The sequence below is a fragment of the Rutidosis leptorrhynchoides genome, chromosome 5 (genome assembly GCF_046630445.1).
Source record: "Rutidosis leptorrhynchoides isolate AG116_Rl617_1_P2 chromosome 5, CSIRO_AGI_Rlap_v1, whole genome shotgun sequence".
Taxonomy (NCBI): domain Eukaryota; kingdom Viridiplantae; phylum Streptophyta; class Magnoliopsida; order Asterales; family Asteraceae; genus Rutidosis; species Rutidosis leptorrhynchoides.
This window is the reverse complement of record NC_092337.1, coordinates 150,974,658-151,046,746: the sequence shown is the minus strand read 5'-3', so window position 1 is coordinate 151,046,746 and position 72,089 is coordinate 150,974,658. Positions and strand designations below refer to the sequence as shown.

Below are 72,089 nucleotides of genomic sequence, written 5' to 3'. Positions count from 1 at the left end.
TCGCTCTTCTTTTTCATCTGCCTCCGGAAGAATCTATTTACTTCTACTATACTCTTGGTTTTATAGTGTTTTTAATTCTCCCGTGTCTTTATATTGCTATATGCATTGATATATACGGTTTGTGATTTCTGGGTTATTGTTGGGTTTTATATCTTCCCTTATATTTCAAAGTCCTTGCTTCTTCTATAATCATTGTCATCCACAGTTAATGCTCTCTTCTATTTGCTATGATTTATACTCCCATTTCTAGTTCGGAGCTTTGTCCTTTCGTTTCTTCTTCTTGCGATTAAGCACCGCTTGTAATGGTCCAGAATTCGCAGATATAAATTTCGGAATGAACATTGTTAATGTTCTAGGAAGGAAATTGTAATGGCACGATCTTGACTTGTCAAATTACCAGAATACCTCGGAAAAGGCCGAATCATCAAGAAATATTTTCTTGATATTTAGAGATCAAAGAGAATACAAGAGTCGTGTAACATAGCACATGATGACGTTATGATCTGTGAATCATCATGTTCCATTTAGAAACTCAGCATGAATTACTTTAATATAATCACGTTGATCAAGTGTCATTATATTATACTAACTCATGCTTCAGCTCCCAACACTTCTTCAAGAATATTCCTATTTTAAACTCGAATGTTTCAGAATTTAGAAACTAAAATAGTTTCTTTTATGATATAATACAGATAGCGCGAAGAGGTAAATGATTTCAGATAAGAATAATTATAAAAATATCTTCCGAAGTATGGATGATATTTATAATGAAAGATACGATGATATCTTAGAATGTCTAATATCAGAGGATGATGAAGGATATTGTCCGCAGGGGTTTAGAGTCAGGAGCAAGGTATTCGTTAATGACTTCAGCAAGTACTGAATCATTTGGATTCTTTGAAGGCAGGTTCAGCCTTTGTGATTTGTCCACAGCCTCCTTCATACTTTGCTCAATCCGTTTTCCAGTTCCAAAGCTTCTCTTTTTCTGAGCTTTGCCAATATACTATCCTTTATCATCCAACTTTTTATTGTTAAGGTCGTTTACAGTTTTTGCTGCTTCATCAGCATTTTTCAAAATTTCGAGAACTGGTTCGCAGTTTAGGGTGTTTTTCAGAAATTTCTCATTCAAAGAATGTAAGTCTTGGAGGTAGACGTTGTGTGTATATGTAATTGTTGATGTAGACATGCTGCGAGGTTTCAAAATACTGATTGCTGATTCTCAATAATTGGTATGGCAATTCTTGTTATAAGGTACGAATGAGTATATGATAGGGTTTCGATAATTATAATGATTTTTTTTAGAAAGTCAAAGATCAGTGAAGTTGTTGGTAAGTTTATTGCTAATGTGGTGAATATAAACGATTCCCCGGTAACATTGGCGAAAGGGCAACGTATCTATCGAGGTTATAATAAGACTGTTTTGATTGAGAAGTCGAAGTTGACTTGCTGGAGCTGTGACAAAACTGTCTATTTTGAAACGGAATTGAAAAGTTATTTTAGCTAGTAAATGCCAAAGGGTCTAACACGGATACGCGTCGAACTATGACTTGGGTTTTGAGAGTTTTTCAGGTGTATAACTGTGGGTAACATGTGGTTGGATCATCATCTCGATTGTTCCTTAGTTGAAGTGTCTTTAGGAATTTCGAAAGGTTTGAGCACATATTATAATTGTTAATACATATGATGTTCTAACACAGTTTTGAAGTCAAAGTATAGCTTTGAAAGATATAGGAATCTAAGAGTGATGATACTGGTTATATTTCGAATTAAATTATGCGATTTCAAAATCAGAATATGTAATTGAATTTGAATGAGTATGATTATTTTGATTTATATGAAAGAATGGATATTGTTGTGAAAGTAGGGAGTATAGTTGATGATTGCTGAATCAGTTTCGAAAAATGTAAAATATTAATTGTGAATTTATATATCTCTCTGGTATTACCTACCCGTTAAAATATTTTTTCACAATTAATATTTTGTACAAAAGAAGTTTATTACAGTCTTTATGAAAATATATGTGTATATTTTCTTTAGATGTAATATAGATTTAATGATTTAATATTAAATTAAACTCATTTGTTTTATGGTTGGAACTAGAATTGAGTAATCCCTAAAACTTTATAAATTGCATAAGTATTTCTTCAATAATATTGAAATTATGAATCATTACTTTGTTATTTGTTGGTTTTCGTGAAATTCTTGTGAACTTCGCAAGGTACGAATGATGTTATTTGAAAAGTTTCGAGTACATCGATGATGAAAGTGTAAAATCAAACATATATTCGAATAATACACTTGATTTATTATGAATTGGATTTTTATTGAATTGAGACAGAGATTGTAATTAACGATGGTTAAGTTGCGGACGAAGGACGTACATCATTGCATATTTGTAATATGAATTAACTGAGTAGTTAAGATTCACACATAATAGCTTAGTACGGGAAGATTGATTATGGTTTAAAAATTTATACATATAAATCTTTCGATTGGAAATGAGCTAATACTTCATAACTCGTTGATACAATATATTTGTTGTTGATTCGTAATGATGTCCACAATGATTCTTGAACTGACAGAGTTTGTGATGTTACAGGTGCTGTTGATTCTGATGATACTAACGGCACTGACTGTGTTGATGATGCTACGGTCCTGTTGATGCTGTTGGTAAAACAATTCTAGCTTGTAAATCGTACACCATTTTCGATCAAAGTTTCTACTCTACCATCTCCGTTCACTCATCCGATTTACGGTCAGAATTAAATAATCTCTAAGATTTTGGAGATTACATAACTGCCGCGGAGATATCTCTTCAATGAAGTTTATGAATTAATACTTCATCGTTTGTTGTTGTTGATATTCCTGGATATTTACAGGGCGTATGACGTTGATGTTTGAGATACAGATTGTGATGTTGCGGTGTGGGATGTGGATGTTGTTGTTGGTGGTGGTGATGGTACTGTTGGTGTTGTTGATGGTGGTACTGTTTATGCTGCTGGTGCTGTTGCTGGTGTTTGTAACCTTTGCACCATATTCTCCAAAGCCACTACCCGAGTGCGAAGCTCGTTGACTTCTTCTATTACACCGGGGTGATTGTCGGTTCGGACGAGCGGATAAATAAAATCTAGAATTTGGTGTAGTATGTAATCGTGACGAGATACTCTAGAAATAAGAGAGAAAATGGTGTTTCGGATAGGTTCGCCGGTAAGTGCTTCAGGTTCTTCGCCAAGAGGGCAATGTGGTGGATGGAAGGGATCACCTTCTTCTTGTCTCCAATGATTAAGGAGGCTACGAACCATCCCCAATTCATCCAGAATAGATGATGACTAATTGGTTGATCCATTCCGGTCACACTGCTTTCGGAACTTGAGTGGGATTACATTTCGGAATCCGTGGGACTTGAACTAATGACGAATTCCATTTCGTACGATTAAATAAAGAATTTTTCGATATGAAATGATTTTCCGGCTATCGGGTGGTATTCTAATTATATAGAGCAAAAGGTTTCGTAGATTACGGAGGAATTTATGGAATATGTCAGGCAAAGTTTACAGTAACAGATACGCTAAGATATGAATTAGCAGATACGATAAGATATGAATTTTGTCTATACACTATTCATGCAATCAATGCAATAAGATGTGTCTAGACTAAGAATGATAAGCAGGTAATTTCTGACAAAAATGATGAGCAAAACTTTTGACTTGCAGACACGGTTAAAGTCCAGACTCACTAATGCATCCTAACGACTATCAGTTAGACACACTAATGCAGACCTGGTTCGCTAAGACCACCGCTCTGATACCAACTGAAAGGACCCGTTCATATACATTATAAACGATTCACAATAGTTGATTACATCGCGAGGTATTTGACCTCTATATGATACATTTTACAAACATTGCATTCGTTTTTAAAAGACAAACTTTCTTTACAACGAAAGTTGACGGCATGCACACCATTTCATAATACATCCAATTATAATTGGCTTAATAATAATCTTGATGAACTCAATGACTCGAATGCAATGTCTTTCAAAATATGCCATGAATGACTCCAAGTACTAAAGCATCCCATAGTCAGGATGAGGTTTATCAGGCCCAATAGATCTATCTTTAGGATTCGCGCCTACCGTACATAGACAAGTAGTTTAATGTTACCAAGCTAAGGGTATATTTCTGGTTTAAACCCACGTAGAATTAGTTTTAGTACTTGTGCCTATTTCGTAAAACATTTATAAAAACAGCGCATGTATTCTCAGTCCCAAAAATATATATAAAAGGGAGCAAATGAAACTCACAATACTGTATTTCGTAGTAAAAATACATATAACGTCATTTAACAAGTGCAAGGTTGGCCTCGGATTCACGAACGTATCAATATTGAGATTCAATATTGCAGGAAAGTACGTAGACGCAACGGAGATGATAAACACTAGATTGACCTCACGAGCATACCCATGAACCATACCCATCACCTCCATAGCTATAACCCATAATTTCCTTAGCTTCGACTCATTCAAAAAAACTATTTTGAAATCACTCAGACAGTACTCCGTCGTAATATTTTATGTATACTAATAATATCTTGAAATAATATAGAGCAAATATATATATATATATATATGTATATATATATATATGTATATATATATGTATATATATATATATATGTATATATATATATGTATATATATATATATATATATATATATATATATATAAATCGATTGAGAGAGTTTAGAGAAATATATTTTCAAGTTTTTATGAAATAATGAAACCTATTGAATTCTATTTATAATAGATTTTTGAATTATTAAAGTATGAATTATTAAAGTGAATTATTAAAGTATGAATTATTAAAGTGAATTATTAAAGTATGAATTATTAAAGTGAATTATTAAAGTGTGAATTATTAAAGTGAATTATTAAAGTGAATTATTAAAGTGAATTATTAAAGTGAATTATTAAAGTGAATTATTAAAGTATGAATTATTAAAGTGAATTATTAAAGTTAAAGTAAAGTAAAAGTAAAGTAAAGGTAACGTTAAAGTATAGTAAAAGTATAAAAATTATGTATGTATAATACGCGTATAAATATATATAATATTAATTTAAATCGTTATATATATTTAATGAAATAAAATATAAATATCGTTATATTTATTATACTGGTTAAGTAATGAGTTGTCAAAAGTGATTCTAAATATTTATAAAAGTTATATACGTTTTAATAATAAAGTTCTTTTTAAACTGAAAACGTCTTTGTACGTTTGAAAATAGATTAATAGAATATTATGGAAACCAATTCTCCACTAACTTTTGTCTAACTTTCGTAAATGAAACTTTTTGTTTTTATTTATAAATAGCTTTACAAATTATTCTGAATATCGTTAAGAGGAATAGATTTTCTCAAATCATAGTGGACTTCTCAACAGAGACTTGTAATCATAATTCAATGTTTCTGATAATTCAATCATTTAATAAATATTTTTTAATTTCGTCGAAAATCATATTGAAATAAATACGTTCGTGTAAAGTATTATACGTTTAATACTTTATTAATATTCTCAAGTTATTATATATATATACATATATATATATCTATTTATATATAACGGTTCGTGAATCGTCGAAATTTGGTCGAGGTTATAATGAATGTATGAACACAGTTTAAAAATGTATGAACACAGTTTAAAATTCTTGAGATTTAACTTAACAAACTTTGCTTATCGTGTCGGAATAATATATAGATTAAAGTTTAAATTTGGTCGGAAATTTCCGGGTCGTCACAATATGATTGAGGAAATCTTGTCTAGAGTCGGTCAGAATTCATCAGCACAATTAATTATGGCAAAATTAACTTGTCAAACATTTGAAAGACTTTCCAGAAATGCCTTAGTTTATAAAAGGCTTTCCTTTGATAGGTGGGGTATATCACATTGGGAAGACCGTAAGTTACGCCGTGTTTTCTTTAAAGCGTTAAATGCGGGGAACCCAAATGCAATTTTACGATACGGGTTAAGAACCTATTTTGACTCAACATATTCCAACATAGGATTTCGTGAATTAGAAAGAGCTTCTAACATGCAACATAAAGAAGCATGTTATGCTTACGGGTTAGTGATGTTCGCTTCTTACCAAAGTGAGAAAAAGAACATCGGATTGCAACTTTTAAATAAAACCTTCCCACAAGTGACGGATTCAGTAGTTGGGGTGAGAAACAAGGTTTTAAGATTATTACGGGGCTGTTGGACATTACGAAACCCTCGTCCTTTTGACGACATTACAACATGCTGCCTAGCCAATGGTCATAACGGTTATTTTCCACAAGACCAAGGATGGGAAGTCGTCTTAGTAAAACCAGAATGAATGACTTGTTTCAGGACTTATGAATTACGTGTCTTTATTTTCTTTGTTGAACAACTTGCGTATTAACTAGGTTTATCTTCAAAACTGTCCTGTATCAAAGTGTACTATATTTCATGTTATATGTAATATAGCGAAGTTGTAAGTTTGAAGAATATTTGTATGTGATATACTATTATAATCAGTTTTTCATATGGAATTGTAGTAGTTGAATTGTATATTAGCTACTAAGTATGAACTTAACGGGTAGGTAGTACCCGAATTAAAAACTATAAAACGCTAATATGAAGAAAAAGTTTTTATAAATAAGTTCATACTATGCTTCGAAATACTATTGACTACTCTTAAAATTCTATATGATTAACTTAATTCTTTTGGGCTATTTTTGAAGGAAATGGCACCAGCGACTCGTCAGAATTTGAACATGAGCGAGAAAGACTTCCGTGTTTTCCTTGCAGCAAATATAGCCACAGTACAGGCTGCGATGCAAAATAACAATAACTCTGGATCTAGCAGTGGAACTAATTTCACAAGAAATCGTGTAGGATGCTCCTACAAAGAATTCACTGCCTGGAAACCTTTAGAATTTGATTGAACCGGGGGTCCAATTGGATTGAAACGGTGGACCGAGAAGGTTGAATTGGTGTTTGCCATAAGTAAATGTACTAAAGAAGACTAAGTAAAGTACGCTACGCATACCTTCACAGGTACGGCGCTAACATGGTGGAATACCTATCTCGAGCAGGTAGGACAAGACGCTGCTTACGCACTACCGTAGTCAGCATTCAAGCAATTGATGAACGAGCAGTATCGTCCCAAAAACGAGGTCAACAATCTCAAGGTAGAGCTTAGAGGATTACGAACGCAAGGTTTCGATATCACCACGTACGAACGACGATTCACCAAATTGTGCCTATTGTGCCCCAGAACGTTCGAAGATGAAGAAGAGAAGATCGACGCATTTGTAAAAGGGTTACCGGAAAGGATTCAAGAAGATGTGAGTTCACACGAGCCCGCCTCCATACAAAAGGCAAGTCGAATGGCTCACAAATTAGTGAACCAGATCGAAGGAAGGATTAAAGAGCAGACGACTGAAGAGGCTAACATGAAACAAGTCAAGAGATAGTAGGAAGAAACCAATGACAAGAGTCACCAATACAACAACAACAACAATCACAACCACAATCGCAATAACTATCCCAACAACCGCAACATCAATCGCAACAACAACTTCAACAAACGTCCTAACAACAACTACAATAACCGTCCCAACAACAATAACAACAACAACAATAGCAACAATAACAATCCCAATAACAATCTCAATAATAACAATGGCAACAAAACCAAAAACAGTCATGCCAAAGGTGTGAAGAGAATCACCAGGGGTTCTGCACGACATTTTGCACTAGGTATAGAAGAAATGGTCATAGTGCGACAAAGTGTGAGGCCTACAGACCAAAGTTTAACAGAATTAAAAGAACAAATAATGTCAGAACAGATAATGCGCCATAGTTTGCTTTGCATGTGGAAAACCAGGCCACATTAGTAGATATTGCCCGAATCAGGGGAATACTAGTGGGCAGGGCCGCGGAAGAGTTTTCAATATTAATACGGTAGAAGCGAAGGAAGACCCAGAGCTTGTTACGGGTATGTTTCTTATTGACAATAAATCTGCTTATGTTTTATTTGATTCGGGTGCGGATAGAAGCTATATGAGTAGAGATTTTTGTACTAAACTAAGTTGTCCACTAACGCCTTTGGATAACAAATTTTTACTCGAATTAGCAAATGGTAAATTAATTACAGCAGATAATATATCTCGGAATCGTGAAATTAATTTGGTTAGCGAAACATTTAAGATTGATTTGATACCAGTAGAGTTAGGGAGTTTTGATGTGATAATCGGTATGGATTGGTTGAAAAAGGAAAGAGCAGAAATCGTATGTTACAAAAATGCAATTCGCATTGTACGAGAAAAAGGAAGTCCCTTAATGGTGTACGGAGAAAAGAGCAATGCGAAGCTAAATCTTATTAGTAATTTAAAGGCGTAAAAACTAATAAGAAAAATTTGCTATGCTGTTCTAGCACATGTCGAGAAAGTACAAACCGAAGAAAAGAACATCAATGATGTTCCCGTCACAAAAGAATTTCCCGATGTATTTCCGAAAGAATTACCGGGACTGCCTCCACACCGATCTGTTGAATTTCAAATAGATCTCGTACCAGGAGCTGCACTAATAGCTCGTGCTCCATACATACTTGCACCCAGCGAAATGAAGGAACTCCAAAGCCAATTACAAGAACTTTTAGAGCGTGGTTTTATACGACCAAGTACATCACCATGTGGAGCTCCTGTTTTGTTTGTCAAAAAGAAGGATGGTACATTCAGGTTGTGTATCGACTACCGAGAGTTGAACAAACTTACCCTCAAGAATCGTTACCCACTACCGAGAATCGACAACTTATTTGATTAACTACAAGGCTCGTCGGTTTATTCAAAGATCGATTTATGTTTCGGGTATCATCAAATGCGGGTGAAGGAGGATGATATTCCGAAGACTGCTTTCAGGACGCGTTACGGTCATTACGAGTTTATGGTTATGCCGTTTGGGTTGACTAACGCACCAGCTGTGTTCATGGACCTCATGAACCGAGTGTGTGGACCATACCTTGACAAGTTTGTCATTGTTTTCATTGATGACATACTTATTTACTTAAAGAATGATCAAGAGCACGAAGAACATTTGAGAAAAGTGCTAGAGTTATTGAGGAAAGAAAAACTGTACGCTAAGTTTTCAAAGTGTGCATTTTGGTTGGAAGAAGTTCAATTCCTCGGTCACATAGTGAACAAAGAAGGTATTCGAGTGGATCCGGCAAAGATTGAAACCGTTGAAAAGTGGGAAACCCCGAAAACTTCGAAGCATATACGGAAATTTTTAGGACTGGCTGGTTATTACAGGAGATTCATCCAAGATTTTTCCAAAATAGCAAAACCCTTGACTTCATTAACGCATAAAGGGAAGAAATTTGAATGTAAGGATGAACAAGAGAAAGCGTTTTAATTATTGAAGAAAAAGTTAAATACGGCACCTATATTGTCATTACCTGAAGGGAATGATGATTTTGTGATATATTGTGATGCCTCAAAGCAAGGTCTCGGTTGTGTATTAATGCAACGAACGAAGGTAATTGCTTATGCGTCTAGACAATTGACGATTCACGCGCAGAATTATACGACGCATGATTTGGAATTAGGCGCAGTTGTTTTTGCATTAAAGACTTGGAGGCACTACTTATATGGGGTCAAAAGTATTATATATACCGACCACAAAAGTCTTCAACACATATTTAATCAGAAACAACTGAATATGAGGCAGCGTAGGTGGATTGAATTGTTGAATGATTACGACTTTGAGATTCGTTACCACCTGGAGAAGGCAAATGTGGTAGCCAACGCCTTGAGTAGAAAGGATAGAGAACCCATTCGAGTAAAAGCTATGAATATAATTATTCGTACTAACCTTACTACTCAAATAAAGGAGGCGCAACAGGGAGTTGTAAAAGAAGGAAAGTTGAAGAATGAAATACCCAAAGGATCGAAAAAACATCTTAATATTCGGGAAGACGGAACCTGGTATAGGGCTGAAAGAATTTGGGTACCAAAGTTTGGAGATGTGAGAGAAAAGGTACTTAAGCAAGCACATAAAATCAGATATTCAATACATCCCGGAGCGGGGAAGATGTACAAAGATCTCAAGAAACACTTTTGGTGGCTGGGTATGAAAGCCAATATTGCTAAATACGTAGGAGAATGTTTGACGTGTTCTAAGGTCAAAGCTGAACATCAGAAACCATCAGGTCTACTTCAACAACCTGAAATCCCGGAATGGAAATGGGAAAACATTACCATGGATTTCATTACTAAATTTTCAAGGACTGCAAGTGGTTATGATACAATTTGGGTAATAGTCGATCGTCTTACCAAGTCAGCACACTTTCTGCCAATGAGAGAAGATGATAAAATGGAGAAGTTGGCGCGATTATACTTGAAGGAAGTTGTCTCCAGACATGGAATACCAGTCTCTATTATCTCAGATAGGGATGACAGATTTATTTCAAGATTTTGGCAGACATTGCAACAAGCATTGGGGACTCGTCTAGACATGAGTACTTCTTATCATCCACAAACTGATGGGCAAAGTAAAAGGATGATACAGACCCTTGAAGACATGCTACGAGCATGTCTTATCGATTTCGGAAACAGTTGGGATCGACACCTACCGTTAGCAGAATTTTTCTACTACAACAGTTACCATTCGAGTATTGAGATGACGCCGTTTGAAGCACTTTATGGTAGAAAGTGCAGGTCTCCGATTTGTTGAAGTGAAGTGGGGGATAGACAGATTACGGGTCCGGAGATAATTCAAGAAACTGCCGAGAAGATCATCCAAATTCAACAACGATTGAAAACTGCCCAAAGTCGACAAAAGAGCTATGCGGACATTAAAAGAAAAAATATAGAATTTGAGATTGGAGAGATGGTCATGATTAAGGTTTCACCTTGGAAAGGCATTGTTCGATTTGGTAAATGGGGGAAACTAAATCCAAGGTACATTGGACCATTCAAGATTATAGATCGTGTCGGACCAGTAGCTTACCGACTTGACTTACCGCAACAACTCGCCGGGGTACATAATACTTTTCATGTCTCGAATTTGAAGAAATGTTTTGCTAAAGAAGATCTCACCATTCCATTAGACGAGATTACAATTAACGAAAAACTACAATTCATTGAAGAACCCGTCGAAATAATGGATCGTGAGGTTAAAAGACTTAAGCAAAACAAGATACCAATTGTTAAGGTTTGATGGAATGCTTGTAGAGGACCCAAATTCACCTGGGAGCGTGAAGATCTGATGAAGCTGAAATACCCTCACCTATTTCCAGAAGATGCATCAACACCTTCAACATCTTAAAATTTCGGGACGAAATTTATTTAACGGGTAGGTACTGTAGTGACCCGAACTTTTCCATGATTATATTTTAATTGAAAACTATATTTGCATGATTAAATTTTTCCAACATGTTAAGCAATCAAACTTGTTAAGACTTGATTATTTGAAATGAGTTTCATGTAGACAATTGACCACCCAAGTTGACCGGTGATTCACGAACGTTAAAACTTGTAAAAACTATATGATGACATATATATGATTATATATATAGTTAACATGATATTATGATAAGTAAGTATCTCATTAGGTATTTTAACAATGAGTTATATACATAAAATTGAGTTTTTTGAATTAAGAAACTCGAAACGATATATATAACGATTATCGTTATAACAACGTCTTACTAAATATATATGAATCATATTAAGATATTGATACACTATGTTTAATCATGATAAATGATAAGTAAACATGTCATTAAGTGTATTAACAATGAACTACATATGTAAAAATAAGACTACTAACTTAATGATTTCGAAACGAGACATATATGTAACGATTATCGTTGTAACAACATTTAACTGTATATATATCATACTAAGATATATTAATATATCATAATATCATGATAATTTAATAATTTAACATCTCTTTAGATATAATAAACAATGGGTTAACAACATTTAACAAGATTGTTAACCTAAAGGTTTCAAAACAACATTTACATGTAATGACTAACGATGATTTAACGACTCAGTTAAAATGTATATACATGTAGTGTTTTAATATGTATTCATACACTTTTAAAAGACTTCAAGACACTTATCAAAATACTTCTACTTAACAAAAATGTTTACAATTACATCCTCATTCAGTTTCATCAACAATTCTACTCGTATGCACCCGTATTCGTACTCGTACAATACACAGCTTTTAGATGTATGTACTATTGGTATATACACTCCAATGATAAGCTCTTAGAAGTCCATGTGAGTTACCTAACACATGTGGGAACCATCATTTGGAAACTAGCATGAAATATCTCATAAAATTACAAAAACATTAGTAATCATTCATGACTTATTTACATGTAAACAAAATTACACATCCTTTATATCTAATTCATATACCAACGACCAAAAACACCAACAAACACTTTCATTCTTCAATTTTCTTCATCTAATTGATCTCTCTCAAGTTCTATCTTCAAGTTCTAAGTGTTCTTCATAAATTCTATAAGTTCTAGTTTCATAAAATGAAGAATACTTCCAAGTTTGCTAGCTTACTTCCAATCTTGTAAAGTGATCATCCAACCTCAAGAAATCTTTCTTATTTATAGTAAGATATCTTTCTAATACAAGGTAATACTCATATTCAAACTTTGATTCAATTTCTATAACTATAACAATCTTATTTCGAGTGGAAATCTTACTTGAACTTGTTTTCGTGTCATGATTCTACTTCAAGAACTTTCAATCCATCCAAAGATCCTTTGAAGCTCAAGTTATTTATTCATCATTTCCAATAGGTTTACCTACTAAACTTGAGGTAGTAATGATGTTCATAACATCATTTGATTCATATATATATAACTACCTTATTTGAAGATTTAAACTTGTAATCACTAGAACATAGTTTAGTTAATTCTAAACTTGTTCGCAAACAAAAGTTAATCCTTCTAACTTGACTTTTAAAATCAACTAAACACATGTTCTATATCTATATGATATGTTAACTTAATGATTTAAAACCTGAAAACACGAAAAACACCGTAAAACCGGACATACGCCGTCGTAGTAACACCGCGGGCTATTTTGGGTTTGATAATTAAAAACTATGATAAACTTTGATTTAAAAGTTGTTCTTCTGGGAAAATGATTTTTCTTGTGAACATGAAACTATATCCAAAAATCATGGTTAAACTCAAAGTGGAAGTATGTTTTTCAAAATGGTCATCAAGACGTCGTTCTTTCGACTGAAATGACTACCTCTTACAAAAACGACTTGTAACTTATATTTCTGACTATAAACCTATACTTTTTCTGTTTAGATTCATAAAATAGAGTTCAATATAAAACCATAGCAATTTGATTCACTCAAAACGGATTCAATCAAAATGTTGTAAATATATTTTTAACATACTTTGATATATATGTTCATATTTGTTATAGGTTCGTGAATCGACCAGTGACCAAGTCTTACTTCCCGACGAAGTAAAAATCTGTGAAAATGAGTTATAGTTCCACTTTTAAAATCTAATATTTTGGGATGTGAATACATGCAGTTTTATAAATGTTTTACGAAATAGACACAAGTAAATGAAACTACATTATATGGGTGAATGATCGAAGCCGAATATGCCCCTTTTTGCTTGGTAACCTAAGAATTAGTAAACCGATCTACTAATTGACATGAATCCTAAAGATAGATCTATTAGGCCTAACGAACCCCATCCATGGTTGCGGATGCTTTAGTACTTCGATGTTGTTTTATCATGTCCGATGGATTTCCCGGAATGATAGGGGATATTCTTATATGCATCTTGTTAATGTCGGTTACCAGGTGTTCACCATATGAATGATTTTTATCTCTATGTATGGCATGTATATTGAAATATGAAATCTTGTGGTCTATTATTACAATTTGATAAATATATAGGTTAAACCTATAACTCACCAACATTTTTGTTGACGTTTAAAGCATGTTTATTCTCAGGTGATTATTAAGAGCTTCCGCTGTTGCATGCTAATATGTGGACAAAATTTGGTGTCAGCATGCTTGTATAATATTGTTTAAAACTGCATTCGAGATTTATTTTGTTGTAACATATTAATATTGTAAACCAATATGTATTGGTAGTGTGCAAGTGTGATATTTTTAGATTATCATTTCTGGATAATCTAGGTGGTGTCTTTTTAACCTTGTCGATAAAATAAAGGTTATGGTTTGTTTTAAAAACGAATGCAGTCTTTGAAAAACGTCTCATATAGAGGTCAAAACCTCGCAACGAAATCAATTAATATGGAATGTTTATAATCGATATGAACGGGACATTTCAGGTATGACTTACCGTAATATAACCACGTTGATCGAGTGTCGTTATATTACTCTAACTCATACCTCCATTCCCACATCACTCCATAGATTCAAGTTCGTGTAATCGTGAAATTTTAAAATGAACAAAGTGTAACGACGTCTCTAACGTGACTCGTATTGAATCGAAAGAATTAGTGCAACTCTAAAGAAGCGTTCCCCGAGGGAAGTGTATAAATGATTGTTCACGTCAATGCGGTTCAAGTCAAACAATAATGTATTCCGGTATGAGAAGTGTAACCAATCATGATAACGCATAGTACGCAACCGTAGTGATAAATAGTGATGACGATACTCACCTAGAGTAGTGATGGTAGTAATAAGAAGTGGTAGATAATAAGGAACACCGGTGTGACACCGATAGTAAATTGAGATGGTGGCGAATAATAATCTGGAAGGCAGAGTTCCCTAATAAGTGTGACTAATGAAGTCGTTGTTATCCTTACGCGTATGAATCTTGAATTTACGTGTGTTACCGGAAAGTTGCAGAATACGAGTTCGTATGATGAAAACTTGGTATTATTAAGAAGTTTGCCTAAGAATGATTCAAGTATAATGCACAAGTAGTCAAGTAAGTGCTATCTATAGCAAATGTATGTCAGAATGCAATGGCTAACTATCCGGTTGTAGTCTAGATTCACTAATGCGTCCTAACGACTCTTTCAGACACACTAATGCATATCCTAGTTCCCTACAACCAACGCTCTTATACCATCTGTGGTGACCCGGCAAAATCGTCATTGACGGCGCCGTTAACTTAGGTCCCGTTGCGTGGTCATAGTCCCTAAATGAGACACGTTTGACCAAAATTATGTCGCATTCGTTTGAAACGTACAAGACTTACAAAGTTTAGTTTACCAAACGGTTCGACAACAAGTTTAAGTTTACAAAAGTTATAAAGTATAAATGAAATAACTTGCGACCCAATTAGTTTAAAATCACGGTTGCTATAAATAGCGTAAATATGTATGTAAACATTTGTTTGAATCCAAAGGTGCTATCACTAGCGTATGCATGTATGCTTGACTCTAAGAAAGTAATCAAAGTGTATGCATGTATGCTTGACCCCAAGCAAGTATGAGTGTACGCGAAAGCATGTATCAAATAGCCAATCATGAACCTGAGAAACATATAGAAAACTGTCAACGAAAAACGTTGGTGAAATCATAGGTGTAATTGTAAACGTTGTTTTTGAACCACAAGATTTTGTATAGTCGATTATCCAAATCGTTTGCATTCCAAAAGTATGTTCGCGAGCACCCAATTATCAAGACTTAACTGTTTTGCACCCTGTTGCGTAGTGTTAGAACATACACTAAACCCGAAAATATATTTCATCCGCTAACGGTAGCGAACCGTCCGAATGAGGCTCGTCAAGCCCATGTGATCACATAATATAAGTTCTCGCTTACACCCTGCAAGTGTAATTAATGATAATCGAATTGAGGCTTTTTGTTCTAACTCGCTGTGGAATGTTTGTTTCCGTACTTGTGTTCAGAGTATAAAAGTATGTAGTATAAAACTGTATATGTTTCTCATCCCATGATTTAAAAGTATAAAAGTTGTTGAAAGATGGGACTATGATCTCACCTCGAGTGCACGAGTATAAATGTACTTCACAAAGTAAACGTGTGCATGAAAGTTGCTTAGCCTTGACCTAAACAAGTAAGTTGTATCAATTAACCGGTTACGATACATGGTCGGACGAAATGTGTTCAATTAGTCCTATGGCTCGTTACGACTCGAATAGTATAGCATGTGAATCACGTTGTCAAGTTTCATGCAAGAATCAAGTATAAAAGAGGATTAGAAGGATTGCATAAGTTTTTTTTTTGGTTAAGTTTGACTAAAAGTCAAACTTGGTCAAGTCAAAGTCAACGGGGTCGGGTCGGGTATCCGACAATTTTCGAAGTTATATAATCATATGTGAGCATGTTGGCCAGGTTTCATGTTAATTGGAGTTGCGGTTAAGCGAGAAAAGAATTTATGAAAAATTAAAACAAAAAGAAAGTTTGGCCAGGGTTTGTGCGCGGCGCGCGCAGGTATGCGCGGTGTGCACTAAAGCGTGGAAATAAGTCAGATAAAATCTTAGGGGTTAAGCATTTTAACCCACACATTTGCACGGCGCGCTTTACTACATAAAAGATGATGTTGCTGCAGTTTTGTTAAGTCTCGAACCAAAACTCAAATTAACATAATTCATGAACCGAAAACACTCAAGACACGTATCTTATATTGTTAGAAAGGTATTTTGACAAGGAATACAACTAAACACATATCATCAATCAAGTTAATCATTTACAACAACAAAAACCTCGTCGAATGATCGTTAAAAGTTCATCATTCAAGTTTCAAGTTCGTAAAACGCATTTTATGATTCGGGAGCTCAATTTACACATACAATATGCCGTTTCGTAGCTAATTACGCATACAATACAACTAAACACTTACAAATAACATTGCAAAGCATTTAAGGCATCAAATGTTCGTTTTAAGATCTATCAAACCCTAACCAAGAATCACAAAATCAATAATCAAGTTAATGTAAGGTTTTCATGTCATCCAACATACCAAAACGAAGCTAATGATGCTAGTAACACTTTTAATAGATGAACTTTAGCATTTAAACAACATTTAATCATCCAAAATTCAAGATTAAACAAACCCATTTCAAGTTCATGCTAGTTTATGCAAAACAACAAGATCGAGCAAATAAATCATATATTCATGCTAGACACAAGCCATAGACACTAACTAACACCATTTCAAGTCAAAAATACGAATTAGAGAAATCTAGAGTTTTAGGAATGTTACCCAAACGAGATGAAATTGGTACCAAAATATAGAGGATGATGAGAGGATCATGAATATGTAATTTGTTTTTATGTTTGCTTGCTTGAATTGATTTAGATGATGATTCTTTGAAGATGTTAAAAATGGGTTCTTGAGCTAGAGAGGAAAAAGAAGGAGGGAGGTGGAAGTATGAATGAATGGATGAGATGGGGTTGACTAGTTGACCTAGTCAACTAGTTTGGCCCCTTGGCAACTTCGGTCCCTCGAGTTTGAAAGCGGGTGCGTGAATTAACCGAACGAATATTTTAAAAATGCTAGAGTAACCGGGAGATATTATAACCAAATAACGGAAATATTTAGAACGTTAGTCAACGAAAGGTACGAATTTAAATAACGAAAGATATTATCTAAAAAAAAGACGGTGTTAAAATAAATTTAACGGAAAAACGCGGGATGTTACATTTATAAATATTGAGTATAGATATTAACTTGGTTATAAAACGTTTGATAATACTATTATATTAGTAAATATCGAGAAGATGATTTATAGAAGTAAATGACCATAATACTCAAATTTATAAGTTACATTTATTATAATATAAATTTTGGTGAATTAAGTATATATTCTTAATAATGGTACACATCACAAAACGTAAAATGCTAATTTATTAAGCGTACGAAAATGCGTTCGAAAAACCGGAACTGGGTCATAAGTCGAGTGACAACGTACGAGTCATCGGAATGAAAATTTCAAGTCAACTATGCACGTAAATTTAATATAATATATGATTAATTATATAAATTAAATATATTATATTTATATTATAATAATATTTCGACAAGCTAGTGTACAAAACGATTGTGAGCTGGATCCCATAGCCATGCGATCGCATGGCCAAGGAGGCTAAACCCCATGCGATCGCATGGGGTACTGTTTCAAGTCAGGTACTATAAAAGCTCGATCTGGTTCTAGCTGAATCTATCTATCCCTCTTTCTCTAATATTACTCCGTATATTTATTTAATTTATTTTATTATTATTATTATTATTATTATTATTATTATTATTATTATTATTATTATTATTATTATTATTATTATTATTATTATTATTATTATTAAGATTAATATTATTATTAATCTTATTATTATTATTAGTAGTATAATAATTATTAGTAATATACATAAAATACTACGACGAGGTTATGTCCAAATGATTTCAAAATGGTTTTCGAGCAAGATAGAGCTAAGGAAACTATGGGTTATAACTATGGAGGTTATGGGTAATGTTCGTGGGTATTGTTCGCAAGTCAAACCTAGTGTTTATCATCTCCGTTGCATCTACGTACTTTCCTGCAATATTGAATCACAATATTAATACGTGAGCATTCATAACTTATCTTTTATATATTAATGGTGTATCCATGTCTAGTGCTCGAATATATATGTTTATGCATGTTTGTATGCTAATTCTCGTCGTTAGATAATTTATGATGAATCGCGAATTTAATACATATACAACTGATATAAGGTATATGATATGCATGTTATTGGAAAGCTGGCAAAAAATCAATAACTTTTCATTTAGAAATCGCGTAATTTCGATGAACGAATTAAAAGTTATGGTCAACTGAATTATGATTGACGTTAATTGGAATTGCTTTTGAATCTGCAATTAATATTTAAACTACTTGTTTATAAGATTGATAAAGTGGATTTTTGAATGTTACCAGCCTAGTAAATGAATTCTTAAATAAGGCATGTCTTGTTTTGTTGGACAATGGTCAAGTTAACTGTTTTATCATATTTTAAAGTTTTATAAAACTACAGTCTAATTTTACAAGTATTGGGAAATCATGTGAAATGTTAAACTTTTTTCGATTGCCATAATCATTCAAACTATAATATAGATTTTAAAAGTCACTATTGAGTCAGGTTGACTTTTTGATATGACTTTTGATAACTTATGTATGTCGATCTTGAGCATTAGAATTGTGATACACTATGACCTAACCTAGCTTGATAGACATTTATTGACCAACATATGTTCTCTAGGTTGAGATCTACAGTTATTTGGTATTCCGAGTTTCGGTCACATTTCGGTGAACGACTTTATGTGCTGCTAAGGTGAGTTTATAGATCCCTTTTTTTTAATTGCTTTTGCAATCTATATTTTTGGGCTGAGAATACATGCACTTTATTTTAAAAGCAATGACACAAGTACATACTTAATTCCACACTGAGTTTGAACCGAAAATCCCTTAGCTTTGGTAACTAGTAGCTGCCGGTTATAAGAACTGGTGGGCGCGAATAGTTGTATATGGATCCATAGGGCTTGGCATCCCCGTCTATTCCAGGTATAGAAACCCTAGCCTGAACTATAAAATAGACGTATGCTATTTGAGTTTAGTACACGTTGGATTATGTGTATTGTACATGTTGGTTGCATGTATGCTAAAATAGGGGTAGTTTAGTTACCAGGGTGCTCAATCTTGTAGAATATTTTGATAAACGTTTCTGGATGAAACAACTGAAATCTTGTGATCTACCTTTATATCCAGATTATGCGCAACACTAAAACTATGAACTCACCAACCTTTGTGTTGACACTTGAAAGCATGTTTATTCTTAGGTTCCTAGAAGTTTTCTGCTGTTTGCTTATATGTTAGACAAGCTATGTGTATGGAGTCATACAGGGTATATTTTTTAAGGAAACCTTGTATTCACAAAATCATCACCATGTATCATATTTGACTGCATTGTAAACGAGAGTATTATTGAAAACCATTATTTACTGTGAGTGTCTATATGTATAAATCATCAGATGTCGAAAACCTTGGATTTAAATATTCATTTATGGTATACCCTTTTTAAAAGAATGCAATGTTTGTAAAACGTATCATATAGAGGTCAAATACCTCGCAATGAAATCAATGAATGACGTATTCGTCTATATGGATTTGAAGCGATCGTCACAGTTGGTATCAGAACGTTGGTCCTAGCAAACCAAGTCTTGCATAAGTGTGTCTAACTGATAGTTGTTAAGATGCATTAGTAAGTCTGGACTTCGACCGTGTCTGCATGTTAAAAGTTTTTCTTATCATTTCTTGTCAGAAATTACATGCTTATCATTCTTAAGTCTAGACACGTTTTCCTACATTTATTTCATAAATAGTGTATAGACAAAAATTCATATCTTAGCGTATCTGTTACTATAAACTTTTCCGGACATCTTCCAAAAATTTCTCCATGATTTATGGAATTTGGTATTATATATACATATGTAAATTATGTATTGAAGAATACCAAACTAAATTCTATATTCTAATTCATATCAAAAATCATCTCCCTAATTATACAAGATGGATCCCGTATCTAGTTCAAATTCCTTAAACTCCTACAGCTATTCCGATATGGATATTCACCTGAATTCCGAAGACAGTGTAACCGGAATGGATCAACCAATCAGCCATCACCTATTCTGGATGAATTGGGGATGGGTTCATAGCCTTCTTAGTCATTGGAGACAAGAAAAAGGTGATCCCTTCCATCCACCACATTTTCCTCTTGGCGAAGAACCTGAAGCACTTACCGGCACCTGTTCGAGACACCATTTTCTCTCTCATTTCCAGAGTATCTCGCCACGATAATATACTATCTCAAATTCTGAATCTTATTCATCCGCTCATCTGAACCAACAATCATCCCGGTGTAATAGAAGAAGTCAACGAGCTTCGTGCTCGAGTAGTGGCTTTGGAGAATATGGTGCAAAGGTTACAAGCACCAGCAGCATCACCGGCATCAACAGTACCACCGACAATAACACCAACAGTACCATTGCCACCAACAACAACAACCGCATCGCAAACCTCAACTTCACAATCTGTCCCACGAGCATCAACGTCATACGCCCTATAGATACCAAGGAATATCAACTACAACAAACGATGAAGTATTGATTCATAACTTCATCAAAGAAATATTCTGCAGAGAATATGTAGTTTCTAAAAGTTTTAGAGATTATATATTCTAATGCATATTGTAAATTAGAAGTGGGCGGATAGAAATAATAAAGTGAAACCCTGACAGGAATAGTGCGTGATTTATAAGCTAGACTTGTTATACAAGCAGCATCAACAGTACCGTCAGCATCACCAGCACATCAGTACTATCAGCATCGTCAGCACTAGCCGCACATATAACATCACGATTTCCACCAGTTCCATAATCACCAACATCATCACAAATCAACAACGCATATATTGTATCAACGAGTTATGAAGTATTAACTCATTTCCCCTGAAGAAATTATATGTATATTTTATATATATATTATATATATATATATATATATATATATATATAAATCTTTTTGTACTAAGCTATTACATGTGAATCATAACTGGTAGTTACTACTCGGCTAGTTCATGTTACTAATATGCTATACATCCTTCGTTAATGACTTAACAATCGTTAACTATAATCTCTGCTTCGACTTAATAGATTCCATTTCATAATAAATCAAGTGTATTATTCAAATACATGATTGATTTTACACTTTCATTTTCGATGTACTTGAAACTTTCCAGAAAATATCATTCGTACCTTGCGAAGTTAGCAAGAGTTCCATAAGCACCAACATGATTCACTGAGGAAATATCAATAAAACTGAATAACGAAGTATTGATTACATTAGTGAAATACTCCACGAAGATTATGAAATCTTTAATGTTTTAGAGATTATTCATTTCTAATCCAACCGAAAATTAAATGAGCTTATGAAACGACCCGTCCATATTACTATAAACGCGGTACATTATTCATTGGTCCCATAGCGAGGTATTTGACCTCTATATGATACGTTTTAGAAAATATTGCATTCATTTCTTAAAAAACACACCATTATTATACATAATGCATGTTTTAAACAAGTGGGTGATTATTTAAGAAATATTCCCCAAAATACATCGGTTTTCAAATACTACACACGTGACATAACAGTCGAATATAATACATGACAAAGGTTTTATTGAATGCAACACTTTATTTAAACCAAAGCATGAGACTCCATGTACAGCTTGCTCAGAGAATGCAACAACGGAAGACTTTCTTAAGGACCTGAGAATAAACATGCTTAAACAGTCAACACAAAGGTTGGTGAGATATATAGGTTTAGCATCGATATAAATATAGACCACAAGATTTCATAGTTATAAATATATTTACACTCGCAAGTGTATAGAAGTATTCTATAATTTGTTGAGCGCTTCGGTAACCATACTTAACCATTAATGTGGCATATTCCCTTTATTATGGAATCTCCCTACACTGTACCAAGTGTAGTAAAAACGAAGTACTATGCAACTGTTTATGATACTAGAGCGACAAGCCCGGTTGGGGTTGTCAAACCCGATAGATCTATCAACAGGATTCGCGCTTACATGTTCTTACAACATGTAAATATTAGTTACCAAGCTATTAGGGAAGATATGCAATGTGGTACAACTCAACGTAAAATATATTTTAAGTACTTGTGTCCATGGCGTAAAACATAAAATGCATGTATTCTCATCCCAAAATATTTTTAGAGTTTAAAAATGGGACTATATACTCACAGTAGTAAAAGTATATTAATAATAAGTTTTCAAATTATTAAAAATATGACCGTCGTCCTTAGATTCACGAACCTATAACAATAATAACAATTCAGATAATACGACATATGAATAAAATAAAGCAAGTTCATAGAATACTTATATAATAATTTTTAACATTTTATGTTAGTAGTCCATTGTTAGTAGTCCTTTGTTAGTAGTCCAAAATAGTCCGAAAAGTCCAACAGTCCAATAATCGGTATATATATATAATCTTAGAATTACCCCCACGACGTATTGTATACGTATTGTCTTTGCATCAACCCAGAGACGTATTGTATACTTATTGTCTTAGAATTAACTAAGATGTATTGTGTATGTATTGTCTTAGGATTTATCAAAACGTATTGTATACTTATTGTGTTAGGACGTACCAAGAATATTATTATACATATATACAATCACAGAATTAACCAAGATTATAATATTTTGTTATAATACTGATAACATGTCCAAATATATATATATATATATATATATATATATATATATATATATATATATATATATATATATATATATATATATATATATATATATATATATATATATATATATATATATATATATATAGGATATAGGAAAGGTTAACAAGGATATGGTAAATATAGTTTTTATAATATAAATTTTGTCCATACAACATTAATTTCAGCAGATTTTGTTTTGCTCGCCAAATATTCATTACAACTCCGTTTAAAGTGAATCAAATTGCTATGGATTTCTTAAGAAGTAAAGTTTACAAAAACAATTCAAAAATTTCATCCCAAGTAGTAATTTTTAGAGCTTTACCTTCTTTTTATGTCAGTGGACAGATTTGGAAAAATCTCGGCATCCACCCAATATATGATTTTTGATAAAATACTTTCACTTTGTATAAAATCATGAAAAAATACTGGAAGTCTTATTTAAATATATTAACATATTTCCAAAGTCTTAGCCTCGAACTCAAAGTCTAAGATAGGTTTTTAATTCCCAACCCAAAACAGCCCGCTTTTTACCGAATGGAGATTAAAGGATATATGTTAAGTTTCAAGGTGTTCTTCATATGTACAAGTTATAAGTTCTTATATTAACTTAATATAACATCATAATACATATAAATAAGTGTTATTAGAGTTATGTTAGAAAGATTAGATTAGTTTTTCAAATAAGCTTGATGTTCACCAAAACAAGTTCTAGTTTTTACAAGTTTTATAAGTATAATAAGATAGCAACTATACAAGGAATTGAACAAGAATTTTGAGAAGTATTTTTCCTTGATTATGAAGAGGAAAGTTGCTGAGATTAAAGTATGATATGAGAGCATTCAAGTGTGTGTTTTTAGTTTAAGAAAATGCGGAGTAAAAATGAGTTAAAATGGTCCTTATTTATAAGCTTATAATTTTGGCTTTTAGTGAAAATATCTAAGATAACTTAAATTGTATTAAGTCATGCGTGACATATTAAATTGATTAGTTCATGAATGACATATTACACAAATAATTGCAGATTTCTATTGGTATATACCAATAGTAAATACTTCTAGAAGCTGTGTATAATACGGGTAAAAATACCGTATGAATGCGAGTAGAATTCTTAAGGAAATTGAACGGAAATACGAGTATAGCTATCCTTTATATGTATTGGTATATTATAAAGTGTATCCAATACTTATAAGGATGTATTTACACTCGTAATACATTATATGTAAATACATTTTAACATAAGTTAATTACGTCGTTTAAATAGTAACATATATATTGTTTGAAAACTCTTTAAATTAGTAGTATGAAAATATATATATAATACTTTGTTAATATACTTAATGAGATATTTAATTATCATATTTTCAAGTTAAATATATATAAATCCATATATATACACAATAATTAAACAATTAAATAATTAAATCAAGTTATGACGTTCGTGAATCATCGGAATAAAAGGGTGACCAAAAGCTTGTGTAAAACTCTTTTCGGAGGTTCAAGATTTATTAAAATTCATTGCTTATCAAGTCAGAATTATATAAAGATTAAGTTTAAATTTGGTCAGAAATTTCTGGGTCGTCACAGTACCTACCCGTTAAAGAAATTTCGTCATGAAATTTGATCGAGGTCGTCATGGCTAATAATAAGATTGTTATTATGAAGAATATAAGTTGATTCATAGGGTTTTATCATGATTGAGAAATATGGATAAAATAATTCGATTACTTGAAACGTATGAGTGAAGCTATCGTAAAAGAGTGAAATGAGAAAATAGGGATTCGTCTTATCTTTTGACGTCATCACGGTTGATCTCTGGATTAAAGAAAATCTTTCTAATCTATATAAGATTTGATTCTTCCACGATTAAGGAAATTATGATCCTCTTCGATTTAATGCAATAATCTGTCTCGATTTCTCTGTCGGATATTTTACTATAAATCAACCTCCCATGTTTCCTTATTTCCACATCTCCCATCTTTTATACTTTCTTCCTTTCTTCGTACTTCCAAAACATTCTTCAATATGCTCCATCTACTTTTAATTCTTGATATATTCTTGACTATCACATTTGTCATTCTTCTTTTTCATCTTCCACCGGAGGAATCCGGTAATTTCTACTATGCTCTTGGGTTTATAGTGTTCTTAGTTTTCCCGTATCTTTATATTACTATACGCATCGATATACACAGTTTGTAATTTTTGCGTTGTCTTCGTGCTTATATTTTTCCTTATATTTTGGAGTTTCATGCTTCCGTCTTCTTTTCCCGACTTTAAGTCAAGCGAATAATGGTCTAGAATTCATAGATATGAAATTCGAAATGAACATAGCTAATGCTCTAAGAGAGAAATTGTAATAGCACAATTTGACTTGTGAAATTACCAGAATCCAAAGAAAACGATAGAACTATCAATAGAATATGTTCTTGATATGTTTAGAGATTAGATTGAATGTAAGAGTCATGTAACATGGCACATGATGACATTATGGTCTGTGAATCATTACATTCCATTTAGAAACTCAGCATGACTTACTGTAATATAATCACGTTGATCAAGTGTCATTATATTATACTAACTCATGCTTCAGTTCCTAACACTACTTCAAAACATTCATATTTTAAACTCGAAGATTCCAGAATTTAGAAACTAAAATAGTTTCTTTTATGATGTAACATAGATAGCGCGAAAAGATGAATTATTTCAGATAAGAATAGTTATGAAAATATCTCCAAAAATATGGAGGATATTTATAATGAAAGATATGATGATATCTTAGAATATCTAATATCAGAGGATGATGAAGAATATTGTCCACAAGGGTTTAGAGTAAGGAGCAAGGTATTCGTTAAAGACTTCAGCAGACACTGAATCATTTGGATTCTTTGAAGGCAGATTTAGTCCTTGTGATTTGTCCACAGCCTCCTTTAAGGTTTGCTCAATCCGTTTTCCAGTTCCAAACCTTTTATTTTTCTGTGCTTTGCTAACACAATATTCTTTATCATCAACTTTTGACTGTTACGGTTATCTACAGTTTCTGCTGTTTCATTCAGCTTTTTCAAAACTTCATAGTACTGATTCGTAGGCTGAAGTGCTATTTTGGATTTCAGAATTATAATTCCAGGGGGTAACGTTATATGTATATGCAGAAATGATGTGAGATTCAAGAATAGTTATTGATGCTTCCTGGGGTTTGGTATGACAATTATTGTTACAAGATGTAGATGGGTACATGATAAGGTTTTATAGTGATCTTTCAGAGAGATTTAAGTCAAAGAGCAATAAAGTTGCTGGTGTAAAAGAGCAATAAAGTTGCTGGTAAGCTTACTACTAATGTGGTGGAATATAAAAGGTTCTCTGGTAACGATGGCGAGAAGACAACGTATATATCATGGTTATAATAAGGCTACTCCGGATGAAAAGTCGAAGTTGTCTTTTTGGAGCTATGACAAAATTCGCTATTTTGAAAAGGGATTGTAAAGTTATTTTGGGTAATAATAATGCTAAAGGATCTGACACGGATACGTGTTGAACCTTTGCTTAGTTTCAAGTGTCCTCCGAATGCATATATATATGCATATATTCTTCGTATGTATCGTGTGATTGGTTCGATTGTTCCTTAGTTGAGGTGTTTTCAAGAATTTTGAAGGTTTTGGACGCAGGTTGTCAACGTCAATATCCGTATAATGAATTCATCGTGAATCTTGAATGATACGAATATCTTTATGAGTTCTGTGAATGAAAGTGATGTTCTAGTATAGTTTGAATTTAAAGTATGATTTTGAAGGATGTAGGAATTTAAGATTGATGGCACTTCTTAAATCTTGACTTGGATTTTGATCTGTCAAAATCAGAATATGTAATTGAATTACTATGAAAAATGGTTGTCTTGAATTTTGTAAAATGATGTATATTGCTATGAAAGGAGAGAGTATAATTAATGATTGTTGAAACATCATTGAAAATGTACAGTGTAACATATTAATGTGAACTTAAGCATTTCTCGAGTATTACCTACCCGTTAAAATAAAATTTCACAAGTAATATTTTGTACAAAAGAATTTTTATTGCAGTCTTTATGAAAATATATGTATGTATATTTTCTTTAGATGTAATATGGATTTAATGAGTTAATATTATATTAATCTCATTTGGTTTACGGTTGGAACTAGAAATGAATAATCCCTAAAACTTTAGAGATTACATAATCGCCGCGGAATATTTTTTCAACGTAAATGAAATAATGAATTAATACTTCATCACTCATTATTGTTGGTATCCCTCAGTGCCTGCGGTGCGTATGATGTTGATGCTCGTAATGCGGCTTGTGATGTTGTTGGTACTGCTGGTGCTGGTGCTGGTAGTGGTTTGATGTGAGTATAGATGATGAGAATTTGTTTTGTTTTCTATTGTGAAAGAAGATGTTTAAAGTTTCTTGAATAAAAAGAGAGGTCAAGATCTTTATAAAGGGAATAAAATGATGTAGGATGCACTTGCTAATGAAGTTTTGCTTTTCATGACAGTAAATAATTCACCATGCAAGATACGTAGTAAAGGTCGGATAGCCTCAATAATATTAGTAATATTATACTTGTTGCGGCATATCCTGGAAAGGAGAGAGAAAATGGTGTTACGAACGGGTTCGCCGGTAAGTGCCTCATGTTCTCCACCGAGAGGCGAATTAGATTCATGAAAGAGATCGCCTTTTTCTTGTCTAAATTGATTGATTCGTCCACGAACCCACCCCCAATTCATCCAAAAAAAAAGTGATGACTAATTGGTTGGTTCATTCTGGTTAAACTGCTCTCGGAGCACAAATGAAATTCCATATCGGAATAGCTTTTAGAATCCGATGAACTCGAGCTTTGTGAAGGATCCGCCTTACACGATCAGAGAAATGATTGTTGATATGAAAAAAATAATAATTTAGGACTTAGATTGATATTCTTAATACATAATTTACATATGTATATTTAATACCAAAATCCCATAAGTTACGAAGGAATTTACGAAAGATGTCAGGCAGAGTCTACCGTGATAGATATGATAAGATATGAATATGTCTATACACTATCTATGCAATAATTGCAGTAAAACGTGTCTAGATTAAAAATTGATAGGCAGGTAATTTCTGTCAAAAACGATAAGCAAAATTTATAATATACAGATACGGTCGAAGTCCAGACTCACTAATGCATCCTAACAACTACTGGTTAGACACACTAATGCAAATTCTGGTTCGCTAAGACCAACGCTCTGATGCCAACTGAAACGACCTGTCCATATTACTATAAACGTTGTACGTTATTCATTGGTCCCATAGCGAGGTATTTGACCTCTATATGATACGTTTTAGAATATATTGCATTCGTTTCTAAAAAACACACCATTATTATACATAATGCATGTTTTAAACAAGTGGGTGATTATTTAAGAAATATTCCCCAAAATACATCGGTTTCTAAATACTACACACGTGACATAACAGTCGAATATAATACATGACAAAGGCTTTATTGAATGCAACACTTTATTTAAACCAAAGCACGAGACTCCATGCACAGCTTGCTCAGATAATGCAACAGCGGAAGACTTTCTTAAGGACCTGAGAATAAACATGCTTAAACAGTCAACACAAAGGTTGGTGAGATATATAGGTTTAGCATCGATATAAATATACACCACAAGATTTCATAGTTATAAATATATGTACACTCGCAAGTGTATAAAAGTATTCTATAAGTTGTTGAGCGCTTCGGTAACCATACTTAACCATTAATGTGGCATATTCCCTTTATTATGAAATCTCCCTACACTGTACCAAGTGTAGTAAAAACGAAGTACTATTCAACCGTTTACGATACTAGAGCGACTAGCCCGGTTGGGGTTGTCAAACCCAATAGATCTATCAATAGGATTCGAGCTTACATGTTCTTACAACATGTAAATATTAGTTACCAAGCTATTAGGGAAGATACGCAATGTGGTACAACTCAACGTAGAATATATTTTAAGTACTTGTGTCCATGGCGTAAAACATAAAATGCATGTATTCTCATCCCAAAATATTTTTAGAGTTTAAAAATGGGACTATATACTCACAGTAGTAAAAGTATATTAATAATAAGTTTTCAACTAATTAAAAATATAACCGTCGTCCTTGGATTCACGAACCTATAACAATAATAACAATTCAGATAATACGACATATGAATAAAATAAAGCAAGTTCATAGAATACTTATATAATAATTTTTAACATTTTATGTTAGTAGTCCTTTGTTAGTAGTTCAAAATAGTCCGAAAAGTCCAACAGTCCAATAATCGGTATATATATATATATAATCTTAGAATTACCCCTCGATGTATTGTATACGTATTGTCTTTGAATCAACCCAGAGACATATTGTATACTTATTGTCTTAGAATTAACTAAGACATATTGTGTACGTATTGTCTTAGGATTTATCAAAACGTATTGTATACTTATTATGTTAGGACGTACCAAGAATATTATTATACATATATACAATCACAGAATTAACCAAGATTATAATATTTTGTTATACTACTGATAACATGTCCAAATATATATATAGGATATAGGAAAGGTTAACAAGGATATGGTAAATATAGTTTTTATAATATAAATTTCGTCCATACAACGTTAATTTTAGCAGATTTTATTTTGCTCGCCAAATATTCATTACAACTCCGTTTAAAGTGAATCAAATTGCTATGGATTCCTTAAGAAGTAAATTTTACAAAAAAAATTCGAAAAGTTCATCCCAAATAGGAATTTTTAGAGCTTTACCCTCTTTTTGTGTCGGTGGACAGATTTGGAAAAATCCCGGCATCTACCCAATATATGATTTTTGATAAAATACTTTCACTTTGTCTAAAATCATGAAAAAAATACTGAAAGTCTTATTTACATATATTAACATATTTCCAAAGTCTTAGCCTCGAACTCAAAGTCTAAGATAGGTTTTTAATTCCTAACCCAAAACAGCCTGCTTTTTACCGAATGGAGATTAAAGGATATATGTTAAGTTTCAAGGTGTTCTTCATATGTACAAGTTATAAGTTCTTATATTAACTTAATATAACATCATAATACATATAAATAAGTGTTATTAGAGTTATGTTAGAAAGATTAGATTAGTTTTTCAAACAAGCTTGGTGTTCACCAAAACAAGTTCTAGTTTTTACAAGTTTTATAAGTATAATAAGATAGCAACTATACAAGGAATTGAACAAGAATTTTGAGAAGTATTTTACCTTGATTATAAAGAGGAAAGTTGCTGAGATTAAAGTATGATATGAGAGCATTCAAGTGTGTGTTTTTAGTTTAAGAAAATGTGGAGTAAAAATGAGTTAAAATGGTCCTTATTTATAAGCTTATAATTTTGGCTTTTAGTGAAAATATCTAAGATAAGTTAAATAGTATTAAGTCATGCATGACATATTAAATTGATTAGGTCATGTATGACATATTACACAAATAATTACAGATTTCTATTGGTATATACCAATAGTAAATACTTCTAGAAGCTGTGTATAATACGGGTAAAAATACCGTATAAATGCGAGTAGAATTCTTGAGGAAATTGAACGAAAATACGAGTATAGCTATCATTTATATGTATTGGTATGTTATAAAGTGTATTCAATACTTGTAAGGATGTATTTACACTCGTAATACATTATATGTAAATACATTTTTACATAAGATAATTACGTCGTTTAAATAGTAACATATATATTGTTTGAAAACTCTTTAAATTAGTAGTATGAAAATATATATATATAATACTTTATTAATATACTTAATGAGATATTTAATTATCATATTTTCAAGTTAAATATATATAAATCCATATATATACACAATAATTAAACAATTAAACAATTAAATCAAGTTATGACGTTCGTGAATCGTCGGAATAAAAGGGTGACCAAAAGCTTGTGTAAAACTCTTTCCGGATGTTCAAGATTTATTAAAATTCATTGCTTATCAAGTCGGAATTATATAAAGATTAAGTTTAAATTTGGTCGGAAATTTCCGGGTCGTCACAGCTTAATATGATATTAACTCATTAAATCTGTATTACATCTGAAGAAAATATTCATACATATATTTTCATAAAGACTGTAGTAAAATTCTTCTGTACAAAATATTACTTGTGAAATTTTTTAACGGGTAGGTAATACCCGGGAAATATATAAGTTCACAATTAATATGTTACACTGTACATTCTTCAATTTTGATTCAAAAATTATTGACTATACCCACTACTTTCACAACGCTGTACATTCGTTCATAGAAATCTGAACAACCATTCTTATTCAAATTCAATTAGATATTCTGACAAAACAGAATCCAAGTCAAGATTTAACAAGTGACATCATTCTTAGATCTCTACATCTTTCAAAGCTATACTTTGACTTCAAAACTGTGAAAGATCCTTTAGCATTGTTATTACCGAAAATAATCTTGCAATCCTTTTCAAAGTATCCAGTTTTATCACACTTCCAATCAGTCAGCTTCGACTTTTCAGATTAGCCTTATTGTAAATATTGACATATACGTTCTTGTTACCGGGGAACCATTCATGTTCCACCATATTAGCAGTAAACTTACCAGCAACTTCATTACTCATTGGTTTAAGTCTCTTCAAAAACCATTATAATTGTTCATTGAAACCCTATCATGTACTCATCCACATCTTGTAACAATAATTGACATACCAACTACCGGGAATTTGCAATCAGTATTTCGAATTCCGCAGCAATTCTACGCCAACAGTTATATATATACATATAATGTCTATCTCCTAGACTTTCTTACTTCGAATGTGAAGTTTCTGAAAAACACCCCAAACTGCGAAACTAGTTCTCCGAATTTTGAAAAAATGCTGATGAAGCAGCAAAAACTGTAAACGACTTTAAACAGTCGAAAGTTTGATGATAAAGAGTAGTGTGTTGGAAAAGCACAGAAAAAGAGAAAATTTGGTACTGGAAAACGAATTGAGCAAACCATGAAGGAGGTTGTGGACAAATCACAAAGACTAAACCTGCCTTTAAAGAATCCAAATGATTCAGTGTCTGCTGAAGTCATTAACGAATACCTTGCTCCTGACTCTAAACCTTTACGAACAAATCTTCTTCATCATCCTTCAATATTAGAAATTCTAAGATATCATCGTATCTTTCATTTATAAATATCTTCGATATTCCTGAAGATATTTTCACAACTATTCTTATCTGAAATCATTTATCTCTTTGCGCTATCTGTATTACATCATAAAAGAAACTATTTTAGTTTCTAAATCCTGAAAATTTCGAAAAATGGATGTTTTTGAAGTAGTGTTGGGAATTGAAGCATGAGTTAGTATAATATAATGACACTTGATCAACGTGATTATATTATAGTAAGTCATGCTGAGTTTCTAATGGAATGTGATAAAGGTTCACAGATCATACCCTTATCATGAACCATGTTACATAACTCTTTCATTCTATTTAACCTCTAAACATATCAAGAAAATATTTTTCTTGATGATTCGGTCTTTTCCGTGAATTTCTGGTAATTTAACCAATCAGGTCATGCTATTACCATTTCTTTCTTAGAACATTATTTATGTTCATCCAAAACTTCATACCTACGAATTCTGGACCATTATCCGCTTGACTTAAGGCTGGGAAGAGAAAACGAAAGCATAAAGCTCTGAAATATAATGGAGAATAAAAAGCCCGATAAAAACTCCGAAATTACAAACTGTGTATATCAATGCGTATAGCAATATAAAGACACGGGAGAATGAAAAATACTATAACCCCAAGGTAATAGTAGAAGAAAATAACTTCCTCTGGTGGCAGATGAAAAAGAAGAATGAAGGATACGATAGCCAAGAAAATATCAAGAATCAGAACAGGATTAAGCATTTTCACAATCTATTAGGAAGTATGAAATAAGGAAAAAGATTATAGGAGTGGTGAAAATAAATGAAACGGAAAAGGTCAATTTATAGCTAAATATCAGACATAGCAATCGAGGCAGATTACGCATTTAATCAAAGGAAATCATAATTTCCTTAAATCCCGAAGAATCAAATCTTATTTAGATTATGAAGATTCTCTATTCCTTAAATTCCGAAAATTAATCGTTACTACGTCAAGAGTTAAAACGAATCTCTATTCCCTCATTTCACTCTTTTACGATAACTTCTCTCATACGCTTCGAGTAATCAGATTGTTTTATCCATATTATTCAACGGTGATAAAATTCTATTTATCAACTCATATTCGTCATGAAAACATTTTTATTGTTAGTCATGACGAACTCACTCAAATTTCGGGGCAAAATTTCTTTAACGGATAGGTACTGTGCTGACCCGGGAATTTCTGGCCAAATTTAAACTTAATGATTAACGTTTTCGACACAATAAGCAAAGTCTGTAAAACCGAATCTCAAAATTTTTGAACTATTCAAGTACCCTTCGGTTGTTCTCAACGATTCGCGAACCATTATATGTAAATAGATACATATATATATACTATAACTTGAAAACGTAACAAAGTTTTAATTGCATGATACCGTACATTAAACTTATTGGTTTATATATCTATTTGAATATATATGATAAGTTGGAATATTAATTGTTAAGAATTATTTATATGAATAACTTGCGATGTGTATTTAAAATGTGTTTATAAATATTGAGTATAGATATTAACTTGGTTATAAAACGTTTGATAATACTATTATATTAGTAAATATCGAGAAGATGATTTATAGAAGCAAATAACCATAATACTCAAATTTATAAGTTACATTTATTATAATATAAATTTTGGTAATTAAGTATATATTCTTAATAATGGTACACATCACAAAACGTAAAATGCTAATTTATTAAGCGTACGAAAATGCGTTCGAAAAACCGGAATTGGGTCATAAGTCGAGTGACAACGTACGAGTCATCGGAACGAAAATTTCAAGTCAACTATGCACGTGAATTTAATATAATATATGATTAATTATATAAATTAAATATATTAAATTTATATTATAATAATATGTCGACAAGCTAGTGTACAAAACGATTGTGAGCTGGATCCCATAGCCATGTGATCGCATGGCCAAGGAGGCTAAACCCCATGCGATCGCATGGGGTACTGTTTCAAGTCAGGTACTATAAAAGCTCGATCTGGTTCCAGCTGAATCTATCTATCCCTCTTTCTCTAATATTACTCCGTATATTTATTTAATTTATTTTATGATTATTATTATTATTATTATTATTATTATTATTATTATTATTATTATTATTATTATTATTATGATTATTATTATGATTATTATTATTATTATTATTATTTTTATTATTATTAAGATTAATATTATTATTAATCTTATTATTATTATTATTATTATTATTAGTATAATAATTATTAGTATTATACATAAAATACTACGACGAGGTTATGTCCAAATGATTTCAAAATGGTTTTCGAGCAAGATAGAGCTAAGGAAACTATGGGTTATAACTATGGAGGTTATGGGTAATGTTCGTGGGTATTGTTCGCAAGTCAAACCTAGTGTTTATCATCTCCGTTGCATCTACGTACTTTCCTGCAATATTGAATCACAATATTAATACGTGAGCATTCATAACTTATCTTTTATATATCAATGGTGTATCCATGTCTAGTGCTCGAATATATATGTTTATGCATGTTTGTATGCTAATTCTCGTCGTTAGATAATTTATGATGAATCACGAATTTAATACATATACAACTGATATAAGGTATATGATATGCATGTTATTGGAAAGCTGGCGAAAAATCAATAACTTTTCATTTAGAAATCGCGTAATTTCGATGAACGAATTAAAAGTTATGGTCAACTGAATTATGATTGACGTTAATTGGAATTGCTTTTGAATCTGCAATTAATATTTAAACTGCTTGTTTATAAGATTGATAAAGTGGATTTTTGAATGTTACCAGCCGAGTAAATGAATTTTTAAATAAGGCATGTCTTGTTCTGTTGGACAATGGTCAAGTTGATTGTTTTATCATATTTTAAAGCTTTATAAAACTACAGTCTAATTATACAAGTATTGGGAAACCATGTGAAATGTTAAACTATTTTCGATTGCCATAATCATTCAAACTATAATATAGATTTTAAAAGTCACTATTGAGTCAGGTTGACTTTTTGAAATGACTTTTGATAACTTATGTATGTCGATCTCGAGCATTAGGATTGTGATAGACTATGACCTGACCTAGCTTGATAGACATTTATTGACCAACATATGTTCTCTAGGTTGAGATCTACGGTTATTTGGTATTCCGAGTTTCGGTCACATTTCGGTGAACGACTTTATGTGCTGCTAAGGTGAGTTTATAGATCCCTTTTTTTAATTGCTTTTGCAATCTATATTTTTGGGCTGAGAATACATGAACTTTATTTTAAACGCAATGGACACAAGTACATACTTAATTCTACACTGAGTTTGAAACGAAAATCCCTTAGCTTTGAAAACTAGTAGTTGCCGGTTATAAGAACTGGTGGGCGCGAATAGTTGTATATGGATCCATAGGGCTTGACATCTCCGTCTGTTCCAGGTATAGAAACCCTAGCCTGAACTATAAAATAGACGTATGCTATTTGAGTTTAGTACACGTTGGATTGCGTGTATTGTACATGTTGGTTGCATGTATGTTAAAACAGGGGTACTTATTATAACGTTAAAGTTTAGTTACCAGGGTGCTCAATCTTGTAGAATATTTTGATAAATGTTTCTGGATGAAACAACTGAAATCTTGTGATCCACCTTTATATACAGATTATGCGCAACAATAAAACTATGAACTCACCAACCTTTGTGTTGACACTTGAAAACATGTTTATTTTCAGGTTCCTAGAAGTCTTCCGCTGTTTGCTTATATGTTAGACAAGCTATGTGCATGGAGTCATACAGGGCATATTTTTCAAGAAAACATTGCATTCACAAAATCATCACCATGTATCATATTTTGACTGCATTGTCAACGAGAGTATTATTGAAAACCATTATTTACTGTGATTGTCTATATGTAGAAATCATCAGATGTCGAAAACCTTGGATTTAAATATTCATTTATGGTATACCCTTTTCAAAAGAATGTAATGTTTGTAAAACGTATCATATAGAGGTTAAATACCTCGCAATGAAATCAATGAATGACGTATTCGTCCATATGGATTTGGAGCGATCGTCACAGTTTTAGAGCCAATTCAGGAGGTAAATCTAATTAATGATGGGTCAGTTACTGAACCACCACATTCAATTAATGTGGTTGGTAATAGTTTAGATAATTTGGATAACGTAACGTTTGCGGAAAGATTGACTCGATTGAAGAAGGAGAAGAAGAAAAAGAAAGAAGAATTGTTGGCAAAACGTAAGGTAGAATTGAGCGAAGATAGACCTTTACCGGTGTTGATTGGTCGCAGTGGAAGAAGATATTGCGACTGTGAGGCCCCCTCGTGCGAAGGTTTTTGTAAATCGTGGTGCGTTTTGAATAGAGATGTTTCAAGAGGTTCACTTTCCGAAGCTATTCCGAGGTCAAGAAAGAAGACGAATGAGGCTTCCACTTCCGATACTTATAAGCTTAAAGATCATATTGATGACTTGGATTACGGGGACGTAATTTAAAACTTGTTTTTGAGGTCTCACGATGGTAAAGATGGCGGTTCATCGGCAAACGGAAATGGAATAATGTCCCGGGAGGCTTTCATGGCATTCGATGAAATGATGACACGTTTAGCCGAGGAAAGCGAGCCGGGTAACGGATCCGCTAATGTTTTATCTTACAAGATAGAGAATCGGTCCGGGAAGAACATTCTGAAAGAGACGGTTAATGGTAAGTTGAAAAGGGCGGGACCTAGAGGTTGATCGGTTTGTTTTGTCTCGTGTTTTTTTTTTTTCGTTTATTTTTTCATTTTTGATTTCACTTAGTTCATTTGGTTTGGTTCATGTCTCTATCGTGTAGGTTTAGTAATGGTGAATTTGTTTTAAGGTGTATCGGGTTGTTAGGGGAGGCTCGTTTATAGATAGTTGTCATTTAGTTGGTTGCTTTTTAGGTGCGAGCTTTTCCGTTTCTCCCGTTTTATTGTATTCTCTGTTGAGGGTGTTTTTCTTTGGAAAACTACTTCGTTTCTATATGAGTTTTCGTTTTTTTTTGCCAAAAAAAAAAATGTATTGGAAGATAATTAGTAATTAGTTTTATAGTTATAATTATTACTATAATTTATACAGTAATGCATATGAAAATGAACAAAAACTTGTCTTAGCGTAAATACCATTGTAACAATTATGTGTTAAAATCTTGAAAGAACTATTTAAGGCATAAAACAAGGGCACTGATCAGTTGTTGTGTGTGAGTTTGCTTTTAAAAAAAGTCATTAATCCGTACACTACCAAAATTTATTCAAACACTATTAAAGCTGTTTTAAAAGATTATATAGTACAGCATTATAATACATCTTTAGCGGTGAATGGATAATTATGATGGTGTAGAATCACTCATAAAACAAAGTCACGAACATTATGTCCCTTGGAAATTGAAACATGCCATACTGTAGGTCGAACCAAACAGAAACTATATGTCCCTTGAAAATAAATGTAATATATATTATGAGTAATGATGAGATATTGTTTGTCGCAAACTATACCTGTTGATAAATAAGCTAGGACTTAAAAAATGTTATTAAAGCATTATTATAAGAGCAAAAAGTAGGTACATCCGTATACGATACCGTAGGGCTGATCTCTATCTTTATTTTTTGAGATAACACATCTATCTGTCTGATTTTGTGGATGTCCATTCTTATTTGCTTATTTGGGAGCTGACTTGCCCATTTTTTTTTTTTTTAGTGTTTATGGACTACACCTGTCAAATTTTGATTTCGAATAGACTCGTTTATGCTTCATACTCCATATATGATATGATTGGGTATAAGTCAATCCCTATTTGGGAGTTGATTGACTTCCTTATAAAATTATTTTACTTATCAATAGGAGTATTACTTTTTTTTTATTTCAATTTTTAATAACTCTTTAAAAAAGGAACGAAACTTATTGATAGAGAAACAAAACCAAGATGACACAGATCCACTCCTTTGTCTGTCAAAGATGTTACAATTTGAAAACGAACTGGAGTACCATCTATTTTCCATTTGGGTTTTAATATTCGCGCAAACATGTAATACCTTGTAATACGTTAATCTCTATAGATTTTTTCTACTGTCAAATACATTCATCATCGACATCAAACACACAAAATCAGCACACAAACATTCACTGATTTACAAATGTGTCACCTTGAATATAGGCCATTGCATAGCGCATGTATGGTGCTAGTACGGAGTACGTTTAATGTAGCTATGTTAATGATATACTTGTGAGTATGATACTGTAAGATTCAAATTGCAGACAGACATACAAAAACATACCGAATTCTTGCAATCAATGACTCAAGTTACTGACGTAACAATCTGACCTTCGAGTTTTTTTATTCTTCCAGCGATGTTTAATATGCAAATTTCAGCTCAGCGGCCATTTTGATGATTAATATTTAATATGTTGACCTTTGCAACATTAACCATGTTTGATACCATTTCAACAGTCCTCCACCACTTTTATTCTTTCGAACATTGATACCAAACAATGCATCGTCACTGTGTAGTACTAATGTTCCTATATTGCAACTAGGTTTTAAGGAGAGTGGAGGTTTCTCTGGATGAGTAATCACAAAATTCCAAAAAACTCGATGAAACTGGGATCCTAATTTCATTGTATAAGGATGTTTGTTTCAAAAATGAATCGACTTGGAATGCACCAAATTCCGTCACTCAAGCTAATTCACACTCCATAAAACTCCATATTCATCAAAAACAATTCGCAAATCAAACGCATACCTAGTGGTATGCTTTTTTTTTTTTTTGCAACCCACGACTACTCAATTAGGTACTTTTTTTTTTTTTTTTTTTTTTTTTTTTTTGCGAAAAAACGAGAACTCATATAGAAACGAGGCCGTTTTCCAAAGGAAAACGCCCTTAACAGAGAATACAAAAAAAAGGGGGGAACGGAAGCTCGCGCCTAGAAATCAACCATCTAAAACTAAAAACAAACTAAACAATCCTAACCGATCCAACATCCAAACTAAGCGATCTAAATAGAAATCAACAAACACAAAAATAAAAACAAAGGAACTCGAGACAACCTCAAGATCTCAACCTCAATTAGGTATGCTTGTTGTCAACATAGGAATTGACTTTAATGTATGAAAATAAAAATTTTATTACTATATTGTTCAAAAACAAAGATGATAACATGTCATCTACATACACAACATTTTCTTAGCACAAAAAAAAAAAGAAGCTATAAGCAAACAAATTGAGTCCACTGACGAACCTTGATTTTTCTCAATCGTCATAAGAAGAATGAGGGGCCGCGGTGCAGCCAGGATCAAATGGATCTTCAGACGCACAACAATGCCAATATTGAAACACTTTACCAGATTCAGATGTATTCATTGTCCCTCCACTATACACACTCTCAAATTTCCTCTTAGTTTCCCCTAAACAAACAATCACAACATTATAACAAAACATTAAACCACTGAATGATTGCACGTAACAGAAGCCTATATAATCATAGAATCCTCATCACATTAAATCACTAGTCACCTTCATAAGTATAATTCAGCATACATATAGATATAGATACATAAATAACACAGACGCTATGAAATTATTACAGAAACTGACTAACTAATTTACCGCCAAAATGAGCAGTGTGGAAACGACAGGCTTGGGGATGATTGAGCAAGGGATCGTACTGTGTTTTACATTGCTTGCACGTTCTCAAATTCAACTGTTTTTTGGTTTCTTCTGCAGAACATTGAATCGAGTAAGTTCTGATACTACGATGAATTGAAGGATGAAATTGATTATGAATTATAGAAATTCGATGAATGTAAGAAGTGTGTAATGACGGAAATGAAGAATTCGGTGAACATAATTGCATCGCCATGGTGGCTGATTATATGAGTTAGGGTTTCGTTGGTGAATATAATTTGGGGAAAACAGTACGTAAAAACAGAGTTTGCGCGAAGCTGCCTCAGTGCTGCCACATGGTTGGCTTTTTTATTTTTATTTTTATTTATTTTTAATGCACGCCGAAAGGCAACTATTAAAATTTGTATAATCAACCACCATGGCGATGCAATTATGTTCACCGAATTATTCAGGATTTTTTTTTTAAAAGACAAGTTGTTGTTATCGAATACTCTCATTTGCCACGCACGCACGTGTTTTTGGGCAGAAAATCCGAACCGCATTACAGGGATCCGAACCTTATACCATCCCGAGGAGCAGGTGGTCGAACCTAGGTCCTGAATACGGGTCGATAAAACCTTCCCCGAGGCAATTCGGCTTTCAGGAAATAAATCCCACGAATATTTTTAAGGGGAGGGACTCGAACTTGAGACCTCCCCACCCCCATCTCAATGCACAAGTGCAAATGGGTGAACCACTAAACTACAAGAGTGAGTTCTTAACGATAAACATATGAATATTTCGATTTATAAAAGTTGTTATGTATAATTTTTTTGAAAAAATAAAAATAAAATTAAAAAAATAAAGAAAAGGAGGTCATCAAAAAAATGAAACTCCTTGAACGTACAAGAACAACGAACTACCAAGTTAAACATAAACGAAACCGAACGAGAGCTCACCGCAAACTAACGAACGACTAGGAAACCCAAAACAAAACAAAACAAACAACCAAACCAAGAGGGTGTCCAATCTACAAGTCGACACGGGAGATTAGAAACCATCTAAAAACAAACCAACAACCAAACCGACCCAATCCTAAACAAGCTGATCGAATCCGGTCTCAAATATCCTTGATAAACTCTCTTTTTGTTCTCTCAGGCCCCTGGATCGATCTATTTTTCGTTTGCCTTTGCTTTCTAACTTTGATTGGGATATTAGGCGGGTCACTTGAATTAATTCAAATAACCTTAACCGTGTCGCCTTCCATCTTGCACATCATCTCATCAAATGCTGCAAATGCTTCCTCGGTCATTGGATTTTTACCATTAGACTTAACGCGCTTTGTTGATGCGTCAAAGACCGACGCCGAACCAACAGGAAATTCATGTGCAACCTTGTCAAATGATTCCTCTACAATCGGTAATTTACCGCCAGCCTTACCAAACTTGGATGTAATGGAACAATAAAAGTTGTTATACATGTTTTACTATTTTTTAGAACAATAAATTTACGGTTTATTTGAATTAATTTTCATTTACAAACTGACAAAAATACATTACGGTTTATTTAAATTTAAATTAATTTTCATTTACAAACTAGGAAAAATACATTAACGTTTCTTTTATTCAATTTTTAAACGACTTACAATGACTTATAACTATAACTATAAGCGTGGTCAACTATGTTAGTCTTTGATTCAAAATTAAAGATTAATGATTAATTATACTGCTAAATATTTACAAAGTCAAATAAATCCACAGAGCCGATTTGCAGGGATTCAACAACATATCCCAAGACTTGTTGTATCGGTATACGGCCACGCCGTGGCCATCCTATGTGGCAACCACCCGCACCAACTTTTGCTTGTATCAATGCGTGGAAGGAGCCAGGTTTTGGTCTGGCCGTTGCCAGGCAACGTAGAAGGCAACGTGCGTTGCCTTTTTTTTTTTATTAATTTAAAATATTATTTTATACCCCTTTTTAATACTTAACCCAATTATATTTTAACACATCATCACAATACTTCCAACCCACACCAAAAACTCACACAACCACTACTCCACAAAAACAACTAACACGTCCTAGTCATCAAAAAGCAACTCACGCCCCCAACCACTACAAGTGGTCTAAACATCAACAACTTATAGAAGCTGCAGTAGCATCTGAACACAATAAAATAGCACAAGTATACCTGGCAATTGAGACCCAAACACTCAAATTCGGGTCAAATGGGTCAAGCTTTCGGGTCAATTGGGTCTTGAGAAAAATTAGGCCTAACAATGTAAATCAAAACTTAAAATAAGATTTAAATGAATTTCTCTCCAACCTATTGAGTCCTAAACAAAAAATGAAGGAACGGGTCTAACGGGTATCAATACTCAAAGATCAATAAATAGAAATAGGTCAAACGGGTTTTGTGAATGGGTCAAATGGGTCGAGAATAAAAAGTTTCATCCGTCAAAAAATTATGAAAGCATTCATGGTTACATAATTTATTATGTTTATTAATATATCTTATGTATATATAATAAATAATAATAACAGAAATAATGTAATAAATGTAAAAAAAGCGATGTAACCCATTTGACCCAATTGACCTGCGACCCGTTTTGACCCGTTACCTAAACCGACCCAACCTGGCCCATTTTGACCCGTTTAAAAAATTGACCCGTTTGACCTATGACCCATTTCAACCCAAAACTATTTTGACCTATTACCCAAACCGACCCAACTTGACCCGTTTGCCAGGCATAACTGCACAAGGAAGTAAGAGTAATAAAACTGGCATGAATTTATGTAACTTTTTTTTTTTTTTTTTTTTTTTTTTTTTTTGACAAAAAAAACAAATACTATAAAACAAAGAAATTTTCATCAAAAGATGAAAAGGTCGAACAAGAGTACAACATTTTGACGGTTAAGCTCGGAAATAGAAACGATACCCTAACCGCTATCTACCTATGAGCCAAACCGGAAATAAAAACCAAGCAACTAAACCAAAACCTCAACAGCAGCAAAGTATATAGCCATAATTACAAAGAGACCAGACTGCTTACACAAATTCAGGTTAAAGATTGAGCCTGGCAGAAACTGTTTTATAGCCTGATAATTTGATATTGCTATGAACCCACACACCTGAAAAATTGTAAAAAGAAGAAGAATAATACGTAGTACTGCTTATCTAGTGTATAGCCTTATATTAGACCTCATTTCAAGTGTACATCATTATATCATACAAACAGATATATAAATAAACTAATTCAGTTGTATCAAAACACCACTTTCATAAACTCAAATTAACCCCGAAATTGTTCAAGAACTTTCAACAGACTATACGTCTCTGAATCCGGCCTAGACCCTCCAAGAATCATACGTCTTAAAAGATTCGGATCATAAATTTTGGCCTTCACATAAGCCTTTATTAACGCATTATAAACAAACGTGTACTTAGCATAATTCGCTTTCTTCAATTCATCAAACAACTTCTCAACATTCGCCACATCACCACTCTCAGCAAAAAGATCGATTAACGAGTACGTTGTTTCTAACCACGGGGTTGACTTTTTCACACTTGTACTCGTTATTAAATCCTTACCCAATTCTAGTGTCTTTAAAGCTTCCATTTTTAACCCTGATTTCAAACAACCAAAAGCAAGATGTCTAAACGTAATTGAATTCGCTTTGCATCCATATTTTTCCATTTCTTTATACAACCCTGTTGCTTTACTAACATACCCATGTCTACAATAAACAGATATCAAAGAATTAAATTGCTCAGTTGACTTTAACTTTGACTTTGACTTCAATTCTGACCAAAGATCTTCTGCTCGACTTGTATCTCCAATTCTCCCAAAAGCTTCAATCGCAAGCACATAGCTTTTTGATTTAACATGGGGTTGTTCAAGAACAACTCTCCAAATTCTTTCTAAATCTTTAGGTTTTTTTAAGTATCCATACAACATAATGAGTATGTCGAGAGTTGACCAGTTATTCCCAGTCATTGACTTTTCTATAGCTTCGACGTACGTCTCACACGCAGTGTATAATCTAGCTACAGCATGCGCAGTAGCAATTATGCAGTATGTTATCTCATTTGGCTCAGTATTTGCACGTTTCATGTCACTAAACACCTTCAGCAGCCCTTCAATATTGTGTTGGTTAGCTTCCATTTTCAAAAGAATGTTATAAGTGGATACGTGTCGGGCTACTTTATCGGCTTTCATTTGAGTGAGAATTTTAGGGATCAATTTCTTTCGGGTAGGGGAAGAATGAAGGATTATTAAGCGGTTAAAAACTAAGTATGAGATAGAGTAACCAAGTTCTCTCATTTTTTTCATGTAAGCTAATGATAATCGTATCATGCCTTTATCTAAGCACGCGATTACAAGATTATTGTAGAGTAATTCATCTTGAAACTCTGAAGGGATATGAGAGAAGAGTTTTTCGCCTTGCGAGATTCCATGAAGCTTTGCAGTGAATTCCAATAGATATGAGTAATCTAGTTGTTTTGGCATGTAGGGCCTTTCCCTAATCACCCATTCCATCACCTACAAGAATTAAGAGGTACAAAAGCTCATAACCAAAAAAAAAAAAAAAAAAAAAAAAAAAAAAAGAGCAATTAAGCCTTTTTACTTAAAAAATTTCTAAAATAGTAACGTCATTTCTGAAATTGAAAGGGAAACTTTTGTACTTTGGTGTCGTTTGTTTTTCGGTCAGCAGACATTATTATGTTTTATGTCTGCGCGCTCGACACATAAGATAAAATAATGTCTTATTCTGTCTTCAATCTCGAAGACTTAGAAATGTGCTTCTAAGTGCTGCAGACAGGATTAAGTTATTTTTCAGACATAAAAAGAAACAGTCTTTAGTATTCAGCTACAGACCTACCTACAGACCACATCTTCTTTACAGACATGGTCCGTAAATCTTCAGACAAAAACATATTAAAAAACAAACTAACACCTTAGAAAATGAAGAAATATAGCTATTCAAGAACACCAAATCAATAAATGCTATGATATATTTTGAACATATTCTTAGAGGCATTTAATCAAACACCTTGTATGCATTACCTCAAGTGCACGCTTATTATACTTATGTTTACGTAACCGATTGATGGTGTGAAAAATATCGCCTCTGTGAATCGGAAACCCATCACCCATCCAGCTCTGAAAGGCATAATTAACAGGTTCTCCTTTGTCTAGCTTCACTATTCTTCCACATAAGCTTTTCGGTTCTTCATTTTCGTCTACTGTTGACTTTAAATCATCAACTGTTTCATTGATTTCTTCTTGTTTGTCTTCGTATTTGAGAAATTGTGAACTATTAGTTGATAGAGTGCAGAATCTAAGAGTTATGGAATTAGATGTGGAAAGTGTTCGACGAAATGCTTGAAAGAACTGGCGTTCAAATAACGGGATTGTTCCTTGCATTACTTGTTATAAACACAACCCAAAATTGAAGACTTGCATTCCTTGAAAGATCTGGCGTTCCAATAACGGGATTATGTTGAAATCAATTGGCATAAAAAATTACACGAGGTGTATGTTTTTTAAACTAAAAAATAAAATAAAAAAGTAATTACACTTTGTAATGAATGCGAAAAATAGAACACGAATGACTATGCGAGTAAACAAAAAATTAGGGTTACCTTAGATCAGAAAGGAGTGCAGTGAGTGATGAAAGTTTACAGAAACTGATTGTTTAGATGGTTATCGGTTATGTTGCATTATCAGTTTTATCTTGTCCCTGCGTGGCAGGGTGCCCCAAATGTTCAGTTGACCTAGTCAATTGGCAATTCACTCCTAAATGACGAAGGTTCGAATCTCGGTTCGGTCACCAGTTGTATTAGGCGCTGAGATAGGGGTTGGTTCCGACCACACTTGCCCGGGGCTGTGCTGACCAGCGTACAGTTGGCATCCAAAGGGTGCACGGGGTTAAAGGTTCCCCACCATGATAACCTTTTTTTCACTCCTAAATTACTCCCAATTTTGATTTTACTTTTGATGCTTATTTAACTGCAAGATAAACTTAGAGATATAATTGTAAGTTTTATGACCAAAGGTGTGTATGGATCAAAACTGATTGTATGGGTATCACTTCCGTTATTCATTAAATTGGTAAACATGTTTTTTTTTCCTTTTTTCCTTCTAAATCACGATTACTATTAAAATCAGAAAGATCTTCATCATAAATGAAAGACCCCCGAACCGATACAAAATAAGGACGCAACAACGAAAGGCTCGAAAAGAGTAAATTAACCTAGACAACAACAACAACAACAACAACAAAACCCAATACCACGTGAGTGGTGTATGAGAAGGTGTGATGTAAACAATCATTCTCCTATCCGAGAATAAAAACAAATCATTTTTCGACCCAAAGTGAAACACTCTCAAAAGTAGAGAAAGCCATAACTCTCTATTCGACGGATAAAGAGATTGCTTCTGAGTGGACCTCCGGTCAGTAAGTAGGAATTTTTATAAAAAATAGTAAAATAAAATTAACATAAAATTGAGATGCTATGAAAATGGTGGAATCAAATTTCCAAGGGATTTAAATACTGCCTGGAATTCAATTTAGGTTATAAACGGCAGTCAAGACGCCAATAAATCGACGCTTGCTGTTGACTCGAAAATAGAGCCAATAAACTAACCTAGACCAACTTAACTAATACGTTAACTAGAAACCAGCCCAATGATATTAATATCCAAAACACACAAACTAATCTACCAAACGTCAAGATCACAAACCTATCACACAATAAAATGTCCAAGACACTATAACACCATAACCACATTAACAAATCAAAAGCAACAAGCACAAACACAAAAACTAATCATCCGGCTTAAAAGGACATTTTTTGTTCTTCTCATCAGTCGAGAAGTAATCTCGTCAACCTTGTCAATATGCACTCATTTACCTTTCATCGATGTAAAGTTAAAAGAGCTAACCTCGGCCAAACTACTGTTGTTAACCGAACCCGAAATACGGAGGGATCAAACCACGATCCTCTAATTCTTGAAAAAAGCCCTTAATTCTTGAAAAAAGCCCTTCGTGTTGTCAATCGATTGTTCCTCATCAACATCGTCTTGAAGCACAAATGAACCCTTATTCATCATCGGCTTGTTCTTACCATTCTTTGTACGAGGTTTCGTTTGACGATCGATAGCGCGTTTCTCTCCAAACCAAGCAGATGAAACACCTTCAACATGAGGCGCATCAACTAATTGTTGTAGCTCAGAATCTGTAACGACCTGACTTTTTTGACTTATATTTTTGTGCTCTAAACTTTCACGAAACTGTGTATTTGTGCGTACTGAGCTAGTTTATACTCTGGGATCTTATTTCATGATAATTACTTTCGTTAATACCTTACAGTGTTATTAAGTACTTAGTTACTTAACTTGATCCCCGAATGCTTTTATGACCGTTAGTGTCACTTGTCGTTTAAAGCGAGCTACGTACTAGGTACACGTTTAACTTTTGTCATAATTGGGATATTATGACTACGTAATACTAATTGTTATTTTCTAATGACAATTACTTGGCTTATTGGTTGCTTAATTACGCTTAGTAATTTACTAATGCACACTAGTTAGTCTTAATGGACTTTCTACCTTATTGGACTTAAGCCCACCCTACTCTTGCTAATGGACTCTTAAATTAGCCCAACTTTAATAAGTTTATGACCCATTAAAATGTAAGACAAAAATCCATTAATATAAGCCAACATACTAGCATTTTTGTTAACCATTATCACACATGTTGCATGGGATCCCAACAACAAGCACCACCTTTAGACCACCACCATCCAAAAAGCAAAAAGATTGTCCCCCTTGTCCCCCCAAAACCCACGGCCAACCCACCCCATCACCACTATAAATATCAAGCTTATTTCTCCCATTTCACACTTGATCTCATTCTCATTTTACACACACTTGCTCTCTAATATTCTCTCTAGTTTTTCTCACACTTAAAAACTTGTAAGTTTCTTGATTTTCTTCTTCTTTTTCCTTCTTTATTTTCGACATCATCATCATCATTAAAGGATCAAGCTTTTTAGCTTTTTGATCTTGTTATATCTTGTAGATTCAAACTTTGATTTGAATCCTTCAAGAACATGAAAGATTCAAGCTTTCTAGCTTTGGATCTTCATTACTTTGATGGATCTAAGCTTTATAGCTTAAGATCACTTTGTTTTTGTTAAAAGATCAAAACTTGTGTTTATGATCTTTATGTAACTTGTAGATCTAGCTTTTTTGCTTTAAGGATCTTCAAGAACATTAAAGATCCAAGCTTTCTAGCTTAGGGTTTCATTATTTTGTTTAGATCTTAGCTTTTTAGCTTATGGTCTCATTACTTTTACTAGATCTTAGCTTTCTAGCTTATGGTCTCATTAATCTTGTAAAAATCCAAGCTTTCTAGCTTAGGGTTTCTTAATACTTGAGATCTAAGTTATTACTGTAGATCTCACTTACTTGGAACCTTTTATGATTTTTATGGTGATAAAAATCAAGTCTTCATCATCTCATATGATGAAGATGCATAAACTTGTGTCAAAAGGACAAAGGTTGAAGCTTTATTGTGTTTATGCAATAAAGAGACAACCTTGATGTTCAAAACTTGTAAAATGTTAGCTTTTACTCTTAGTTGTGTGTTGATGGTTGAAACTTAGTCAAAGTGATGCTAAAACATCAAAGAGTTGTACACTTGAAGCTTACACGCATCAAGGATGAGAACCGCGATGAGCATCAAGCACCAAGAAACCCACCGGAGCACTTGTTTACTGTTATTCGGGGTCTGATCAGACACCTGGGACTTCTGGAATGTTTATTTTCAGATATTTCGTTTCGAGTAGATGACTTTTCGTTCAAGACTCACCTAAATCCGATACACGGTTTAGGATTTATAGCCTTCCGAAAATCACTACGCCTTTGTAACGATGTGCTGAAAATTCTGACCTACTCGCGCTTGAACCATCGCCACAGTAAAACGACATCGAGTTAAGATCTGAAAATTGGATAGCGGTACAAGGACTCATATACGGAGCCTTGACCACTGACCACACATCTTTTCAGTTTGTATAGAGATCGTAGCAGCTGTCCGAAGTCAGCCTTTTGTTTTGATCTCTATTCTTGTTGAAAACTTACTTTATCTTTTACGAATGATGATGATGATGATGATACTTAAACTTAATTTATTCACTTTTAAACTTTTGGGGACAATTTACTGACCTATTAACCTTTGACTTAGGTTGAGGACCTTTCGGACCGACTTACTACTTGCATACTTTTCATAACGACTTTTACCGCACATTCACTGTGAGTTATAGCTCCCTTTTACTTAACTATTTTTGGGACTGAGAATACATGTGCTTTTTATGTTTTACATACTAGACACGACTACTTAAACTTTATATATGTGTGGGTGACATAACGGCACAAAGATTTCCCTTAGCTCGGTAACGTTTAGTTATTGGTTTATGAACCGGTGAACGCGAATCTTAGATATGGATCCATAGGGTTTGACATCCCCACTCGGGCTAGTCGCGCTAGCATTCAACGGGTATTTAAAACTTCATAAACTTACGCACTTGCCAGGTGTACTTTTAGGGGGTGATATTACTTGTTAATTTAGTTACCGGGTGCCCACGGATAAGCATATATTTTTCATACTATTTTGAATACAAAATCTCGTAGTCTACATTACATTACTGATTATAAACAAACAATAGCTCACCAGCATTCGTGTTGACTTTTTAAGCATGTATTTCTCAGGTGCTTAGACGTTGTTGCTTCCGCTGTTAGACTTGCTGTTATAGTCTTTGTGCTATAGACTTGCTGTTACAAACTTGTTGTGTTAGACTTCCGCTGCATTGTTTAGAGATGTCTCAATCATGGAACTTTTACTTTGCATTCACAACTAATGTTACATTTGAACAATGGCTTTGTAATGACCTTTGTGTCACGTACTTATGTTAATGCTTTCTATTCGTAGAAGCACGTTACCCTTTTGTAAAACATTTGACGTTGGTAAAGACGTCATCTTTTGTAAAACATTTGACGTTGGTAAAAACGTTACCTTTTCATGAATGCAAAACTTGTTTTAAAACAGCATATAGTATTATACCGTGTAATGGACATGTTGTTGATGATCCACACATGATGGTTTTATACGGGGCATCACATTTGGTATCAGAGCATTGGTTGTAGGGAATTAGGTTGCATTAGTGCGTCTTGACCGAGTCGAGTAGGATTCACTAATAGGACTAATCTACAACTTGCTCGCTTACTTGTTTCTGCGGAACTGCTGCATGCTACTGCTTACTTTTACTGCTATATGATCTTGCTGTATGCTACTGCTTATTCTCGCTACTGCATGCTACTATCTGCTTTTTACATGATACTTCTGTTTGATACTGTTATTATTGCCATGCTATGTAATGCTGTAGACGATCTACGCTGCTGTAGTTATTATGACTGATTACGTTCTTGCTACATGTCTGCTATTCGTTGTACCGACTTGGAAAATTTATCTTTTCTAGTTCAGATGTTTTTCTGAACCCTCTTCCCACTCGTCTAACCCTAAGAACTAGTAATGTAATCCACCTGTTACTACCGTTCCACCATCCCAGAGATCGAAACATTACTTCACGCAGTCTAGGAAGAGTACCCCTCGGATTGCAAGCCCACTAAAGTTGATTCTCGGTGGAGGAGATATCTGAGGACTTGTCGGAGTAACCGCACCTCGCCCCACCACCCGAGCTCACCCTAGTTAGCCACGTACAACGAATGAACATTAGAAGGTTGTTCAGTTTCCGCAAGTTGACCCGTATCCCGTACGTTTTCATGACCGTCACTTATCTCTTTCATCCTTTACCACTGCTCGATGATCTAACGACACTTCTGGACTTAGGTCCCTAATACTCTTAGGCATTGGAGAAGTCGGGAAGGCATCTCCTTTCACAAGGTCATAGTGTCTTCCACTGATGCTCAGCCATACCCAAAGACTTGGGAGTTGCCTCAAGACTTATCGTATTACTACTTGCTACACGTACAACTCGACACGAGACCCAGATTGAATTTCTAGAAAGGAACCTAACGAAATTACCTGCACCCGAACATTTTGAAGAAAATTTCGGGACATTTAGGCATTGATGCATGACATACGGAACCTACACACCCACACCGAGAAACTGTGAGATTAATTATGTAGATTTTGTTTTGAGATAGCATAGATAAAGCACTGTTAGATGAAATTGAGTAGAACTTGAAGTGATCACGTTACATTGACCATATGGAGTGATATTGGAATGAACGTACGATTTAGTACAATATAATGACGCCAGGCCAGCGTGATTATATTGAAGTAAATCATGCAGAAGTTCCAATGTTACTACGTAAGGAATATGAAGTGATTCAAAGAAAATTTTGGTAGGAACCACTTGAGTATATGCATTATGGTCTGTTAAAGGTAGGGAAAGAATAACCTCATAGCCCAGAGACCGTACAAGAAGGGCCTTGATTGCAGAATTGATTACCTCAAAATTTGTTATAGACATAGACATCCTGGGCACTTAAGGAAAAAGTTCTCAAATTGGAAAAACTTTGAACTTACTTGCTGTAGAGCAATCCTTATCTTAGCTATGGAGACTCGCATGGATCCTGATTATAGTTAGGGTACGATTCGTCACAACGTTTTATTGTCTCGAAGTGTTTAATACTAGAGTGATAGAAACCTTATATCTAAGGACCCTAGTGTTATGACTAATAAGCCATTAACAACCATGAGAGTTAAGTATTCTATAGGACAAGCTAATGGTAAGCTGGCAGAGATAGAGGAATAATTTAAGGTAGTACCTTAAAAATTAACAGGTGGGTCATTTGGAGATGACCTCATGTCAACAAAACTTGGAAGTTTTAAAGTAGTAGTGGAAAGGATTAGTTACCTACGCACAAGCAGATGTTATTTGAGAAGATTGATATAATTTTTCACGGTAGTACAATAAGATTTGGTTGGAATGAACCTTAAGACTAACCTAACACCCATCAATTTGGGAAGCTTGATGCAATAGTTGGAATGGACTTTAGGATTAACCTAATACTCATCAAGTTAGGAAGCTTTGATGAAATAGTTGAAACAGACTGGCTTGCAAGGATGAAAGCAAAAGTTATTTATAGTGAGAAGATTATTCGTATACCTCGCGAGAATGGTGAGCCAAAAGCCGTCTGGGTTACTTCAACAACTCGAAATCCCACAATGGAAATGGGAAGGAATAACAATGGATTTCATCACGAAGCTAGGCAGTTTTGACATTATCTGGGTTATTGTTGACCGCCTCACCAAAACTGCTCACTTTCTAGCCATGAAGGAAACCGATACCATGGACAAACTTGCACAATGATACATAAAGGAAAATTTTTCCCGTCACTTCAGCAATTCAAATTCTATATTAAAGACTACCCAAGAATCTTATTTGATACTCGTTCTTAAACGACTCTAAATCCTAACTTATTCAGAGAGATTTCTTATTTGATGATAATCACACCATCATCCTTCTTACTTCGATATTAGTCATATCAGTTCAAAATTTTCCAAAATCAGTGGGTGGTTAATTCCCATCCTCACACTCTCCCATTCATGTCTCACTTATAAGCAACAGCTTCACACTTAAGCATTTTTGGTTAAAGGACTTATGCCCTACTAATAGTCATCAACCACATTTAAATTCAATAGTTTTCATTACCTCGTGACATTGTTGCTCAAATATCACCCAAAATTTTCAAAGATCTTTTACTCGATCCTCATCAATCTTTTTCTAACTTGTAACCTCCGAAATATGAAAATTTTGTTTGCCAAAATTTTACACACACTATTTTACTGTGCGATCCTCTCAAAGTTTTAAAATTTTTATTTTATTTTATTGCCATTCGTACAAAATTTTAGAAACCGTATATGTTATATATAATAAAGCAGATAATTACTTATTTTTGACTAGTACATATGAAATTTTACTTTCATTTTTACAAATCAATTCTTTTATTCAAAAAATATTTTACTTAGAATAGTACATGTTGTACATAACTCTAGTTTACTAAGAACTTTATTTCTTTTCTTACATTGTCACCTTAAACGTTTTCTACAAAATTTTCGTTGCTTGTTATATTAAATTTTTCGTGTTATTCGTATCCAAGTCATCATGAAGACTTTACAACCATCAAAATCGAGAGATTCATGTGTGTGTGTGTGTGTGTGAGAGAGATAAAGGCACTTACTGCCACGTGTGACACTCCGTACAAAACCATCATGTACTAATCGTCAACAACAGGTCCATTACACGGTATAATACTACATGCTATTTTAAAACAAGTTTTGCATTCATGAAAAGGTAACGTTTTACAAAAGATAACGTGACATAAAGGTCATTACAAAGCCATTATTCAAAATAACATAGGTTGCGAATGCAAAATAAAAGTTCCATGATTGAGACATCTCTAAGTAATGCAGCGGAAGTCTAACACAGTGAGTCTGTAATAGCAAGTCTAAAACACCAAGACAGCAAGTCTAACAGCGGAAGCAACAACGTCTAAGCACCTGAGAAATACACGCTTAAAAGTCAACAAGAATGTTGGTGAGCTATAGTTTGTTTGTATTCAGTAATGTAATGTAGACCACGAGATTTCGTATTCAAAACAGTATGAAAAGTATATGCTTATCCGTGGGCACCCGGTAACTAACTTAACGTAATAATAATACCCCCTAAAAGTACACTTGGCGAGTGCGTATGTACTCGAAGTATCAAACACTCATTAAATGCTAGCGCGACTAGCCCGAGTGGGGATGTCAAACCCTATGGATCCATATCTAATATTCGCGTTCACCGGTTCAAAAACCAATGATTAAACGTTACCGTGCTAAGGGGAATCTTTGTGCCGTTATATCACCCACACATATATAAAGTTTAAGTACTCGTGTCTAATATGTAAAACATAAAAAACGCATGTATTCTCAGTCCCAAAAATAGTTAAAGTAAAAGGGAAGCTATAACTCACAGTGAATGTGCGGTAAAGTCGATATGAAAAGTATGCAGGTAGTAAGTCGGTCCGAAAGGTCGTCAACCTAAGTCAAAGGTCACTAAGTCAGTATATTGTCCCCAAAATTTTAAGAGTGAATAAATTAAGTCTTAAGTATCATCATCATCATCATCATTATCATCATACGTAAAAGATAAAGTAAGTTTTCAACAAGAATAGAGATCGAAATAAAAGGCTGACTTCGGACAGATGCCACGACCTCTATACAAAATGAAAAGACGCGTGGTTAGTGGCCAAGGCTCCGTATGTGAGTCCTTTAACCGCTATCCAATTTTCAGATCCTAACTCGATGTCGTTTGACCATGGCGACGGTTTAAGCGCGAGTTTGTCAGAATTTTCAGCACGTCGTTATAACGGCGTAGTGACTTTCGGAAGGCTATAAATCCTAAGCCGTATATCGGATTTAGGCGAGGCCTAAACGAAAAGTCATCTAATCAAAACGAACTATCTGAAAATCAGTTTTCTAGAAGTCCTAGGAGTCTGATCAGGCCCTGAAAAATAGCAAACAAGTGCTCATGTGGGTTTCTTGGTGCTTGATGCTCATCACGGTTCTCATCCTTGATGCGTGTAAGCTTCAAGTGTACAACTCTTTGATGTTTTAGCATCACTTTAACCAATTTTCAACCATTAACACCCAACTAAGAGTAAAAGCTAACATTCTACAAGTTTTGAACATCAAGGTTGCCTCTTTATTGCATAAACCCAATAAAGCTTCAACCTTTGTCCTTTTTACACAAGTTTATGCATCTTCATCATATGAGATGCTGAAGACTTGATCTTTATCATCACAACAATCACAAAAAGGTTCCAAGTAAGTGAGATCTATAATGATAACTTAGATCTCAAGTATTAAGAAAACTCTAAGCTAGAAAGCTTGGATCTTTACAAGATTAATGAGACCGTAAGCTAGAAAGCTAAGATCTAGTAAAAATAATGAGACCATAAGCTAAAAAGCTAAGATCTTTAACAAAATAATGAAACCCTAAGCTAAAAAGCTTGTATCTTTAATGTTCTTGAAGATCCTTAAAGGAAAAGGCTAGATCTTCAAGTTATATGAGGATCATAAACACAAGTTTTGATCTTTTTAACAAAATAAAGGAATCATAAGCTAGAAAACTTAGATCCAACAAAAGTAATGAATATTCAAAGCTAGAAAGCTTGAATCTTTCATGTTCTTGAAGGATTCAAACCAAAGTTTGAATCTACAAGATATAACAAGATCAAGAAGCTAAAAAGCTTGATCCTTGCATGATGATGATGATGTCGAAAATGAGATGAGAAGATGAAGAAGAAGAAAATTTAAAACTTACACTTTTTAGAGTGAGAAAGACTATAGAGAGAATTAGAAAGTAAGTGTGTGTAAAATGTGAATGAGATTAAGTGTGAAATGGGTGAGACTTGCTTGGTATTTATAAGGTGGTGAGGTGGTGGGGAGGCCCTTAGGCCGTCGATTTTGGGGGGGACAAGGGGGGGACAACTTTTGCTTTTTGGTTAATGGTGGTGTAAAGTTGGTGTTTATGTTGGGATCCCATGCAACAATTGTGATTACGGTTAACAAAAATGCTAGTATGTTCACTCTAATAAATGGGTATTTGTCTTACATTTATATGGGTCATAAACTTATTAAAATTGGGCTAATTAAATAGTCCATTAACTAGAGTAGGGTGGGCTAAAGTCCAACAAGGTAGAAAGTCCAACAAGACTAACTAGTCAGCATAAGTAAATTACTAAGAATAATTAAGAAACCAAAAGCCCAAGTAATTGTTATTAGAAAATAACAATTAGTATTACGTAGTTGTAATATTCCAATTACGACAAAAGTTAAACGTTTACCAAAACATATAGCTCATTCTCAACGTCAAGTGACACTAACGGTCGTAAAAGCATTCGAGGATCAAGTTAAGTAACTAAGTACTTAATGGCACGTTGTATGGTATTAACGAAAGTAATTAATCATGAAATAAGATCCCAGAATATAAACCAACACAGTACGCACAAATACGCAGTTTCGCAGAAAGTAACAAGCACAAAAGTAAGTCAAAAAAGTTGGGTCGTTATATTACCCACCTGTTAATGAAAATTTCGTCCCGAAATTTTAAGCTGAGGTAGACGGTAGAGTTGTGAAGAGGTGAGGATACTTCTGCATCATCTGATCCTCTCGTTCCCAAGTAAACTCGGGTCCTCGTTTAGCATTCCAACGAACTCGAACGATTGAAATCTTATTGCGTTTCAAGGTTTTGACCTCAGGGTCCATAATTTCAACAGATTCTTCCACAAAGTGGAGTTTGTCATCAATCGTAAGTTCCTCAAGCGGTATGACAAGTTCTGGTTCAGCTAGACATTTCTTCAGATTCGACACGTGAAAAGTGGGATGAAGTGCACTCAACTGAGTCGGAAGGTCCAAACGGTAAGCAACGGGTCCAACACGCTCCAAGACTTTGAAAGGACCAATATATCGCGGATTTTGTGACGACCCGGGAATTTCCGACCAAATTTAAACTTAATATTTATATGGTTTCGACATGATAAGAAAAGTCTATTAAATTGAATTTCAAAAATTTTGAACTGTTTCAGATATTCAATTGACCTTCGACCATTTCCGACGATTCACGAACAACTGTTTGTAACTAGATATGTATGTATATGTATATATATATTATAACTTGAAATACATTAATAAACGGTTAGATGATTTAGTTGTTATGTAAAATAACTTACAATATAATTAAACTTATCATAAAGTATATATATATATATATATATATATATATATATATATATATATATATATATATATATATATATATATATATATATATAATCATAATTAATACCTATTAAATAGAATGTACAAATGAATAAAATAAACAATTACATGATATAAATTTAAATTCTCAATTTAAGCTAAAGCATATAATTTAAAAACTAATAAACATTAAAAAGTTAAATAAGTGTACTAATTGGTTAACCTTCACTATCTGCTTTCTATATATTTTGTTTCTTCTCTTTTCTTGATCGATTCCTGTCTCTAATCTTGGTACATAACAAATTAAAACCACGAGATGATTAGCTATTAAAATTTTGAGTTGTATTATTATAAGAAAAGTGAAAGTGTCACTGCTATTAATTGATTCTTAATTGATTGTCATTTGTCCGTTAATTGATTGAATATGTATCCATATTATTGAATGTGTACTTGTTACTGTTTTTGGTTGGTGTTTAATTGATCAATAATGATCTATTACACATGCATATTATATTAGATATATGATTACACATCACATACTTTTAGTCTTCTATTTCTATATCTGTATTATTGTTTTCACTTCATGAGTTTATCAAAACACATGTAACCATGTTTCTCTTCTTCAAGCTCACCATAACCGGAACCATGATAATCGTTTTGCTATTTTTTTCTTCTTGTGTTTTGTTTGAGAATTTGCAACACCATCGAAACCCATTACAAACCCATTATGTTTAACTTCCATCGTCACCACCGAGAACCCTCAACCATACATACACAAACCCACCACCCTTGAATTGTTCACTGCTCGTCCGCTTCTTACTCGACAAACTATCATCAACAATCGACTACCACCAACGAGTCACTACACCATCGCCATTTTCTATCTCTGTGTCCATCATTAATACCTACAATCATCCCCTCCACTTTAATCAACCTTCATCAATCACCATGAACAACCCATCACTAGTTTCCTGTTTAAAATCGAAGAACACCGTCATGAAACCATCAAGAACAACCTACAACTACTACTAGAAATGTTTTGGTCTGCTTCTTGATTCGAACAACACACACGAAAACCCTTGTGGTCGATCACCATTAACAAACTACTACAACTTACCACTCGATCACCATCATCATATTTCCTTCTGTTTCCATCGAACACCCTTTAAACTACTCGTGTTTTACTATTCTTCTTTTGTTCTACAACCTACTAGTATTTGAGACTCACCCAACCATATCACCTACGGTTTGATGAAGGCTTCTATTGTCCCTTGTTTCTTGATCGATCCAAGGTCATCAACCAGTCACCCAATGAAATCAAACAACACCCACCACCTTCATTTGCTTGATCTCCACCCTCATCCTTACCACCATTCGTTTGCTACTGTTTTAGCTGCGGTTTCGATCAGACCCAGATCACAACAACGAACACCATCATAATTGTTTCAGTGCTACACCTACGACTACTACTGTTTTCCTATATGATGAAACCAACACCATAACTGATATATTGCTTCTATTCGATCAGCTCAACCCCAAAGAATCGAACTCCACATAAACAACCCTAATCGACTAGGTATTGCTTCTACTACTACTTGTTTCCTATTCTGTTTAAAAACAAGAAAAACGAAACCCATTTACAAAAACCTCCTTCAATTCTCTTCTGGTTCCCTTGTTTTCGGTTACAATAATAATGATGATAAAGCTGTAAAAGATGAAGATTATGATATTAAGATGATAGTCTAAATCGATATTGATGATGAGATTATTTATGTGATTATGGACGTATCCAATTATTCAATTGAGTGCCTCTTCTTTTTATCTGTGGCCGACAACCCTAAAACGAGTGAAACCTACTTGAATATATAAAAATAAAAAAAATTAAGAAATCGAATTGGGTGTATTTGTTGTTGGTTGTATTTTAATCAATCACATACGTAATTAAATCAGTGTGGTAATCAGGTTACTGGATCATTACGAGTGGGCCGTAAGAAGTGAACTAACTTTGGTTGGGTTGTTTGTATAAGGCTAAGTCCAATAAGATGATTAATGGACTCCTTAAATATTTAATAGGTCTGTTACATGAAATCCTATCTTCATTTGTTCCTGTCGATCCACAATAATATTATAGATGAGACCGTTAATTATGATGGTGACATGGCGAGGAAGAAATGAAGAAAACGAACATGATAATGGAGTATGTGATGATTTGATGAAGAAATATTTAGGAATGATGATGAATGTTTGATGATATTGTTATGATAATGATGTTTGAGATTAAGATATGATGATGATGGTTATGAGAAAGATGTTAAAGATGATGAGTAATCGTAATTGATAATGATATTAATGATGATGAGGTTAAAGAACGAACGAAGAAAATAAAGATTATGATTCATGATTATGATTCATGATTCATGATTTATGATTATGATTATGATTATGATAATTATAAAGTTTGAGAAAAATGATAATTTTACATATATATTAAGAAATTAAAAAAGTGAATCCTCACAAGAACTCACGAGTGCTTCAGATGGTTAAGGGTGTTGGTGTTTAATTGAGAGGTCTCGGGTTCGAGCTTGGGTTCGGGCATTTTTTTTAGAAAAGAAGAAGAAGGATGCAGAAGTAAAAGTTAAAAATAATTTAAGTTGGGTGTTATTTCAGAATCGAAACACATAGCGTTATGGTTAAGGATGTTATCGGGTTAGCGGGACGTCGCGGGTTCAAACCCGGACTTGGGCATTTTTTTAAGGGCTACTTCATTGAGGTAGTTTACTTATTACTTATTATTATTATTATTATTATTATTATTATTATTATTATTATTATTATTATTATTATTATTATTATTATTATTATTATTATTATTATTATTATTATTATTATTATTATTATTATTATTATTATTATTATTACTATTATTATTATTGTTATTATTAATTATTATTGTTACTAGGTTATTACTGACATGAAGAACATAATTATTAGTATTGTTAATACAGTTAATATTATTATCATTATTGTTAGTATTAGTAATAACATTATTATTATTATTATCATCATCATTTCTATCAAAAATTATTATCCTTAGTATTAAAATGATTAATAAAATTATTGTTATTATTATTACTAACATCGATATTAGAATTAACATTATTATTATCATCTAGGTTATTATTATTAGTATCATTATTGAAATTATTATTAATACCATTTATATTAAAAGCTATCATTTTCAAAAGTACCATTTTTATTATCACTATTATTGTTATTATTACAAATAAATATTATTTTACAAAAATTCATTACAAATATATTAATATTATATATTACTAAATTTTTATGACATTAAGTAAACTATATATAAAATATATTAATTAATATAAATATATATTCTTAACATATACAAACCTTGAAATAAATTTCTATTAGTAATATATTATGATAAATGATAAATATTATATTATTAAACTACTTTAATAAGTATTTACTATATTAATATTAATAAATGTAATATAGAAATAAATATTAACTACTTAAAATACATAGGATAAATATAACTTAATTAGTAATATGATATGTAAATTATTAATATATCAACTTGTTAGTTGTTATTATATGTTTTAATATATATAACTGATATAGGTTCGTAAATCCGAGGCCAACCCTACACTTGTTCAATGTCATCATATGTATTTTTACTACAAAATACAGTATCGTGAGTTTCATTTGCTCCCTTTTTAAATGCTTTTGCAATATATATTTTTGGGACTAAGAATACATGCGCTGCTTTATAAATGTTTGACAAAATAGACACAAGTACTTAAAACTACATTCTATGGTTGAATTATTAAACCGAATATGCCCCTTTTTAGTCTGGTAATCTAAGAATTTGGGAACAGACACCCTAATTGATGCGAATCCTAAAGATAGATCTATTGGGCTCAACAAGCCCCATCCAAGTACCGGATGCTTTAGTACTTCGAATTTATCATGTCCGAAGGGAGTCCCAGAATGATAGGGGATATTCTATATGCATCTTGTTAAGGTCGGTTACCAGGTGTTCAATCCATATGAATGATTTTTGTCTCTATGCATGGGACGTATATTTATGAGTATCTTGTGGTCTATTATATTATTGAAAATGATCGTTTATGATAAACTAATGAACTCACCAACCTTTTGGCTGACACTTGAAAGCATGTTTATTCTCAGGTATGAAAGAAATCTTCCGCTGTGCATTTTCTCATATTAGAGATATTACTTGGAGTCATTCATGACATATTTCAAAAGACGTTGCATTCGAGTCGTCGAGTTCATCAAGATTATTACTAAGTCAACTATAGTTGGATATATTATGATATGGTATGCATGCCGTCAACTTTCGATATAAATGAAAATTTGTCTTTTAAAAACGAATGCAATGTTTGTAAAATGTATCATATAGAGGTCAAGTACCTCGCGATGTAACCAAATGTAATGTATTCGTCCAGATGGATTAGGACGGGTCACGACATGTGGCATCAGAGCTGGTATAACGCCGTCCATGTGTGGCGGGTTAGTCGTAAAGGAGGTTCTCACAGTGTTACCTGTGATGAAGCATTGGCTCTTACTCGTTGCGATCCCTTACGAGGGTTGGCAGAAGCTGAGAGGCAGGCCCTAAAATCAGTATCTGAGGTACACTCAGTGGTTACCAGGCGGTAAGCTGGGAAGGCACTGGGTGGGACGGTGGTTGTCCCTACTGTAATGACATGTCGTATCAGAGCGGTGGTCTTAGCGAACCAGGTCTGCATTAGTGTGTCTAACTGATATGTCGTTAGGATGCATTAGTGAGCCTGGACTTCGACCGTGTCTGCATGTCAAAAGTTTTGCTTATAATTTCGTGTCGAAAATTACCTGCTTATCATTCTTAGTCTAGACACATCTTACTGCATTGATTGCATGAATAGTGTGTATACAAAATTCATATCTTAGCGTAATCGTTATTGTTACCTTTGCCTGACAGCTTCCGTAGATTCCTCCGTAACTTATGGGATATTAGTATTATATATGCATATGTAAATTATGTATTACAGGGTACTAATCTACATCCTATAATCTATTTCTTATCGAAAATCCTTCATCTGATCGTACGAGATGAATCTCTTAACCAGTTCGAGTCCCTCAGATTCTGATAGCTATTCCGATATGGATTTTCACTCGAGCTCCGAAAGCAGTGTAACTGGAATGGATCAACCAATCAGTCATCACCAATTCTGGATGAATTGGGGATGGGTTCGTAGCCTACTTAATCATTAGAGACAAGAAGAAGGTGATCCCTTCCATCCACCATATTGCCCACTTGGCAATGAACCTGAAGCACTTACCGGCGAACCTGTTCGTGATACCATTTTCTCTCTCATTTCCAGAGTATCCCGTCACGATTATATACTATCTCATATTCTAGATCTTATTCATCCACTTGTCCGAACCGACAATCACCCCGGAGTAATAGCAGAAGTCAACGAGCTTAGCGCCCGAGTTGTAGCCTTGGAGAATATGGTGCAAAACTTACCAGCTTCAACAACATCACCAGCATCAACAGTACCACCAACAGCAACACCAATACCATCAACAATCTATGCCTCAACATCTCATTCTGTACCTCGAGTATGATCTTCGTTCTACATCATTTATCTTCGTTCTACATGGCGATTATGTAATCTCTAATGTTTTAGAGATTATGTATCATAGTTCTAATCATAAACCAGATGAGTTTAATATCACATTGACTTGTTAAATCCATGATTACATCTGAAGAAAATATATATATATATATATATATATATATATATATATATATATATATATATATATATATATATATATATATATATATATATATATATATATATATATATATATATATATATATATATATATATATATATATATATATATATATATGTTTTCATAAAGATTGTAATTAAAAATTCTTTCGTACAAACTGTTAATGGTGAAAATATTTTAACGGGTAGGTAATACCCAAGGAATATTTAGATTTTACATTAATAAGTTACACTGTACATTCTCTGAATCTGATTCAACAGTCATTTACTATCCTGCTTACATCCACAGATATACGAATCCGTTCATCACAGAATAACCATTTTCATTCAATTTCATATTGGATTTTGATCTATCAGAATCCAACGCATAATGAAGAAAACATTGGACAAAATAAAATTTGTTAGAAACAAATAAATTAATTATGAGAAATTTTGTTAAGAATCCACGCTAACTAATCCTAGCTAACTGTTCCTAGCTAACTGTTAATTCCTTATTACATTTTAATTATCGCAATTTATTTATCGCCATTTATATTCTTGCAATTTTATTTATTGTCATTTAATTTCTGTTATTTACTTTACGCACTTTATTTATCGTCATTTAATTCCTGCTATTTATTTTACGCACTTTAAATATCGGGACACGTATACAAGGTTTTGACATATCATATCGACGCATCTATATATATTATTTGGAATAACCATAGACACTCTATATGCAGTAATGATCGAGTTCTCTATACAGGGTTGAGGTTGATTCTACAATAATATATATACTTTGAGTTGTGATCGAGTCTGAGACGTGTACATGGGTCACGATACGTATTAATTAATTCGAATATTATAAACTATATATAAATTATTGAATTAGTAACTGTGGACTGCTAACTGTGGACTACCAACATTGGACAATTAAAATGAATTAAAATATTCATTATAACATATGAAACTAAACAATTCTTCAAGTTTGCCACATGATTTTATCTTAAACCTCATTTGTATCTTGACGATTACAATCCGCGTTCAAAACTTTCATGATTCTTGAAAACACCTCAATCGAGAGGATGAACCAACCGCACTTCATCTACGGAAGAAAAGATTGATGCATATAGTTATGCATATGAAAAACTTTCGGAACCTGATTAAACATTTAACATGTATCTATACTAGCTCTCTGAAATGTCCCATTCATATTGATTATAAACGTTCCATATTAATTGATTTCGTCGCGAGGTTTTGACCTCTATATGAGACGTTTTTCAAAGACTGCATTCATTTTTAAAACAACCATAACCTTTATTTTATCGATAAAGGTTTAAAAAGCATTACGTAGATTATCAAATAATGATAATATAAAATATACCGTTTACACACGACCATTACATAATGGTTTACAATAAGAATATATTACATCAAAAATAAGTTTCTTGAATGCAGTTTTTACATAATATCATACAAGCATGGACTTCAAATCTTGTCCTTATTTTAGTATGCAACAGCGGAAGCTCTTAATAATCACCTGAGAATAAACATGCTTTAAACGTCAACAAAAATGTTGGTGAGTTATAGGTTTAACCTATATATTTATCAATCGAAATAATAGACCACAAGATTTCATATTTCAATACATCCCATACATAGAGATAAAAATCATTCATACGGTGAACACCTGGTAACCGACATTAACAAGATGCATATAGAATATCCCCATCGTTCCGGGACACCCATCGGACATGATAATTTCGAAGTACTAAAGCATTCCAAATTCCAGAATGGGGCTTGTTGGGCCCGATAGATCTATCTTTAGGATTCGCGTCAATTTGGGGGTCTGTTCCCAAATTCTTAGGCTACCAAGCTAAAAAGGGGCATATTCGGCTTCGATCATTCACCCATATAAAGTAGTTTCATTTACTTATGTCTATTTCGTAAAACATTTATAAATTTTCATGTATTCTCATCCCAAAATATTAGATTTTAAAAGTGGGACTATAACTCACTTTCACAGATTTTTACTTCGTCGGGAAGTAAGACTTGGCCACTGGTCGATTCACGAACCTATAACAAATATGTACATATATATCAAAGTATGTTCAAAATATATTTACAACATTTTTAATACGTTTTAATGTTTTAAGTTTATTAAGTCAGCTGTCCTCGTTAGTAACCTACAACTAGTTGTCCATAGTTAGATGTACAGAAAATAAATTGATATATATTATCTTGACCCAATCCACGACCCAGTGTATACGCGTCTGAGGCTAGATCACAACTCAAAGTATATATATTTTTGGAATCAACCTCAACCCTGTATAGCTAACTCCAACATTACTGCATATAGAGTGTCTATGGTTGTTCCAAATAATATATATAGATGGGTCAATATGATATGTCAAAACATTTGCATACGTGTCTATGGTATCCCAAGATTACATAATATATTAGAATACATGTATAATACAATACAAGTTAGCTAGGATATGATTTGTATAGAATTGTTACAATATTTCCCGTAGCTACAACAATAAAAAAATATCCAATCTTGTTTTACCCATAACTTCTTCGTTTTAAATCCGTTTTGAGTGAATCAAATTACTATGGTTTCATATTGAACTCTATTTTATGAATCTAAACAGAAAAAGTATAGGTTTATAGTCAGAAATATAAGTTACGAGACGTTTTTGTAAGAGGTAGTCATTTCAGTCGAAAGAACGACGTCTTGATGACCATTTTGAAAAACATACTTCCACTTTGAGTTTAACCATGATGTTTGGATATATTTTCATGTTCATAAGAAAAATCATTTTCCCAGAAGAACAACTTTTAAATCAAAGTTTATCATAGTTTTTAATTATCAAACCCAAAACAGCCCGCGGTGTTACTACGACGGCGTATGTCCGGTTTTACGGTGTTTTTCGTGTTTCTAGGTTTTAAATCATTAAGTTAGCATATCATATAGATATAAAACATGTGTTTAGTTGATTTTAAAAGTTAAGTTAGAAGAATTAACTTTTGTTTGCGAACAAGTTTAGAATTAACTAAACTATGTTCTAGTGATTTCAAGTTTAAACCTTCGAATAAGGTAGTTTTATATATATGAATCGAATGATGTTATGAACATCATTACTACCTCAGGTTTTGTGGATAAACCTACTGGAAATAAGAAAAGTAGATCTAGCTTCAAAGGATCCTTGGATGGCTTGAAAGTTCTTGAAGCAGAATCATGACACGAAAACAAGTTCAAGTAAGATTTCCACTCGAAATAAGATTGTTATAGTTATAGAAATTGAATCAAAGTTTGAATATGAGTATTACCTTGTATTATAAAGATATCTTACTATAAATAAGAAAGATTTCTCGAGGTTGGATGATCACTTTACAAGATTGGAAGTAAGCTAGCAAACTTGGAAGTATTCTTGATTTTATGAAACTAGAACTTATAGAATTTATGAAGAACACTTAGAACTTGAAGATCGAACTTGAGAGAGATTAATTAGATGAAGAAAATTGAAGAATGAAAGTGTTTGTAGGTGTTTTTGGTCATTGGTATATGGATTAGATATAAAGGATGTGTAATTTTGTTTACATGTAAATAAGTCATGAATGATTACTAATATTTTTGTAATTTTATGAGATATTTCATGCTAGTTGTCAAATGATGGTTCCCACATGTGTTAGGTGACTCACATGGGCTGCTAAGAGCTGATCATTGGAGTGTATATACCAATAGTAAATACATTTAGAAGCTAGTCATCGTACGAGTACGAATACGGGTGCATACGAGTAGAATTGTTGATGAAACTGAACGAGGATGTAATTGTAAGCATTTTTGTTAAGTAGAAGTACATTGATAAGTGTATTGAAGTCTTTAAAAAGTGTATGAATACATATTAAAACACTACATGTATATACATTTTTACTGAGTCGTTAAGTCATCGTTAGTCGTTACATGTATATGTTGTTTTGAAACCTTTAGGTTAACGATCTTGTTAAATGTTGTTAACCCATTATTTATTATATCTAAAGAGATGTTAAATTATTACATTATCATGATATTATGATATATGAATATATCTTAGTATGATATATATACAGTTAAATGTTGTTACAACGATAATCGTTACATATATGTCTCGTTTCGAAATCATTAAGTTAGTAGTCTTGTTTTTACATATGTAGTTCATTGTTAATACACTTAATGACATGTTTACTTATCATTTATCATGATTAAACATAGTGTATCAATATCTTAATATGATTCATATGTATTTAGTAAGACGTTGTTATAACGATAATCGTTATATATATCGTTTCGAGTTTCTTAATTCAATAAACTCAATTTTATGTATATAACTCATTGTTAAAATACCTAATGAGATACTTACTTATCATAATATCATGTTAACTATATATATAATCATATATATGTCATCATATAGTTTTTACAAGTTTTAACGTTCGTGAATCACCGGTCAACTTGGGTGGTCAATTGTCTATATGAAACCTATTTCAATTAATCATGTCTTAACAAGTTTGATTGCTTAACATGTTGGAAACACTTAATCATATAAATATCAATTTCATTTAATATATATAAACATGGAAAAGTTCGGGTCACTACACTCCCTTAGCGTTGTTATTACCGAAAATAACTTTACAATCTCTCTCCAAATTAGCAATTTTGTCACAGCTCCAGCAAGTCAACTTCGAATTTTCATCCAGAGTAACCATGTTATAACCCTATCATATACTCATCCGTATCTGGTAACCAGGATTGCCATACCAAGTACCGGGAAATCAGCAATCAGTATTTTGAATCTCGCAACATTTATACATCAACAGTTATACGTATATGTATAACATTTATCTCTTAAAATTATGAACTTCCATTCTGAAATTCTGAAAAAGCATTAAATCTACAAAATCAATACTCAGAATATTGAAAAAGCTCAAAGATTTTGATACTGAAAAATGAATTGAGCAAATCATGAAAGAGACTCTGAACAAGGACTAAACTTGTACATAAAAGAATCTTGATGATTCTGTTTCTGATGAAGTCATTAACGAATACCTTGCTCCTGACTCTAAACCTTTACGAACAAATCTTCATCATCATCCATCGATACTAGTAATTCTAAGATATCATCATATCTTTCATTATAAATATCCTCGACATTCCTGAAGATATTTTTATAACTAAACTTATCAGAAATCATTTATCTCTTCGCTCTATCAGTATTACATCATATAAGAAACTGTTAGTTTCTATATTCTGTAAACTTTCGAGTTTAAACTATGAATGTTTTTGAAGTAGTGTTGGGAACTGAAGCATGAGTTAGTATAATATAATGACACTTGATTAACGTGATTATATTACAGTAAGTTATGCTGAGTTTCTAATGAAACATGATGATTCACAGACTATAACGTCATCATGTGCCATGTTACACGACTCTTACATTCTATCTAATCTATAAACATATCAAGAACATATTTTCTTGACAATTCTATCTTTCCTCTTGAATTCTGGTAACTAAACCAATCAAAGCTCGTGCTATTACAACTTCTCTTTTAGAATTTTTGACATGTTCATTCGAAACTTCATACCTACGAATTCTGGACTATTATTCGCTTGATTTAAAGGTGGGAAGAGAAAACAAAAGGATGGAACTCCATAATATAAAGGAAATGAAGAGGGTGGATTTATAGTGAAATATCCGATACAACAATCAAAACAGATTATCGCACTTAACCAAAGATGATCCTAATTTCCGTAACTATCGAAGAACCAAATCTTATTACGAAGATTTCCTCTAAATTCCTTGATTTCTGGAAATCAACCGTGACTACGTCACCAGTCAAGATGAATCTGCATTTATTCATTTCACTCTTTTGTGATAGCTTCATTCGTACTCTTCGAATAAATGATTTACTTTACCCATATTACTCAATGATGATAAGAACTCTAATTTCTAGCTTGTATGTGTCATGAGAACATATTTATTGTCAGCCATGACCATCCCAATCAAATTTCGGGACGAAATTTCTTTAACGGGTAGGTACTGTGACGACCCGGGAATTTCCGACCAAATTTAAACTTAATCTTTATATGGTTTTGACATGATAAGCAAAGTCTATTAAATTGAATTTCAAAAATTTTGAACTGTTTCATATATTCAATTGACCTTCGACCATTTCCAACGATTCACAAACAACTTTTTGTAATTAGATATGTATGTATATGTATATATATATATATATTATAACTTGAAATACATTAATAAACGGTTAGATGATTTAGTCGTTATGTAAAATAACTTACAATATAATTAAACTTATCATAAAGTATATATATATATATATATATATATATATATATATATATATATATATATATATATATATATATATATATATATATATATATATAATCATAATCATAATCAATACCTATTAAATAGAATGTACAAATGAATAAAATAAACAATTACATGATATAAATTTAAATTCTCAATTTAAGTTAATGCATATAATTTAAAAACTAATAAACATTAAAAAGTTATATAAGTGTACTAATTGGTTAACCTTCACTATCTGCTTTCTATATATTTTGTTTCTTCTCTTTTCTTGATCGACTCCTGTCTCTAATCTTGGTACATGACAAAATAAAACCACGAGATAATTAGCTATTAAAATTTTGAGTTGTATTATTATAAGAAAAGTGAAAGTGTCACTGTTATTAATTGATTCTTAATTGATTGTCATTTGTCCGTTAATTGATTGAATATGTATCCGTGATTGAATATGTATCCATATTATTGAATGTGTACTTGTTACTGTTTTTGATTGGTGTTTGATTGATCAATAATGATCTATTACACATGCATATTATATTAGATATATGATTACACATCACATACTTTTAGTCTTCTATTTCTATTTCTGTATTATTGTTTTCACTTCATGAGTTTATCAAAACACATGTAACCATGTTTCTCTTCTTCAAACTCACCATAACCGGAACCATGATAATCGTTTTGCTATATTTTTCTTCTTGTGTTTTGTTCGAGAATTTGCAACACCATCGAAACCCATTACAAACCCATCATGTTTAACTTCCATCGTCACCACCGAGAACCCTCAACCATACATACACAAACCCACCACCCTTGAATTGTTCACTGCTCGTCTGCTTCTTACTCGACAAACTATCATCAACAATCGACTACCACGACAAACTATCATCAACAATTGACTACCACCTACGAGTCACTACACCATCACCATTTTCTATCTCTGTTTCCATCATTAATACCTACAATCATCCCCTCCACTTTAATCAACCTTCATCAATCACCATGAACAACCCATCACTAGTTTCCTGTTTAAAATCGAAGAACACCGTCATGAAACCATCAAGAACAACCTACAACTACTACTAGAAACGTTTTGGTCTGCTTCTTGATTTGAACAACACACACGAAAACCCTTGTGGTCGATCACCATTAACAAACCACTACAACTTACCACTCAATCACCATCATCATATTTCCTTCTGTTTCCATCGAACACCCTTTAAACTACTCGTGTTTTACTATTCTTTTTTTGTTCTACAACCTACTAGTATTTGAGACTCACCCAACCATATCACCTACGGTTTGATGAAGGCTTCTATTGTCCCTTGTATCTTGATCGATCCAAGGTCATCAACCCGAAACCCAATGAAATCAAACAACACCCACCACCTTCATTTGCTTGATCTCCACCCTCATCCTTACCACCATTCGTTTGCTACTATTTTAGCTGTGGTTTCGATCAGACCCAGATCACAACAACGAACACCATCATCATTGTTTTAGTGCTACACCTACGACTGCTACTGTTTTCCTATATGATGAAACCAACACCATAACCGATATATTGCTTCTATTCGATCAGCTCAACCCCAAAGAATCGAACTCCACATAAACAACCCTAATCGACTAGGTATTGCTTCTACTGCTACTTGTTTCCTATTCAGTTTAAAAACAAGAAAAACGAAACCCATTTACAAAAACCTCCTGCAATTCTCTTCTGGCTCCCTTGTTTTCGGTTACAATAATAATGATGATAAAGCTGTAAAAGATGAAGATTATGATATTAAGATTATAGTCTAAATCGATATTGATGATGAGATTATTTATGTGATTATGGACGTATCCAATTATTCAATTGAGTGCCTCTTCTTTTTGTCTGTGGCTGACAACCCTAAAACGAGTGAAACCCACTTGAATATATAAAAAAAAAATGAAGAAATCAAATTGGGTGCATTTGTTGTTGGTTGTATTTTAATCAAACACATGCGTGATTAAATCAGTGTGGTAATCAGGTTACTGGATCATTACGAGTGGGCCGTAAGAAGTGAACTAACTTTGGTTGGGTTGTTTGTATAAGGCTAAGTCCAATAAGATGATTAATGGACTCCTTAAATATTTAATAGGGCTGCTACATGAAATCCTGTCTTCATTTGTTCCTGTCAATCCACAATAATATTATAGATGAGACCGTTAATTATGATGACGACATGGCGAGGAAGAAATGAAGAAAACGAACATGATAATGGAGTCTGTGATGATTTGATGAAGAAATATTTAGGAATGATGATGATTTTTTGATGATATTGTTATGATAATGATGTTTGAGATTAAGATATGATGATGATGGTTACGAGAAAAATGTTAAAGATGATGAGTAATCGTAATTGATAATGATATTTATGATGATGAGGTTAAAGAACGAACGAAGAAAATAAAGATTATGATTCATATTAATGATGATGAGCTTCCCACGCTTTCCGAAATGGATTACACCTTTCTAATGTGCGACTTTCAACATCACTCGGTCACCTACTTGGAATTCACGATATTTACGCTTAAGATCGGCATAGCTCTTTTGACGATCACGGGCCGTCTTGAGGCTCGCTTGAATTTGGACAATCTTCTCGGTTGTTTCATGGACGAGTTCGGGTCCGGTGATTTGCTTTTCACCTACTTCGGCCCAACAGATAGGAGAAAGACATCTGCGGCCATATAAAGTTTCGAAATGTGCGGACTTAATACTCGCGTGATAGCTATTGTTGTAAGAGAATTCGGCTAGCGGCAAATGCTTCTCCCAAGCCTTTCCGAAATCAATTACACAAGCACGCAACATGTCCTCCAGGGTTTGAATCGTGCGTTCGCTCTGTCCGTCAAATTGCGGGTGATACGCAGTACTCA

The 72,089-nt window shown here is 33.2% G+C and overlaps 2 protein-coding genes across 2 annotated transcripts; both read right to left on the bottom strand.

The window, feature by feature from the left end:
• Window positions 1–39,681: 39,681 nt before the first annotated feature.
• On the bottom strand, window positions 39,682–40,536 carry LOC139850570 (uncharacterized). Its single transcript, XM_071840133.1, has 2 exons — window positions 40,172–40,536; window positions 39,682–39,969 (listed from the first exon to the last, which is right to left on the bottom strand). Exons 1-2 carry the CDS (start codon window positions 40,422–40,424, stop codon window positions 39,815–39,817), a joined length of 408 nt encoding a protein of 135 aa, XP_071696234.1. The 5' UTR covers window positions 40,425–40,536; the 3' UTR covers window positions 39,682–39,814.
• Window positions 40,537–43,252: 2,716 nt separating this feature from the next.
• Window positions 43,253–45,866, bottom strand: LOC139847866 (pentatricopeptide repeat-containing protein At1g07590, mitochondrial). Its single transcript, XM_071837592.1, has 3 exons — window positions 45,816–45,866; window positions 45,238–45,648; window positions 43,253–44,712 (listed from the first exon to the last, which is right to left on the bottom strand). Exons 2-3 carry the CDS (start codon window positions 45,595–45,597, stop codon window positions 43,462–43,464), a joined length of 1,611 nt encoding a protein of 536 aa, XP_071693693.1. The 5' UTR covers window positions 45,598–45,648; window positions 45,816–45,866; the 3' UTR covers window positions 43,253–43,461.
• Between the last annotated feature and the right edge of the window lie 26,223 nt (window positions 45,867–72,089).

Coding starts and splice junctions, on each gene's coding strand:
- LOC139850570 (XM_071840133.1), bottom strand. CDS start 40,424: ATGGCGATGCAATTATGTTCACCGAATTCTTCATTTCCGTCATTACAC. Junction 39,970..40,171: donor CCACACTGCTCATTTTGGCG/GTAAATTAGTTA, acceptor TTGTTTGTTTAG/GGGAAACTAAGAGGAAATTT.
- LOC139847866 (XM_071837592.1), bottom strand. CDS start 45,597: ATGCAAGGAACAATCCCGTTATTTGAACGCCAGTTCTTTCAAGCATTT. Junction 44,713..45,237: donor ATAATAAGCGTGCACTTGAG/GTAATGCATACA, acceptor TAATTCTTGTAG/GTGATGGAATGGGTGATTAG.